A 72,089-nucleotide genomic window follows, 5' to 3' on the forward strand; every position below is an offset into this window, starting at 1 on the left:
TCACTTAATGACTGAATGGTCTAGTGAGTCTTTATTATTGAAACGTCTGGTTTACTTGACTAAAGTCCTTTTACTCCTTTAAAGAGTTTCCCTTTTCTTAGTTCGTTCGGTTTGAGAAGTGTTCGGTCATAGACCAGCCTTCGACCATGATAGTACTTGTTTCATAACACTCTTTGCTAAACCGTCCAGATGACTATCACTTATAGTCCATCCTTTGGGTTACGGTCTTATTCTTTGTCGGACCATCTGGTCAACCATTTGACATTATTCTGCTATTCAGTTTCACCTTTGATTTGAATGTCCGGTTACTTATTTGAATTCTTGATACTTAGTTTCTCATCGTGGTTAGACCGTTCGGTCACTATTAGTTATAATTCGGTCTTTGGTTTGGTCCTTTTCATTTTCGAATCATTCGGTCAACTATTTATACTTCCTTATTGGGGTCCGGTTTTCTCTTGCCTGACCATTCGGTCACACCTTCTTATCTTACTCAATCTCTTATTCTATCTTTGATTTATCCGGTCCTTTTCTAAACATTCTTGCTGTATGGAAGTGATAATGAACATTAATTAAATTTGGCTGAGTAAGGGAATTCCAATGGAGGAATGTCTCATGAATTGGTAATGATTGGTAAACTATGAACATGGTCAGACTCTGGTTTGGTCGTCCTGATCCTGATATTCCGTGAGGGCGCTTTCTCAGGTAGAGAAAGGTCACTCATGTGTGGGAATGGCAGGAGGTCCGCTACGAACAGATAACCGTTTGAGGACTAACCTCGGGTGGCAGCTGATAAGTAAAGGCAACTACTACACCACACCGGGTGCTAGGGACGTCGGGCTACGTGGTTCATACCGTCCGGACAGTGTCGCAGTGGTCGGTCATAGGTTAATCTACTTAGTATGCATGTATAGGAATTGTATGTCTGCATGATTGATTGGTTTTGTTTTGTATGTTTACTTGTATGATGAAATGATTAATTAAATTTACATAAGCTTACCCTTATCTGTTGTGTCTTTGTCTATGTTGTCGTTCGGTATCTGACCGTTCGGTTATCCTCTTCATTGCAATGATCATCCTCTTGGGTGTGAGCAGAGGGTACCTTGGAGGATACCTTGGAAGCTGCTTTGGAGGAAACTCTGGGGGATGTCGTGGAAGCCGTGCCTGAGAGCTGTGCAGGACCTTCCGGTCTTTAGTATAGTTATTTTAAATGTTTAGGTGGCTAGTTAACCGTCCGGTTTGTAGTTTGTAAGATCGTTCTGTATAAGGAACCTTTTGATGATTGGCCGTTAGGTCAATGAACTCTATCTAAGACCGTTCGGTCTATTTTATAAATGTTGTAGTCAGTACGACTGTTGTACAGTTTTAAATACTTGATGATATTTTCCTATCTCTTTTACCTCTATGTCTAGTTCTCTACTGTTCTTTTTTATTGTTCATGATAACTCCTAAAATGAATTGTAACTGGTGTTATATATTTATTGGGATGTTACAATTGTTGGTTTACAATCGTGTTTAAAGTTAAATAATTGATAAATGACAATGGTTTCTTAAAAGAGCGTCATTAAAAGTAAAAAAAATAAAAAATGTGCTTGAAGTTGATCCTCTTCCCTTTAGTTTTGTCCTAAAACAACCAAAGTTTGTGTGCGCTTATTATTTATCTTTTTCATTTTCATTCCTTTTTCTCTCCCCTTCGAAACTCATTGCCATCATCACCCATGTGTCATCGTGCCTCCACTTTGTCACCGTTTGTGTTGATTTTGTGTTGCCTTGTTCATATCTTGTTACGTAACCATCTACTTCAACTCTTTTAATTGTTGTTAAAATATTTATTTACAATGGTGTAGAGTATCTTATTTGCAAAGAATAAAGTAGATTGTGTATGGAGTAAATATGTCTTATCTCTTATCACTTTTGTTATTTTTGAACGTTAAACATTTAATGTCATTTAATGCTTGCTCAGTACAATAAATTGCTTTTCATTTTATATAATTGAGGTAGCATTTAACAATTAAGTTTTTCTTATAAATATATTAAACATTGAGTAAGAACTTCATCATTGGACAAAGTAATAGTTTTAGCTCATGGTATCGCTCAAGATAATGATAGTATAAAATGTGGAGGCAAAATAAAGTTTTACTTAGGTCCATGATGGACAAAAAATGTTATTACTGAGACTCGGAGCACGAAACTTTAAACAGGTGGCAAGATCCTAGTGGTGGCTTAAATGCTCCTAATGGTTGGAATTGAATATCTTATTTTTTAGAAGGAGAATATCCACCTACAAAAGACTTTCTGACAGTCGACAGTCAATAAGAGAGTTTTATGAAATTTGTTATAAAATAAAAAATAATAAAAACTTATTGCGTATATGATAAATAACATCATAATAATAATAATATATTATTTAATGAGATTAATTATACATTGTATTGATATATGATATAAAAGAATATTTATGATGTAATGAAATTACCAATATTTGATCATATTATTTAGTTATTTTAGATCAATAATGTTTAATAATCTTGTTGGATCAAATATATTTCTTAGACCAAGTATATTTAATATTATAATCAATTGGCATTAAGCAAAGTTATCTAACTCATATAAAAGCAGCACTTAAATACTTAAAGGCATGTGGAACTTCACAATAAATAGGAAAGTTGCATCATATATCAACATGTTTCACGATTAGTTGACTAAGATAAGCTTGTTGATTATTTTTCCATCACGAATGTCCACAACACACATCTCTTTGATTTATAATTTTCAAGATACATAAACATTTTAGGAGTAACACTATGAAAGTAATCTCTCTATTGGTCTTATACTTTTTCAGAATTTAACTAGGAAATTGCAATTTAACATTAATAATCCATAAATATAATTTAACATTAATAATCCCTTAATAGATAAATCCTATATTATTTGCCTTTGAAATTTGTTAAGCAGCAAACATTAAAGTTAGGGACTTAAAGATTGCCAAACAAGTCTTATCCTTATTGCAAGGTTTAAGCAATGTGTTTTCACAATTAGAGGTTTTCAAACCAATTATAATTTGACGTATCAAACTAAACAAACATTCACAACAAAGTAAAAACGTCAACTAAATTAATCAATTTCGTTAAAAAAAGGAGAAAAAATTACACGACTTAAGCAATTACATAATCAACATCTAACAACACAGTGTTTGGTCTATCACGTTAAACTCTAGCAAATGTATTTGCAAAATCTGTACTAAGACAAACTTTTTTAAGCAATTTGTTTACAAAAGTAGACTTTATTATATTAACAATAATGACTTACATGATGGTACAAAATAAATACATTTTACATATTTATTGAAAAAATATATTCTTTTTTTCTTCACTAAACTTTTATCTCAAAGTTTTTTTAGTAAGATCTTAAATTGACACATTTTGGATCAAATGATCATCCAAAAAGGAATGTCATAAATAATTTATATGATGTTCTGAATTATTTTTTTTGTAGTTGTCCAATGACCTTTCATATTCTATATAGCCTTAATATAGAATAACCTTAAGGTTACATTTAGTTTGAACGTATAAACAAAGTATTCTATTATTTAAAAGCAAAACGATTTTTTTTGTCTATTTTATCTCTTTCCTTCTATCTCTACTCTAGGATATTATATTTTATATAACACTCCTTATGTTATTGTTTAGTTTCTATATAAGTGTGTGAATGAGGTATAAGATTCACACAAATTGTGCAGTCATTTAATATAAACATAATATAATATTTACTCAATTTAAAAATAGTAAGTATGGGGTAATGTTCTAACAATCAATTAAAATAATTTCTTAAAAAAATTATCATAAAAATCTATAATTTTTACATAAAATATACAGTAAAAAAGTATAATTATTAATGGAAAAAATTCGTTAATAATTACCAAAATTTGTAAGTGATCAATATTAATAATAAATTAGCAACGATAAAAAAATATCAGTAAAATGTTTGTTAATAAATAATATCATTAGATGAGAAAATTTGTCAGTAATTACTCATAATCAATAATTCATTAATAATTATCAATAGTAAAAAATTCATTAAAAATTATTAACGGTCATTATTCATGAAAAAATATTCATAATAACAACCAATAAATTTTAAATTTCAATAAAATTTATTGATAAATATCGTAACTTTTTTTCTCATTTTCGTCTTTTATTCATATATTTATTTACTTTTTTTCTCCATCCTCCTCCTCTTGTTTATCTTTTTCTCATTCTTCTTATTTTCTTTCTCTTCCTATTTTTCTTCTTCTTTCTTCTTTACTAGCCACCTTAACCTTCGTTCTTGTTGTTGCTTCCATCATTGTTATTGTCGCTGCTATTGTAATCATTTTTGTTCTTTCTCTTTTTCTTCCTCTTCTTCTTCTCATTCACTTTTAATTCAGTTTTAAGAAATATTTCATCAGATTTTATGAAAAAAAATAATATTCTTCTTAATGACAATTTTTTTAGAAAATTACTAACAGAATTTTATGAAAATTAAATTACTAATGGATTTTTAAAAGTATTCAATTATCAACAAATTTGCTTACAAATATAAAAAAATTCATTACTCACAGATTAATTTACCAAATAATTTTACCAAAACATGTCAAAGCTTAAAGAGAGGTTTAAATATTTTTGTTAATTTTTTTATTGTCTTTATGTGTCCTCAAAATACATTCTCAAATTTTTTTTAATATACCAATATCAAAAAGATTTAAAAATTTACAGGATAGAAAAAAAAAACAGCAGATAATATGGACTCAATTAAATAGAATTTGGATTACATGACTAAGAATAGTTTCAAATTTTATTTTGAAAACTTGGAAGAGAACGTTAGACTAAGTTAAAATGAGACTTGTGGTGAACATTTCACATGCAAGCATTAATTGTCTGGGCATCAATTCAAATTTTCACACCGCGATTTCCTCCGTTGTCTTGTCTCCATTGCTTTTCATTCCATCAACAGTTTCAACATTTTAAGGAAAAATAAATACACTCCAAAAATAACGCCACAATTTTCAATCAAAATTTATGTCAAACTAAAATAACTGTAAATTATTTAGTTTTAAGCAAAAATTATTGTTAAAAACACTCCAGAAATAAAACTGAAAAATATAATGTCAAATCAACATACCTAAATCTAAAACCTTACTTAATAGGTTATCTTCGAGACAAAATCATACACTTTTATATGTTTCGGTTCAAGAACGGTTCCTTATGAATGAAAATAACTGTTATCATTTCTCCTGACTAAACTAGTGATAAAAGTATCTTTATAGATGCTATCAAAAAATTTAACAAAAATTATAAACCAAATTTATTTTTATATAATTGAATTTGTAAAACCCTCCTTCTAAGTTTTTCAATTTATTACAAACTTATTAATTAATAGAAAAACTTATTTAATTCTATCTTCTTTTTTTATCCTAAAATTATTTATGGACAAATTCTCCCAGACATACTTATATTGCATATTTATTATGTTGGGGTCTAACTTAATATATTGAACATAATGTGCGTGAATGGTTGCAACAGTTTCACAATTTTTTTTTTTCAATTTCATAGTGTTAAAAGATTAGTACAATTTTACGATACAAAGTTTATTTGGAGATTAAGTTAATTTATGTTTTTACAGATGCTATAAAACTTTTTAAGAAATTATTATAACATTGTTCTTTCTTAAACAATATAGTTAAATAACCATCAACACAAATTTTGTATATTACAATATGCGTACTGTATTTACACAACTATATGAAATTACTATGGTTGCCTATATTATTGGTCAATTTTGAATATTAAATATAAGAATGGGTTATGTTTATTTAGGAAGGAATTTGAATCTAATTTACAACTTGCAGTGAGGATTGTCCTTATAAATATCAAGTTGACTTTATTTCTAAATGCGATAAATATTTTGTATATAAGACTAAATAGTTCGATGGGAAACGATAAACTTAATAATTTTTATTTTTAAAAAAATGTAATACAATATTTATAAAAATAACTTGGTAAAATGAGATTTATCACTTTATTTACTATAATTTGATTTTATACTTAATTGATATGACATATTCAATGACAATTAATTTAACTACAAGTAATTGAGATTGACATTTTTGAAGTAAATTTAACTTGTAATCATATATTGTTAATCATTTTCTCCAAAGTTAAGTGTTTTTTTCCATGAAAAACACTTAACTTTAGGGTTGGTAAAAATCTGCACTTGTAAATATTTAGTGATATTTATTATTCGAGAGTAGTAGATGATGGATATTTTAATACTCACTTATAAACGAATCGGGTACATGTGTTATACTATTCAATTTCACAAGTATTAACTATTTAAAAAAAATAAAATTTTAATTTATATTTTATTAAATTTAATTTAATTTAAAATAAAAATAATTTATATTTTATTAGGTTATATTAAATTAAAAATTAATCTTAATTTAATTTATTTTATATTTTATATTTTTTTAATTGTATTTAAACATATAAATTTTTTTTTTAATATTAGCGGATATATGTAGACACCCATGTATTTTAAAATATTTCTTAATTTTTTTTTTTAAAACAGATACTCACACGAGTAATAGATATGTTATGGGTTGAGTTTTCATTTACAGTTTGATTGCGGTTAGTACTATTTGTACCATATCCGACCTATTATCATCTCTAATTATATTATCGAAAATATTTGAATATAATGAGTTTTAAATCAACTTATATAAAATTTAACTTTCAAATAAAAAATTTATAACAATTAATTAGTGTATAAGTTTTTTTTTATATTATATATATTATTCATGTTGATGCAGGCTGCACTAAAAATAAATGTCAAACAACACAAGAGCCAATTCCATCACCTAAAAGGGCGTGAAAGTTGCACGTTTTATCTTCAAAATTGAATTTTGTTTAGTCAGATAATAAACTAAAATTGTTTTAATTATTTTATCATTGACCCTGATAAGTAGTAAGCTCCTCCATGCGATTCAAAATCCAAGGAACGGTCTAATTTGAATTTTTAATTACATGATGTGAAAGACACGTAACGAAACCTAACGTCAACTTTTGAGTCAAAACATTTAAATTCTTGGAAGATGATGGTAGATAGGGACACATAAATTTAAACATAAAAAAAATCTCTTAGTCACATGCACGATGCACGCCAACTATGTTCAAACGAATGGAAAATATATGATGAATGAAAATAAACATTACCCAACAAAATTTCATAGACATTAGAAATCACATCATTGGGTTTGTAGATGTTATATCGTGTTCAAACAATCCATAATAAAGTTAAACACACAGTGAAGTTGTGTTGATTTCACCTAATCATTGATTTTTAGGTTAAAGGTACGTTACCATGCAGCCAAATCATGATGTAACTTTTACCTGCCCCTCCCTACAACTTACATCTCTCTCTTTAATTATTTTAAATCATCTTTTGTTTATATAACCGTTATAATTTAAAAGTTGAGAATATAATGATTTAATTAAATTTTTATTAAAATAGTTTATTTTATTGAGTATTCAAAATATTTTGTATTTATGTCTAAATATTGTATCATTTGGTTGTTGTCAAGGTATTTTGTCTGTTTTTTTTATCTTCAATTTGTTTATTAATTTGTGTCTTTCTACTTTTAATCTAGTGGTCTATTTACTCTTGATGAAGAAAGGAGCGGATTTAACAATGAGTTAGCTTAGCAACTTAATTGAGTATAATTGATTATCTTATGAATTAAAAATTTGATTGATTAAGATAATAATAAAAAAATTAAGATAATAATAAAAAAGATAAAGAAATATGTGCACAAAAAATAATTACTAAATTAATCGCATTATTAATTATATTATATGTAAATTTTTATATAATAAATGTTTCGGTAGGGTTTGGAGATCCCTTGTTTAAAACACTTTATGTTATCTTTAAGACCGGATGGATCCTAAAGACTGGACGGACTTTGAAGGTCGGACAGACCTTGAAGACCGGACAAACCTTACTTGTTGTCTTTAGGATCGGGCAAGTTTGTTGAAGGTTGGACAAGTTCCCTAATCGTCTTCGTACTCCAAGTTGTATTGCTCGCTCTCCCTCCTCTTTCTCCAAGCTATAAGGGCAGACACATGTCAAAAGCACTCTGACGCTCAATTTAGTAATGTAACCGAGCAGTTAGCATGACAACTAATACATGTATTGTGCATAGTCCAGAAATCATACTTGAAACCTTTATTTATACTAGTTGTAATGAAATTTTACCTTTGATCGGCCTAATGATGACCCAACCACACCTTAACCTTCATTAGGAGCTTTAATAAGCTATTATAGTTTATAATTTAACCATGTGGTCGGCTTGGTGGTTGGTCGATTTGGGAAGATCCGTTCAACCTGGATGGTCAGCCTAGGTTGTGGTCAGCCTGATGGTTGGTCAATCGGTCTAGGATGAACCGTTCGACCAGGATGGTTGGCCTGAGAAGAGTCATTCGGTTCGCGGGGTTGGGAGGACCACACAGTACAATAACAAATTATTTTTGTGATTTGAAATGTGGATATATTTTGAAATATGAAAAAAATAACTAATTTGCATAAAATGAAAACTATTATTTATTTGTTTATTTTATATTTACATAACATATGTAATAGTGATTATCATGATGACGAATTAAAGGTGTCATTAAGAATGTTTATATATGTTTACTGGCATTTCATTCCAATTTAATACAATTATTCTGTGGCAATGGATGGTCCTACAACGATGTAAAGCATAGCAACTTAATCTAACATGTGGCGAACATGTTTCACAACATCAAATACATGACAAAAACACAACTATTAAAATAAGTAATGAGTAGTTGTCAATTTTTGGAACATTTCAAATATTGATTGATTAGTTTCACGAATTTTTTTATAATTTTAAAATGTAAAAGATTGGTGTATTTATTTCGTACTTTGCTTAAAAGGTTATTAGAAAAATAAGCAATAATCCGCATCACCACTTATCGAAATGATCCATCTTAGTCTTGCACTATATCTATTTAATGTTATGTACACATTTTCTCTAATTCTTCATTTACTTTTTAGTTTTTTTTCCCTTAAGTGTATGTATTTTTCAAGTCAACCTTCCTCGCACCATTATTCATATGAGCAAAAAGAAAATGAACGAGAGAAAAATAAAAAAGTGAAAATTATATTTCTTATTAATAGTTTTATTTATTCATGATTTATAAATACAAAATGTTATTACATGTAGTATTTAGTCAATTGTGCGTATAACTTATTATACTATCATATATAAATATTTTCTAAATTTTTACCAGCTTAATTGATGAAAAAAAATTTGTAAGTAAAAATTTTCACGGTCTTTCTTTAAAAATTGAATCTCCCCTATCAAAATTACTACTAGAAAAACGAGTTTTAATGTATGTTACATCAATCCAAACTCTTATGTTGTTTCCAAAAACATTATGTATTGTTGGACATAAGAAATAGACGTCAAAAGACGTTATCCCAACAGACGTCAATTCCCACTAAGCGATAAATACTTATACCGTTGAGCAAATATTTTTAGAAATGGCAAGAAGAAAAAATACATGTTATAACATTAAAACTAGACATCAACGTCTGTTAAAGTCATAAGATATGTCAATTGTATGTTTTTCTTAAATAATTTTGTTATGTTTTTACAATTTTACCAAATTTGAAAAGCATAAAACTAGAACAATTTGTAGTATTTGGTGTTTCCAAAACACAATGAACTAATCAAAACTAAAGTTATGAAAACTAAATAGCAAACTAATGTATGTCTTTAAGAAAAAAAAATGGTTGTTATAGTGGGTATGTTTGATCGTCGATATTGTGTTCGACTCAAATTAATGTTGTAAATTAAACGCAGTAACTAGGAAGTAACTCTTATGTCGTCTCTCAAGGATCAATTTTGGTTTAGTCAAAGGATCAAACACGTAGTCGAGAGGTTGAACAGTTTCACGAATTAAATTAAACATAATAAATAGCTTAAATTATACAGTGATTAAAAACGGTTTGTCACTAGTTCAATTGCAATGTTTCCTGTCCTTGAATAACAACAAATTACATGCTTCTCTCACTTCTAATCCAACACGAATTAACCAACTAAGCGAAGATTAATCCATTTTTCATAAAAATGAATTAAGCAAACGTAATGCACTTATTCAATCGATTTTGCACTATCACGGATTAAGAAAATGCAACATTAATCAACTAAGCAGAGATTAAGCACAAATTAGATCATTAAGTGTGTATCTAATTGCAGCACATAATAAATTAAACATAATGCAAGGCAAGAACGACGGAATCAAATGACACAACAATAATCTCAAGGGAAACGTTACAATCTCTCTAGTCACTAACCAACAGAATTCAAGCTTCCATTAAATAAAAAACGAAAAACACAAACAAAACATAAAATTCATTGATGAACAAGGTATGAAAACGAAACAAAGTCCAAACAAAAGAGCATAAAACCTAACACAAAACGCAGTAGAACATAGGCAAACGAAAACGAAAATGCAGTTGGAAAATGAAAATGAAGCAAGAACAAAAAACAAAGTTGGAAATCAAAATAGAACTAGAATTAACTAAAGAAAACTAAAAATGAAATGGGAATGGAAAACAAATTGCAACACAGAATACACAAACTGTAATTTTATTAATCAATAATGCAAGAAAAAAAGGAAAAATGAGAAACAAAACCTCAAGATCTGCACTATTCACGTTCCTAAGCATAAAAACAAAAATAGAATGAATGAGAGAGTTCCTAAGGGTGGCTGCATGGGCACTTTACCCTAGGTCAAGGCCAAGTCAACCCCACAAATGAGTTTTTCCTAAATCTGACCCAAAATGGACCCAAAGTCTAAAATCTGGTCCAAAATACATTAAAATGAAATTACAAATGAAAATAAAAACAAATGTTGATGTGGAAAATGGTAGATGACGTGACAACTCTCTTTATGTCCCAAAATATAATTCCTAAAATTGTCCTGAAAATAATAATGAAAATAATTAAGCTCAGATAATTTAAATTAATAAAAATAAGAATTACTGATCAAATTAAGCCCAAATAGCAAAAATGAGAAAATAATGGACAATTAAGCACAACTCACAAATTAAATTTGGTGCGGAAAGTTAAGTTAATAAAACAAAATAATGATTCATACAAATAGACGACACTTAGTCTTTTCCACTCATGGGCAAAATCAAGACGCAAATGAAGGAACAATTCAAAAGACATAAAGAGAGTGACACAACCTTAGGACACATAAACAAAAAGACAACAAGTAAACAAACAGATTTACACAATCCTCAATGAATCTTGAAAAAAGAAAAGGAGTAGACAACATCCTACACACAAAAGATGCACTATCATTGTATTTCTCAAGTGTCTAAGGTAAACAATTTCAACTCAATGCACTCAAGAAACCAAACACAAACAGACTTAGCAAACCTATAATATCAACACTCAAAACATATGCATGTTCAAATCAAAAGGTCTTTCATGGTTGTAATGGGGCCAAGGAAAAGGGAGGACAAGATATAGATGAGAAGCTACAAACCAAAAGGAAATAGAGGAGTAATGGGGAACAAATGAAAATTCAATAAAACACACCCAAAACCTCTAATTTCAATCCACTTCTTGACTCCACCGTTCATTTTTTTTTCTTTCCTTGTCTTGTCTCTTTTTCTTCTCTTTTTTTTAGAACATAAACTGTAAGAGGCAAGATTCAAAACATATTTTAAACAACAAGCAATAGAGGAACCAAGAAAACCAACTATAGCCAATTCATAAGAATGTAATGAAGACCACACTTGTTCCCAAAACAATTCCAAAGCTCTAAAATTTCCTAAGTTTAAGGTGATCATTATTTTTCACTTAAGGCTAATTAATGAGCTTCAAAACAAAGAAAAGGAGGAAAACATAGGCTCAAAGGGGTTATCAAATGATTAAAACAAGGTAGGCTTATTTGGCTAGAGAGGCTTAAGAACAAAATTGCCTTTATCACTTCCAAACATGCATATCAATCAAGAATCATAAAAAAAAAAAAGTCAAGCCAAGACAGTTATGCAAGCAATCAAGAGATATATAACACACAACAAAGAACATAAAATGGCTCAAATCCTCACATAGGATATTTTTGTCACAATCAAATTAACCTCTCAAACACCATAATCATCTTTCCAAGCTGAAAAAAAAAAACAAGACTTTCAAACCAATCAGTATCAAGGGAAGGAAGAGCCCACAGCCTAAAAAAAATCCAAAAATCAAGAGAAACATGTAAAACTGTACATAGATACAAGCTTAAAATAAAAAAAAATAACCTAGAAATAGAAAAACCTAAACAAAGAAAAATCCCCCCCTAATAGGTCACACTTAAACTACACAGTGTCTCCAATGTATCATAAACAGAAGATCAACAATCAAAACAACCAAAAGATAGAACAAGTGCAATAAAAGTGGAGAAGGAGAAAGAAAACTCTCCGAGTCAGGGGGAAAGAGAAGCAGGATCGAGCAAAGACATCTCCTCCACAACTACATCCAACAAGGAAGGATTGTTGAGGAAAGGCTTCAGTCTGTGCCCATTTACTTTGAAGTTTTTATCTGTGGATTGAATTTTTATCTCAACTGCACCATAAGGATAAACATTAGTAACAACAAAAGGTCTAATCCACTTTGACCGTAACTTAGCTCCCATGAGTCCGAGCCTAGAATTGTAGAATAATACTTTCTGCTCAACCTCAAAGTCCTTTCTAACTATTAAGCTATCATAGAACTTCTTTGTCTCTCCTTGTAGAACTTTGAGTTCTCATAGGCTTCAAGGCAGATCTCATCAAGCTCATTCAGTTACAACCTCCTTTCCTCACCAGCTTGATTCATAGAGAAGTTACAAGTTTTCATAGTCCAATATGCTTGATGCTCTATTTCCACAAGTAAATGACATGTCTTTCCAAAGACAACTCGATAAGGAGATATCCCTATGGAAGGTAGCTGATGTCTAACACATTATTTTATTTATAAAACTGTCACTAATCATTTTTAATGTTGATTCTTCTATGGTTTAACTTTATAAGCATGACATTGAAAATAGATTTCTCACTTGTGAACAGTTACTCAATTATTAAAAGTCTTATATTTTTATCTTGAAAATACTATCATATATATTAGATAATATAATTTTTTATTACATTTTTCAATATCAATCTACTCTTTTACATAAATTTTTAATTCTAATCTCTTCACAAAAATGCATAATTTTTTTTTCATAGAACATTTAGACAATCCTACTATTATTCTCAAATAGGTTAATGCATATTTTTATAAAATACTACTAATGTTAAGTAATTATGCTCATTATGATGAAATCACTACTAGCAAATGTGAGTATTAATGTAGTTTTCACCTAACCCAAATTCATAGCATATTCAAGTGGAGAACCATCATCTCTTAGCAATAGAATTTGATCAACAAAATATGCACTTTTGGTCTACCACTTTTCATAAGTTTAATCAATTCAGTTTGTTTTTATTTACTTTTTGAAAAACTAAAATGACCACACTCGTGACTTAATTGATATTTTGTTTTCCTTGAAAATTTTATCTTTGATCCTATTGTTTGTCTGTTTTGAGATTTGAAGTTTTAATTTTAAAAGATCTTATTATAAGACAGCAAATGTGGTGACAATTTTAAATTAAATATGGGAATCGTTACTATATCTAAATTAATTACAGTAATAAAACAAAAAATATGGAAATCGTTACTATATTTAAATTAATTATAGCAATAGAACAGCTAATATGGTGACAATTTTTCTCTGTTATTATACGAACTGTTTCTATAAAATCAGTGCTAGTATCAAATCAACAGAAAAACAAATCTTAATTACTTAAAAGATGAAAAAATCTAAAAGAATAAAGTAAAACCCATAAAAACATAAGAACTAAAATAACTTTTTTTTTTACTCCAAATTATTCTGTATTTCAATTTCATAAAAGTCTTCTAAAAAAGGGCATAATAGAAAAAGAAGAAATAAAGATGCGTGTGTCGGCGAATGTTAAAAGAGGAGACGAAAATTCGCACGGCTTGCGGCTTATCCACACACAAAAAGGGTTTGCCAAAAAGCACTTTCAACTATTTCGGATTTAATTCGAAGTGATTCTAGTAAGAAAGGAAAAATTAACTTAAACATAAACTAAACATATATAGATTAATATAATTAATATTAAAAGAAGAATTTAAATCTAAATCAAATTTATTAAATTAATTTAAGAAGATGAGATTTATTTTTATCTATAGTAATATATATATTTATGTTAAGAATTTAAGAATTATAAGTCTTACATTAAATAAAACATAAATTAATTAAACAAAATATAAATATAAAACTTTTAAATTCATTGTTATAAAGTTTTTGGTTGAAAATAACATTTTAATCTCTTATATAAATTTATTTACTACATGTTTGTATTGAATACTTTTAATATATCTTTTAATTATGATATCAGAATTAATGTTTATCTTGATGATGATTTAAATAAATATTATATAAAATAGGTGAAAATTTCTAAATATTTTTTTGTTTAAAATATTTTCTATTTCAAGGAAAAGAAAATAGCTGTTTCATATGGGTTCAAAAGAATAATTATCAGAGTTTATCTAAACTTATACATAATTAGTGTTGAATCTCTCCCCGTTATTTTTGATATATGCCAAAGGCATCCAACGTGGAATTAAAGGACCTTTAATGAGTTTGAATCTAATTATGCAAAAAAAAAAACTAATTTATAAATTTATTTGCAATAAATTATTCTCCAACTATTAATTTATATATGGGTTTATTTGAATTTATAATATTACTTTTTAACACCGTCGGTCAAAGTGTTGAAATACCGGAATCACCAAGCTCCGTGATCTTATGAGTGACCCCACACGCATTTTCCTCAGCCACACATGTTGATTAACCAAATTTATTTAAAATAATTCTAAAAAATCCTCTCCAAATTTATCGTGCTTGTGACCTTCCCCCAATATGGAAGTTGCTGATCACAACTTCCATGGTCAACTAGTTGCTTCATGTGTAAAGGAAAATTTACTTTACTCCAACCAATCACTAGAGGACACGTGTACCCAACAAATTATACTTTCCATTGGATTGTTGTGTGTTTTCTCTAGTCATGATAAATAAGTAATTGTCAAAGTATAAGAATTTTGAACTAAAATATTCAATATGAATTACCTTTATGTGAATCTCTTCAATTTTTATAATTAGGAGTAGAGATAGTAAAAAGAGCTAAGTCCGAGAGCTAAACTCTCTAGCTTGGTAAAAAAATAGATTGGAATAACGTTTTAAACCCAGGAGTTCATACCAATTAGGTCCACCAAGTCTTAGCAAATTAATTTTATGGATTTTAGTCAGGTCGACAGTTTAATACTTTATATTAATACAGTCTAATAGCTTGTCAAAATATGATATTATTCGATAAATGTTTAACAAAGTTTGATCAAAATTATTATTATTATATTCACCATAGTCATTTTTTACTCATATTTTTCCTCCTCTTCCTTCTTCTCTTCTTTTTCTTTCATTTCCTCTTTTAACTCTGACAATCATCATTGTCGCACCTTCATGCCTCTATGTACTTCTATGCCTCTATGTTATCATTGAGTCAATGCCTCTATGTTATCATTGAGTCACTATCACTTCACCTCTTCCTACTCCTTCGGCCCCTCTCCTCTTCTTCCTTTTCCTTTCTCTTTAATAAGAAGTGGGCTTGAAGTCTAACTTAAAGTCACAAAACCGGCTTGTAAAGTGAAGTTTACACCTATTTACATATTATAAATCGGTCTTATCTTCAGTCAATGTGGAACTTCCAACACATCCCTTTCACGCCGAGGTATAAACATTTCGAGCATGAGAGTAGAATTAATGGGTGGTCCGATAGCGGCCCAACAACGGGTAAAACAGAATGTCCACATAGATCTTGCTAGGATAGGCTCCAACCATGGCTCTGATACCATATTAGAAAGTGGTTTTAAACCTAACTCAACCTCACAAAACCGGTTTGTAAGGTGATGTTTGTACCCCACTTGTATACTATAAACTGACCATATCTTATCTTTAGTCGATGTGAGATTTCCAACACACCCCATTCACGTCGAGGTATAGACATCTCGAGCGTGAAAGTAGAATTAATGGAGTCCAACCATGACTCTGATATCATATTAAGAAATAAACTTTAAGCCTAACTCATATCCACAAAACTAGCTTGTAAGATGAGGTTTGTACTCACTTATATATTATAAATTACCTTATCTCTAATCAATGTTAGACTTTCACAAAACTTTGTATAAAATGTATCACTTAATTTGTTGATAGATTATTAAAAAAAACTTATAAATTATTACAAAAATATAGGTCGATAATACAAATTATAATTTATCATAGACATTAATCCGTTGAGAAATTAAATAGTAAAATTATTAAAAAATCATAAATAAATTCAAGTTATTTATTATCAACATTTACATTTTTTTTAGTTTTTCAAATATTACTTGTTATTTTAGATTTTAAAAATCAACCATATATCTTTAAGGATGAATCAGAGTACCTTATTAAATATTAAAGCTTTCTAAACTCCAAACGAGAGTTAAAGAAGTTACATAAAGTATTTCAAATAAAAAGGATGTTACCTATATTTGTTGACTCCTTACACTGTTTTATTTTATAAACGGTTTACCTTGAACTGATGAGTATTACGTACACACAAGTCCTTTAAAACTTAAATAAAATAAAAAAACTTTTTGGAACGTGAATTTCTTTAAATTTTTGAGAAAATAAAAAAAAACGTAAATATTTTTGCAAATAAATGTATTATAATTTTTTTTTTTATGAAGTAATAAGAGAAACATTTATATTTTACCCCAGCATATTAATTGAGTTATTACTCTTTCATAAACTTTTCTAAAATTAAATCTCAAATTCTCTTAAATAAAGGAAAGATGACGAATTTATGGTTGACCATGATATATATATATATATATATATATATATATATATATATATATATATATATATATATATATATATATATATATATATATATATACACACACACACTAGTTTTTAGAAAAATAAAACATTTATTTTGTTTTACTAATATTTTTCAGTTTCCTCTGCTTAGTTATCTCTATCACTATATGTTAAGGAAAATATTAAATGACCATTATAAAATATCACATAGTAGTGTTGTAATATAATATCGACATGTATAACCTTAAAAATCTTTTAATATTTTCAAAATAAATGTTATTTATCTGTGTTAAAATGAATATTAAAGACTAGAAGTAGATATCTAAAATTTGAATAGGAATCAAAGAAAAATATTTTGGATGAAATAATATTGAAATTAACACATTTTATAAGAACTAAAAAACATTTCAAATTTCATAGAAATAAAAAGTAATTTTTTTACAAAAATTAAAATAAAAAGTTACGGATTAAGAAAATTAAAGATATAATTCAATGGACATACCAATATCAGAAAATTCACATCAAAACCCATTAAGTAATTCTGAGTCTGAAAAAAAAAATAGTAATCTGAAATGTTACATTGAATGTGTAGTACAATATTAAATTAATCCCAGGACAATTATAGAATTAGTCAAATTGATTATTAAATAATAAGACACTATTTTCTAAGATTCCTCAACGTGCTTTTCCTGAACTATAGACTATAGTGTTCAGTATTACTTTAATCACAAATCCTCAACACTAATTTAGAGAGTCACATGGAATATAACTTTAAATCAAAATTTCCATATTAAAAAATTTATTAAGAGTGACACATTCTTCTAAACAACTTTGTTTAAAAAATAAGAAACAATTTAATCATTCCTTAGCAAAACTATTCCTTTTTTAAAGTTTTTTCTCCAAACAAGAATTACCACAATGAAATTTTTTATATGATTAAAGAATCATAAATAATTTCAAAAGAAAAAAAATTCAAATATCCATAATATACTAGTTTATGATTATAATTCACTCTTATTTATAAAGATAATACGGCGTTAGTTCAGAAATTACAAATATTATTATTAATAATAAATATTTTATTATTTTCTAAAAATTTGATATTAAAGACATTGATTCAGTATATATTATATGAAGTCAATTAAAAATCCAAGATTCATTCTTTAAATAACTTTCATGTTTATATTTAAAACATAAAACGGAAACTTTAACATCAAATCAAACACATGCTTATTTTATTTTTTACTAAAAAAAGTATGATATTTTAATTTTGTAATAAAAGTATTTTATTAAGATAAGAAACATATCCATAGTTTACTCCCACAATTTTAACATAAAGTTAAAACTTAGTTTCTAAAATTGTTATATATTCTAATTTTTAAATTTAAAAAATAAATGAATATAACTCTTTTGATTTAATTACATTAAATTCTTTAAATGTAAATATAAATAATTTAAATGCTAAAATTAAAATATTTAATTAATGAAACGTATTTAATTCATAAAAAATTTAATGAAATTGAATTAAAATTTAATTTTATAATTTAATATCAAAATATATTTAAATTTTGGATAAAAGTAAATTTTAATTTGACAATAAAATTATAATATGACGCAGATAATGAACAAATTAAATGAAATGAATGTTTGCACATTAATAACATACCAAACATTTTTTTAATTTCAAAAAGCAATAAATCATCTTGTTTTTTCAAATCTCACTTTGTGCCATCCACACGCTTTCACTTCTATTATATATCTCTCTTCATTCTTCCTCAAAGCTAAACCAAGTTCATCTTTCTCTCTCTATCTCTCTGAACTTTTTCTCAATAATTCATCAATGGCGTTTCACTCACCTTTCAAAACCACCATTGCTCTTTCTCTCTTAGTTTTTCTCTCTCTCTTTTTCACTTCTTCCCATTCTGCCCTCACCTGCGCCTCCTATAAGCTTCCGGCAAACCGCACCTACGCCAACTGCACCGCCCTCCCCACCCTCGGCGCCATCCTCCACTACACCTTCAACGCCACAAACCGCACCCTCGCCATCGCGTACGCCGCAGAGCCACCCAAATCTGGGTGGGTGGCCTGGGGGCTCAACCTCGCCGGTGGCGGCATGATCGGCACGCAGGCCTTCATTGCGATCCCCGCCTCCGCCGGCGGCATCACCGTCCACCGCTACAACCTCACTGCCTACAAGGCCATCGACGAAGTCAAAGCCTTTACCTTTGACTCGTGGGACGTCGCCACGGAGGGGGCTGGCGGCGCCGTAGCGATCTTCGCCGTCGTTGCGATTCCCGAGAAGGCTGGGAACGTGACCCACGTGTGGCAGGTGGGACCCACCAAGGACGGGAAGCTGTCGATCCACGAAACCAAGCCGGATAACCTGCAGGCAAGGGCGGCGCTGCCGGTGGCGCTGGCTCCCGCCTCTGCAGGTGGAAGCGGAAACAGTAGCGGAAGTGGGAACGCCACCGCGCCGGCCGCCTCGAGTGGGGACAAGAGTGGTGTGAGTGAGAGGTTTGGAGTTGGGTTTTACTTTGGGTTGATTGTGGCTTTGATGACTGCTGTTGTTGCCCTTTGAAGTGATTTTTTTCTTTTTTTACTTTTTATTATTACCTCTATCATTTAATAATTTTTGCTAAACTGTGATAACTGATTTTTTTTTTTTTTATATTTATCATAGGAATTTCTTTTAATCCATTGTCATAATGATTTTATGTTTATTTTTCTCATTTTTCATTTTGGACTTTATCCATAATTTTGTTTATCTTCGTATTTTCAATCGATAAGGTTTATCTTTGATTCAATTACCAAAAAAAGTGTTTAGTTTTTTTTGTTTTTGTTTTTATCTTTGGTTCAGTAATATTTATATACGTTGTAATACTATATTTTTTTAGTTACTAATTTTTCATTATCTTGTAAACAACATCAAATTAGTCTCTATATTGAGGAGGAAAAAAAAATATTAGTCTCAAATGAACTTGTCATGATCTTGTTCAAGAAGTTTAATTTCTTAATCAACTATAAATTTGAGTTTGAGCAAGACCAATAAAAACTGTAAACAAAAGACTCACAAATTTGCATTATGAATAATTAAAAATAAAGCATTAAAATTGTGTAAACAAATTTCGGATAAGTGAAAATTAAGGAACTAACTAAGGAAAAGGAATCTATAGACCAAATTGATGTATTTTATAAAACATATACCAAAATTAGAATTAAACTAAAAACATATATAAGTTGAGTTTGAAAAGATGAAACATACATGATGATTAAATTGTCTTTGGAAGATGAAAACAAGAAGAAGTATCTCTAGTATTTCAATGAAGTTGAACTTGGTGATAGTGAAATTAGGGTTTGAACCTTATAGTTGAATGAATTTGGTTCACTTGAAGAAAACTATCTCCTTTTTTCTACTTTAATGAATGTGTGATAAAATAAGAATAGCATATATGTGTGGAGCAAGTGGGTGAGAGGGTTTTTATTGCGTTGAATTATTGGTGTCTCACTTTTCTACCTTTTTATATAGGTTGGTGCAAGTGGATTCTAACTTCCAAACTTTTTTTTTTTGGTCCATCTCGGTTTCTGCAACTTCTTCACTCTGCATTACTCTACTTTTCTCACTATTAAACTCCCTCTTTTCAAGTTCACTATTACTCTACATTTTAACATTCATTCGAGACATTTAACTAAGATAAATGGTTTTAAAAGAATTAATTTTTATATTTTAAAAAAAGGTAAAAAGAAAATAAAAACAGTATCAAATCAACGAATTTTTTAATTTTAGAAAATTCTGGTTTTAGTCTTTTTTACCAAATTTTTTTTAACTTTATTTTTTGTTTCAAGAACGTTTCATTTTAGCATTTGGATTGTTTACACTGTTTGACACATTTTTGCTTCAATGTTAACTGAGAAAGTTAAAAAATTTGGTAAAAAGGACTAAAACCAGAGTTTTCTAAAGTTGAAGGACTAAATTGTACCATAGTTTGAAAGAGGGATTAAAACCAAAATCACTCCAAAGTATAGGGACTAAAAACATATTTAACCTTTTTTTTATATTTTATTTAACTTGGTTGTCAATCTGTTCTTTCTCCGATTTCTTCATCTTATTGGTCAATTTGTTTGTTCTTCTTCAAAAGCGAGTGATTAACAAGGTAAAAAAAAAATTAAAAGAAAAAACAAATTGATCGATGTTGAAGACAAGAAGACAGAAATAACACATAAATTATCATGTTAACAGCAAAAATCAAACGAAACAGCAGTTAAATGAAAAAAAAAGTATTTTAAGTACATAATAGAACAAATTTTTTTAATTAAAAAATAATAAAGAAAACACTCATGTTTATAAGATAATTTAGTTAAGCTAAATATTAGTGTTTCGGCAGATAACTTTAAATATTTTTTTCATGTCTTTAAAGCCACCATGATTTCTATTTCAGTTTTGTTTCTTTTCTATGTAATATAATAATGAATTAAATATGATTTTAGTTTTTTTTAACTTAAAGAAAAGGTACAATTAAATTTTTAAACTTTAAAAATAAATAAATATATTTTTTCTAAATCAATTGCGTGAAACTAATATGATAATTTCCGGCTCAATATTAGTCTAAAATATTATTTAATATGTAAACAAATATTAACAATATTAAATTAAAAAAAATGTATTAATTTATTTTTAAAGTATAAAAGTTTGAAAATAAAATATATTAAAGTTTGAAATAAAATCGAATTTTAATTTTACTTTCAAATTTAATGATTAAAAATATTGTAATTTTTTATATTTCACTTGTTTGGGTTAAATTTATGTACTTATAAAGAAGTGATGAGACAAGTACCTAATTGTAAATGGGAGCAAATTCTTCCTCTGCTGACATTGCTGACACAAACCTAGAAAAGAAACTTTATTGAACCTAAGTTTACTTGAATAATTATGACAGTAAGTAAACATGCAAGAGTGGTTAATAAGAATCCTTCCATGTGAAAGTTTCAAAATTGGGTGATTTTTCAAGTTTGGCTGTGACAAATCTGTTTGAACTTTAGAGAGAAAAAGAAACTAAAACATGAAGGGGACAACTCTTGAATCATTATGTTGTTTAATGAACATGGTTTTGTCCTTTATGAGTTCACATGCAATGAAAACCATAATGTTACAAGGCATAGGTGTGTCGTAATCAACAACTTATAAGTATATAAAAATATTTAAATTGGTCTATAAAAATAATGCTTTCATATGAATATAAATAATTTTTTAAAAATTTATCTTACTTAACATTCTTTTTATAAATGTTTAATATTATACATACTTTTTTATATTTAATAGGAAAAAATTTATACCCGCAGATAAATTTGTCAAGAGCGGTTTAGCACTTTACAAAAGGCTATATTTAAGAATTTTACTGATGACTAATTTAAATAATTTATTTTTTTATTCAAAAGTCAATACCCAATTTCACTTTCGCTCCACCTTTTTCCTTTTTTATCCCTAGCATGGTTTAAAGTTAGCTCACGTCATGCAAACATGCATTTTGCGAAAGCAACAATTTATTTCACAAAAGCAACTAAGTTTGCGCAACACTTTACTAAAAGAAGGGAAGCTTTAAAGTAAGTATTATATTCTTTTATGTTTAGTTTTTAATAATAGAAGTTAGAAAGTAATGTAAATATATATTTTTATTTAAGAGAATGCTATTTTTCTCTTTTTATTTTGTATATTGTTTGTGTTTTATTGATTTGAACATTAATGAATATGAAAAAGCCTAAATAAAAAGGGCTATTGGATCTTAAGTTGGGACAACAAGTCCATCACAACAAGTCCATCAGCAAAGGACCCATATTTTTAGGAAGGAGTCTTCTGAAAAATCAGAATCAGATTTTTCATTTCTACTCTTTGTTTTTTCTCTCTAGACAGAGCTATTTTCTTTCTAAGAAATTTTCTCTGCCTTCTCTCTAAGAAAACCACTCAATGAACTGATAAAAATTTTAACTGAAGGTACTACCGCGTTCTTTGCATCAAGATCTTCATTTTGAACCAAACAGTTTCTCTGCTCGTCCCGGTAAGTGTTTTTCCCCCTTCTCTTTCATTGTTCTAGAACCTAGGGCATGCAACTTTGTTGGGTTCATGTGCCTTGTACGTTCTTCCTTCCATTCTCTACCCATTCGAGCTCTAAGAGCTATGTTCTATCACCAATTTGGTGATTTGCAGGTTTTGTAAGTTCAGCGCGGTGTGGGTACGGTCCTAAGGCGTTCTTGACCTGTTACTGTTAAGCTTTCCAGGTAAGGGGAGCTAATTATTTTTGTATGAATTTATTTTATAAAAATATATGCATGTGAATGTTGAACGGGTGTGCTCTTGTGAAACTGTTTTATGACTTTTATTGTATTTGGGGTTATAACTGAAATTGTGAAATTGTGCATGTTGTGATGTGATGAATTTAATATGTTTTGAATGAGTTTAATCTCTGGAGATGGTGTGTGCTGATTATTATTTGATTGGGATGAGTTTGTTGGCTGAAATTGATCTTGTTGGAAGGTCTGGAGCAAGGGTTCTGTAATAGTATATATATGGGTATTAAATAAGTGTACAAGTACTCGGAGTATTGTGAGAGGGGGGTAAAATATAAAAATTCGGCATTTGAGGTTTAGAGCACAACAATCTAGTTTAGGTAACTTAAATAAATTAATTAAAACTGGTTGAGAACCTTTCTTTATTGGTAGGATAGAGGGGACTTAAAAACCTGAGTTGGCATATCCCTAATCATAGAGCAGCTCTGGCCTAGTCCAGTCAGTTGTGACTAGTCATATGTGCTAGCGTCGAAGGTAAGTCTGATGTGTTCAGATATTTGAACCCTCTCCGGTGACCAATTGGGTAGTGACGTGAGGTTGGGAGCAAGCATTCTGTGATAATGAATAATTTAGCAAGCAATTTCATAATTAAGAGAGCATTGTAAGTTATCTTGAGGCAATACGTATCATAATATATTATATTATTATTGTATAGATTATATATATATAATTACGTAGGTTAATTAATTATATTAATATAATATAATTTTATATATAATAATAGATTCGTATAATATAATATTATAATATTATAATATGAATGTTAGTTTAATATAAATTAAAAATGTTTCTGCAATTGTCTAATAGAAAATTTATAATAGAAGTATAGTTTAATATAACTTATAATATAGCTGAAGGAAACAAGGCTTTATATAGCATTGGAAATAAATTGTAAAAGATTATGGTATTGATTAACTTAGATTAAATTAGAGTAGTTATTTTTATAATTTGTGATTGGTGAGTAAGGTATTGTTGAGATTATGTATATGTTGATTGTGACAAAAAGTATATGATTACAAAGTGATGAAAGTATGATCCAAGTGGTAAACTAAGTTTCATCTGTGCAAAATCTCTTGGTGAGATTCTTAGTGTTTTAGAATGAAAGTAGGAGCTTAGTCTTGGGGGTCTTCTTGACGCTCCAATGGTCTTTCTTCTCACGTAGAGAGGACTGAACCATGTGGTGAGGAGTAGCAGGAGGTCTTAGTCTTGGAGGCTTCCATCTTGCTCCAAGGCGCGGAACAGACTAACCTCGTGAGTGTGGCAGGGCGGAAGAGCCCAGGGCGGTGGAGCCCAAGGCGGTAGAGCCTAAGTATCACAAGCCACCAGAGGTGCATGACCCGCTATAGCTAGACTATCATTCTAAAGTCCGGACGAGTCAAGTCTAATATTTAACATGATAAGATGAATGTTTTATCTTATTTGCTTTAAATTAATATCTTGTATGTACATGCTCTTAATTGTATGCTTTTTATATAATTAGCTCACCCTTGCAATTGCTTGTGTTTGTGTCATGTTTGCGTTTGTTTCCCTTGCGATGATCATCCACTTGGATGGAAGTAGATGGCGAGGAGATACTTTGGAAATAGCTCTTGATGGGGAAGGAAATGTTGCTGCCTAGTTCTCTAGGCTTTAATTATCTTATCCTAGGATATTTTGAAGAAATTTTGTCATGTTCTAAGTTATAAATTCTCTGTATTTTAAGGGAGAAACTCTAGTACTCCAAGTTTCCAAATTGTACTCCTATTACTCTTAACTGTTTTCTATTATTATTTATGGTGACGCCTTTATTATATTATATATCTTTATAATATAATTGATATTTATATATAATTATTGGAAATTTATTTTTCAAGAATTTATAGTTTAATAAATTATGTTTCTTATTGGACAAAAAGTTTTTTTGAAATTCATTAGTTTTTTTTTTTTTCTTTCTCATTTCTTTTTGAACTATTCGAAAAGTCAAGATCGATAATAGATTCCGAAATAACATTCAATTTTGACGAGCTTCAAATAACTTAATCCATACATCAGGTTGAACACATCTCATTTTAACCAAATGATATTCAAATCAGTACAAGAAAAACATTATGTTACCTATAATAAAAATTGGAAGGTAATTCACAAAATTTGTAAGTAAGATGATTTTACTTATGGATTATCTATAAATTATAATAAAAAATCTTTAAGTAAAATAGTCATAATTAATGTTACTTACAAATTTATCCATGTATAATTACTGATAGATAAATTTATAGATAAATAATTTTAACATATAATATTTGCACCTAAATTTAATAATGTAAAAAATCCAAACATTAATACAACTATTTGAATATTAAAAAAATTCAGTCATGTGATAATATATAAGTAATATTTTCTAACACAATAATCATGTTTAAAGTTCCCTTACACTAATAATCTTTATAAAAATCATATGAATTAAGGAGTTGTTCATCTTTTTATTCCGCTTATTTATTGTATTGTAATTGATTTCCTGATATTTATTAAATTCAAACAACATTAAACCAAAACAAATTAGACATAAGTAAAAAGGCTGGATGATCATTTGACAACAAATACATTGGTTTAAAAAATAGGATTAACATTATACAAGCATATTTTGGCCATTACTTTTATACTTAAAAGATACAAGTAAAAGTCCAAAGCTCCCTTTTCATCATTCACCTCCTATTTTCAATATTATAAATCATCCATAACTTTAACTAGACAACAGTCAACACAGATACTAGTAATTTTGCTAATAAACTGGTCAATGGTTTGAATGAAATAGTAACTTAAATTTATTGCCAGTAATTTGATAAGCTAACAGATAGAAAAATTGAAAATTCACCAAATAAATAATAAAGAAGTTTTTCTCACCAAAGAAAACGCTTTTGGAGCTGCTGATTGAGACTTGTGCAAAAATGTACATATCAAGGTCAATGTTGTGGTAAAGTACACCAGTTCGAGAAGATGACATATCTGATTAAATGTATGTGAACTGGTATTGAAGTTCAACAGAGTCCATAAACATCATTGCTAAAAAATAGCCACTCAAAAGTACTATAACATTGACTAGCCATTTGTCAGCTAAGAAACCAAGACAATATAATAGAATTGATCATGAAGTACACCAGCTGTGATCACAACACAATTCAGTTAATGCAAAAACTAAATTACAAATTCCAATTTCATAGACTGCTAGACTTTCATCCCATCCCCAGCACTTAAGTTACAACTGTGTCTCCTCAAGAAGGATACTCTTTTTCACTCAAAATCGATGCCCTTTGGAATCTCAATTTATCAATTTCCCTCCCAAGATAATCTAATGTTGTGTCTGTAACATGGTTAAGGGTGCATCCAGCGTCCAGCATCATGTTTAAGAACTTATAAGCATCCTTCAATAGCCCGACCTTGCTGTGAACTTCAATCAATGTATTGTAAGTGACAATGTCAGGATTTATTCCACTGCTCCTCGTTTGCTCAAAGACCTTATATATTCACCTCATTGATTCGACTTGCTTTCCCCAGAGCATTGATGACTGTTGTACATAATAACTATGTCAAGATAACCTGCCTGCTTTAGTAGCCTATCAAGAACAACACTAGCTAGATCAGCTCGTCCCATCTTTTCTAAACCTTGAAATATCATATTGTATGTAACTATATCAGTATGTAAATATTGGTAGATAAATCACAATTTTCTTCAGCAAATCACTAACAAAATAATGATTACAACTAAACAAGCAACACTATGGGTGATTAAGGCATGTTTGGACCAACATTAACCCATGAACAGTGCAAAGTAATCCAATAAATAGATATAGTATTTGTGTTAATTAGCATTTTAGCATCTTGTAGACTAATTGTTCAAAACTGTCATAAAATAATAAACTGATTTGAGTGTCAAAGTATATTTTGTATGTATTTTTTTTTAATTGGAATCGAACACTAAAAAGACAAGCTATTTGACAACTATTGATAAAGGAAATAAGAAATTGGATGGTCTTATAAAATTATATTGGTTTTGTAAAAACATCCTTATTGATAGGATGTTTTGGTAAATACATTTTGGAATCATAGTACTGTGGGGTTAAGGTAAAATGTTTTAGGTTACTTTAGTTTATAATTCTTATTAGAAGTTAGAATATCATTTCCTCTTAATTCAATAATGAGATAGATTCTTCCTATTATTAATCACCTCCAATTATTTTCCATAAAATTCAATATCTTCAAAATATATCTGTTTGTTATGGAGATTTAAAAAATATTTGAAAAGATATTTACTAAATTAAAAAAGATTTGATAAATATTATCTTTTGATAGTTATTGATATAACTAAATAAGATAATTATTTAACAATATTAAATAAGATATCTTAAGATATATTTTGTTCAAATTATTTTTAATTATAAATGTTTATCAATTATGAAAGCCCTTTAGTATAGAAAATAAAGAAAATCGCAAGATTCAATTTTTGTTACCTATTCCATCTTGTTGATAGGGAGAGTTATGTGAAAGCTAAACCCAATATATCTCATATGTGTTTTTGATGATGATAATGACAGAAATGTTTTACACTATTTTCTTAATCGGTTAATGCTCGTATGTTTTGAAAACTTGTTTTTGATAAGTCATAACTACCTTGACTTGCATTAATTGCTTAATCGATTACATGCTATGCTTAATCTGTTAAATGCGTTAAATGTAATTATATTACAGTAGTGTTAATGTAATCAATTAAGTAGCGTTAGTATTGTCATTTCTATAAATTGACGCATAACTCTTTGCATTAAACAAATTTTTGAATAATATCTTTCATATATGAAAAAGTTTGTTGAGTTTATAATTGCATGAACGTCTATTCTCCAAGAATCAAGAAACATTTCATTTGGAAAGAAATCAAATCAAGGATTCTTGAAGAGTTGTTGAATTTTCAAAGTCTGATCAATCTGCACTGAAAGGTGTACTGCTGGAAGATTTGAATTGTTTGCAATCAACTGTGATTGTGGTTTCCCTGTTGCTATTAGCCAGGAAGAGAACTTTGGAGTTTTGGTTACTTTGAGTGTGGTATCTCAAAGGGGTTGCAAAAAGAGGATTGTTATTTTTGTGTTTTACTATAGTAGATTTGGAGTTAGATAGGAGAATACATTGAGAGGGTGTCTTTGTATTGCTTGCTGTAAAACTCAATCAATATAATGGATTTGCTCTCAATCTTAGGTTGATTAAAAGGAGACTGGATGTAGGCATTGAGGCCGAACCAATGTAAACCTTGGTGTTGTTCTTTCTATCCTTTATCTCCTTCATTTCTTTACATTCTTTATTTACTTGCATTCCAAGAAAGGGTCAAAGATTTTTAAAAGAACAATTTTTATTAAACAAAACCAATTCATCGTCCCCTTGGTTGAGAAACTAGACCAATCCATTTCTACACATCTTCTTAGCTTAGTCAAATTTCTTCACTTTTTCATGCTATGCTTAGATTGACTTCTTATAGTCTTGATTATTCGTTATTCTTGGATTTATATTTAAGGTGCTATGAAACTTTACCAAATTTATTTCTACACCTTAATGAGCTCAACTTAGTTGCAACATCTCGAAATATCCAAAGAACATTTGTGCAACTAAAAATTATTTTTAACATACTTTTGTATCTCATGTTAAATAAACCCAATTATAACAAATCCTTATTAAAATATTCTATTCAAATACACAAATCAATTAAGAATCCAATATTAAAAGGCTAAATGAGGTCATAAATATGCACTCATCAAAGAGGTAGGCTTCTATTTTCATAAGAAGCTAGCTTATTTTTCTTATATAGCCTATTGAGATATTTCAATGAGACACTTTCTTCTAAATGTTGTTTATGATTTTTTAATCCATTTAAACAGTTTGCTTTGGAAAGCATTACTTCAACTTTTGGCTTTAGACGTTATAAAATGCTTCTTCATTAGACATTACTATTTTAAATAGTTTTTCCTACACAACAATATTATTTTTAATGCTTTTTGTTAAACTTCAAAACTTGGGTTGCTTTAGACGGTCTATTCTCTAGATGATTTTGTCTTAACATGTTCTTGTTCATCGCTAAGATATATGCTTAGCTGAGTAGTTTATCCTTCCATGTTGTTGATCCTCAAGTCTTTAATGTCTCTTTAGGGTTCCATACAATGTTCGATATTGTTTTGAGGGTCAAAATCAGTTATAATCACTTTCAATCGACGAATTTTTCTAGGTGAAATGTATAAGGTCATTTTCAAGTTCGTGACATAGCACTCTCCAATCGTCTTTTAGTCAACGCATATAGTGCATATCCTACCTTTTTTTGAGGGGAATTTCATTGCTAGATGTGGGGTTAACGATATGGCCTTGTGGGTTGGGGCATGCCTGACTGATCAATACATTGTAGGATGTTTTGGCCTTAACAATGATGTATTGAATCTGAATCTCTCAACTATCCCACTCAGTCTCAATTCATGTTTGAAGGTTCAAATATCCCTTCACTTCTACTCATTCACCAGAGAGTCTAACAATTTGTTTGTTATACAACACAATAAGGTCCTCTTATATATCCATTTTCTAGAATGTCTTCTAGTATAAGATGTCGGGGTCAAGGGCTTTAAAGTCCTCTTCTGTAAGGGTGATAGGGGGCATACTCCTTTTTCTTGCAGATGTCAACGATCCATCTTCGAGGAAGCATTTAGAGATGGTATCGTTAGTGAACGAACTTGACTCCTACTTTTGCTGCAACTCCTTAAACTGGTTTGTCCATGGAATCCTAGGATGAACTTTCGAGGGCTTCTTGGTGGACTTTGCCTATGATGGAGAATCCACCAAGGACATTCGATCCTAACAAACATTTTCAAATGTCCCGCCTAAATTAACTTTTCAATCTTGTCTCTTAGGGCAACACATTCCTTAGTGGTGTGTCTGAGGTTTTTGTGGTATAGGTAGTGTGTAACACCCCATCACAGGATGCCACAAGTAAGTATAGAACATTCATTATTTTTAAAAAACTTAACCTCTAATACCATTGCTAAAAATGAATTGGTTAAACCACTTCCGTAGTCCCTATTTATATTGGGTTTTCCCAAATAGATTTCTTTCTTATTTTTTCCCCCAGTTAAGTCCTTAAAAGCTAAAATTTGACTCAATTGGTTCTCTGCTGTTAAATTGGGTTAACGGGATTAAGTCTTTGATGACCTGACAACTTGACATGGTAAAATTCTAATACGTGGCATTAGCATAGGTTGTTACGTGGAGGGACACCGACCTTCTCCTCCCTTCCTCCTCACACTCCCCCTCCATCATATTCACCCAATATGACCTCAAAAAGATCACCGCCTACAAGGTTGTCGAGTACGTCGAATCCAGCATGGCTCTCGGCCTTGGCACTGGCTCCACTGCCAAGCACGTCATCAACCGCATCAGCGAGCTTCTTCGCCAGGGCACACCGTCACTGGCTCCACTGCCACGAGCATTTAGGATCCCTTTGTCCGATATCGACTCCTACCCTATTGTCTATATGGCCATTGACGATGCCGACGAGGTTGACCCCTTTCTCAACCTCTTCAAGTGTCATGGTGGCTCCCTCTTGAGGGAGAGGATGGTGGGGAGCGCGTGCAAGAAGTTTATTGTCATTGCTGATGAGTCCAATCTCGTGAACTATGTAGGGGGGAGTGGATTGGCCATGCCCGTTAAGGTTATTCAGTTTTGTTGGAAGTTCACTACCGAGAGGTTGCGCAAGCTGTTTAAGGAGGCTAAGTGTGTTGCCAAGCTTAGCAATTTTGGGGAGAAGGAGGAACCGTAAGTCACTAACAATGGGAATTTCATTGTGGTTTGTATTTCAAGAGGAGTATTGGCTATTTGAAGGTTTCCAGTGACACAATTCTGCTGAGAATAAGAACATGGAATTGGTCATGTTTGTCACTAGAATAAGAACATCTGCACCTTTAGGCCCTGGTGCTAAAGCTACTTGAGTGAATTCACTCTTTCATTGACCCAAATTCTCTTCTCACTCCCTTGAAAAAATGATACAGACAAAAAAAAAATAAAAATTAACCAAATCATACATGCAAGCAAAGCAAAAACAAAGGAAATTAAACCAAAACCCTCAATAATCCAAAATGCAAACATTATAAGGCATCTGAACTTTCCATTTCCCCAATCCTCATAGACAAAAATTAGGAAATCCAGCATGAAGCAAAAGCTAACACCAATTTTTGATCTTTCATTCCAAGTCTTAATCTTTCCACGATCCACACCCGAATGTATTCATAAGCGAGAACGAAGGAGAAAATCGAACCTATGATAAGCCTGACATGATGCCGAATCGACCTAGTCGTTGAAAAAGCTAAAACCGAGCTGAGAAGCAGTGACACGAGGAACATGAATCTTATTTCAGGTACAATTCACCGATCATTTAGATCGTTCTTATTGGGTTGACATGTTCAATACGCTCTCCGACATGGGTGGCGGTGGCTTAACTTGTTCAGATTTTAAGAGCCCTTTTATTTTATTTTTTAATTACAAAATTTTCACCTAAGAGGCCACGTCATAAATTAATCCACTTCACAATGACACGTCAACAAAAAACTTAATCCCGTTAACCCAATTTAACAACGAGGAGCCAATTAAGTCAAATTTTCATTTTTAAGGATTCAATTGGGAAAAAAAAATTAAGAAATGGATCTATTTGAGAAAACCTAACATAATTAGGGACTGCAAAAGTGGTTTAACCAAATGAATTTAATAAAAAAAACTTTATAACTATAACTTAGAATTAAAGTAATAAATCGAACACGATAAAAACTATGTTTCAAACCTTTCAAGTAATTAACCCAAATCTTCTTTTTCTAAAGTTTGCTTATTATTTCACTATTATTGTCATGTAGCACGGTCATAACTTAATAAATGACGATTTATGTCTTTTAAAAAATAAAAAAATAGAAAAAAATAAAAAATAAAAATAAAAAATTTCACAAATTAATATATAATATTAATAAAAACAACAATAATCTCAATCCGAACTTAATGGAAATGAACAAATTAAACTATTTTTAAAATTAAAAAAACTAAATTGAACTAATAGAAAATTAAGGGACAAAATTAATCCAACCAAATAAATACAATAATAATATACAAACATATAATCTTGTGTGTGTTTTTTTAAAAAGAGTACAACCCCAGAAGATTATTTCAATGGAAGCAACTACCAAAGAAAATATAAGGAGAGTGGATATTCTCTCACTTATTCCTTTTCGTTTTTCCACATCAAATCAAATCAACACAACCACATTCTATTTTCTCCCATTATTATTACATAATCCCAAAAATATAAAAATTTCATATTATTTTTATTAAATTATGGTTGTCATGAAACACAAGTAAGAAAAAATAATATGTGTTTTCTTACAAGATCCCATTCTTAATAATTTCACATTAACTATGTTCAGAATAAAATACTATAAATTAAAAGAAGATAGATTTTATGTTAACAGTAAGGAAAAGCATTAGCTGCAAAATAACTATTAATACTGTGATAATCGTCTGAATTTAATCAATCTTTCGAACCATTGTTATTATCTAATCTAACGATTTTCCTTAATTTTGGGTGATTAGGTAATTAATTATTACAAATAAAATCATAGCAAGTACATTAAATATTCTTGGAAAAATAATCTGTCCCAAATTTTGTGATTCATTGATTTTCTTTTATATTATGATAAAATGAAAGAGTTTATTTAAACCAATAATTATAATAATAATAATTATAAAATTTTGCAATAGCGTATCAGTGATTTTCATTTGGTTGTTGTAGTTCCCTCTCACCACACAACACAACGCAACGCGTTGTTGCGTCTCTTCTTGGAGTGAGTCTGGTTAGGGCTGTTATGGAGTTCATACAGAGCCGCGTGGAGCCTTGGATCAAGGACCAGCGGGAGAAGCTGTTGGGCCTGAAGGACAAGGTGTCGTGGGGCCCACTCCAGTGGCGGATGAAGTGGCCGTGGGCCTCCCACCGTGAGCACAAGAAGCGGATCCAGGAGGAGTACCAACGCCTCACCAACCTCTGCCGCGCCCTCAAGGCGGACTCCGTCTCCGATTTGCAGGACCTGCTCTGCTGCATGGTCCTCTCCGAGTGCGTCTACAAGGTCTCTTTCCCCGTCTTAATTTATCGTTGTCTTCAAAATTAAAATAAGAATCGTAAAATGTTTGTTTGGATTGCGTTGTGTATATTCTGATTTGAGAGGAGTAATGTGTACTTCAATTTGTTCTTACTGTATTCACGGTGTTGTTTTTCAATCGATTTTGAAGTTTGAATTTTGATGAAATGTATTTTTTTCAAGTAAATTACCGAGGTTGACTGGAACTCTAAACTTGATTCGATATCTAAGTTGTGTCCTATCACGTGAACAAAGGTTTGTAGTAAATATCAGTGCGTATTATTGAGAAGAATATTTAATTCTAATTGGAGAACAATGCAAACAATACATAAAGAAGTGTTTGTATATATGTTGTTTGTGTTATTTTTCAATTAGAATTGGAGTTTACCTTGGTAATATGCGGAAAAATGTGTAAGTTATAGGATCATGCATATTATTGGGATTAAACTAATTCTAATTCAATAACAAGACAAACATGTCTAGAACTGTATGTAGATTTTCTGTCTGTAGTGCTTGTGACCGCAATTATGATTGTATCATAAAAATTGTGGTTTTTGGAGTTTCTGCAACCACAATTATGATCGTATCTTCCATATCCGTCTACAATATGAAGAAACACGGTTTCAAGTCGGGGTGTTAAAAGAAGAAACGCGGTGTCCTTGGTTTTATTAAAATTACATTTGCGGGTCTTCTTTATTAAACTTTGAAATGTGTAGGAAAAGGGTTTCTTAGACTATAGGTTTCATACAGTGTTGTTCTTCAACGACAATTCTATATGAGAGACACGGTTGGTTACTATGCACTATTATTAGCCTAAAACTACTTTACAATTGTATCTAATAGGACTTAATCATTTTAGCTTCATATTCTATTCATTGACATAATGTGAGCATAGGATGAATTCATATTAGATATCTCTGTCAAAACGTTTGAGTGATACTTTATGAAAATTAAACCTTTTTAATTTATGTAACATAGAAAATTGATTTTCTTTGGTTATAATTATAAGAAACATGGTAAAAGCTAATTGGCTCCATAAAGTAATCATAAATACTTTTTTTTTTTCCTAAAGCATAAATGAATATGATGAATATTTTAGAAGTTTGGTGTTCTTTCATGTGAATCATGAAATGAATAGGCCATATGCTATTGTATACAAATATTTCTGTCTATTCATTTTGAGGATTATTCCTAGAGCTTTAATATTCTTCAGTGTTTATTTAAATGCTACAAGTACAGTAGCTCTATGAAATGCGATGGTTTTCTATGATCTTGGAATCAATTGCAAGGCATATGCCTCTTAAAGTCTTAGACAAGTGCTTATAGCAACTTTGTAACTTTAATATGATTTTCTTGGGAGAATTATTGTATGAATATTTGTTAGCTAAATAAACTTATTACTCGTTATTTCTGACTTATTATATAGAGACCTGCTGGTGAGATGATTCGAGCTGTAAATAAATTTAAGGCAGATTTTGGTGGACAAGTTGTTGCTTTGGAGAGGGTGCAACCATCGTCAGATCATGTTCCTCATAGGTGTTCATTCATTCTTTATACAATTTAATTCTTCTTCTAATCTTACATTATTTGCAAAGATTCCAATATGCCATTATATATTTTGGTATTTGGAGGCTTTTATCCTTTGTTATTGTTCTCATCCATTCTAGAATATATTTGGAGGTAAAAAATAGGTTATTTGGACGATTTTTACATTAATTGGTCGTGATCTTTATTTTTAATGATTGCTTTTCAATGTCATGTGGCTTTGTTTGTTCTGTTTAGTGTTTTTTAACAACCTAGCATGTGAATTTCTAGTTTCACTTACCTTATTAGTAACTACTTATATTATTGCATTCTCTCTCAAAATAGAATTGTGCATTGAAGTACTTTGTCTCTTCTTCTTCTCTTAGGCTCTAAAAGATTATTTAGCGTTGGGTTCAAATTTTATGGACTGTCTTCCTTAGGTTTCTTTTATTTGACTTATGCAGTGGATGAAATAGAGAATGGATTTGGCTGTTATTCATAACAGAAAGATGTTGCTCATGATTAAGGAAAATAACAGACAAGAGAATAAACTCAATGTAGCAGGAATGTGAATGTTGCATTATATGAAGGCACAAACTACACTATTCGTACAAGATAGGATTAGGAACAGATACATTAGAGAAGAAGTTTGGGCAGTATTTTACGAAAGATGGTAGAAGCTCATCTTATATGCTTTTTGTAGGCATGTGTGCAGAAGATCTGCAATAATTCAAATAGATGAGATGGAGATTAGCAATCCCTAGTGGTAAAGAGACTGAGAAATACTATTATTGAAACTATTATGGAAGATTGAGAGGTCAACAATTTGTCAATACTCCATAGACGTGAATACATGATCTATGATAGAATATTTTAGAATTTGATACATGTAGTTGAACCCGACTAGTGGAATATGACTTGGATGTTATTGCTGTTGTTGTGTCATACTTATTTGGTTATTATGTTGTTGAAGGTATTTGTTGGCAGAGGCAGGTGACACATTATTTGCTTCCTTTATAGGAACAAAGCAGTACAAGTGAGTTTTTTCATACGATTCCATGTGTAAGCCTTTCCAAATTCATTTTAACTTCAAGAATCTTTACCTTTTTCTATTTTGATGAAAGGGATGTCATGGCTGATGCAAATATACTTCAAGGTGCCATCTTTCATGATGATGCTGTTGAGGAATCTGAAAAAAATGAATCAACTGAATCTGACAATGATGAAAGCCATAATGGAAAAGACTATACGTGGAATCCTCTACAGTCCAGGTCTAAGAAACCGAAGAAGAAATACAAACCTGCAGCTCATAGGGTAAATGACTATTATCCAATATGTTTTTATTAAATTAACTTGCAGACTCTTATACCTGGAGATCTTTAAATAGACTCATAGTTTAAAAGGGTGACTGGATCCCAATAGTTTCATAAACCTTTTTATTGAGTTCCTTGAATCCAGTTTGTTTATTATTATTATTATTATTATTATTATTATTATTATTAGTGCTATTTTTAATCTTTAGGGACCTGATACATAACTGTAATGACTGGATTGAAAATTTCCAAATTATATAGGGACCTATAGATTAATTTAACTATTTTGTCAAGTTCTTATAGATTGTTGCTTCTTTATATGGTAAATTTGTAATAGTTCGATTTCTATGGTTTTCTTATCTATTTTTCTTTATAATTTTTCAACTGTTCAACTCTTTATAACCTTAGGATTTCATTCAACAGTAAAATCGCAACCTTGGTTCTGGTATGAGTAAAATATTATGTTTCTGATTCCAATAATTTCCTTCATAATTCATATTACATCTCAGGGTTTCATGGCTCGTGCTAAAGGAATACCTGCTTTAGAATTATATAGGCTTGCTCAAAAGAAGAAACGCAAGCTAGTTCTATGTGGTCATTCACTTGGTGGAGCAGTGAGTTTGACTCATCCAATTTGGATTTTAAAGCATTACTGCTTTAGTGTTTGAACAAATTACATATGTAAAGTTCCTTGTATACACAGGTAGCTGCATTAGCTACTCTTGCCATTTTGAGAGTAATTGCTGCTTCATCTTCATCTTCATCAAAGGAAAATGAAAAAGTCTCTATCAAATGCATTACATTTTCTCAACCTCCAGTTGGAAATGCTGCTTTGAAGGAGTATGTTTTCCCTGTTCTTTTTTCTCACTTTCTAAATTGGTTAGCCCCTGATTCTTCTTCAAACCTGCAAAACTAGAATATTAATTATTTGTTTCCTTGTTTTTTCTTTTCTTTGCAGCTATGTTAATAGAAAAGGTTGGCAGCATTATTTTAAGAGTTACTGCATTCCAGAAGATCTGGTTCCCCGTATTTTATCTCCTGCTTATTTTCACCATTATAATGCTCAGACTCAGCCAGGGCCTTCTGAGAATGAAACTGACAGCTCATTATTGAGAAAACACAAGCATGGGTCAGGGAAGCTTAACACAGAGCAGTTGGTTTTGGGGGTAGGGCCTGTGCAGAGATCATTCTGGCGACTCTCAAGGCTAGTCCCTTTGGAAGGTCTACGAAGACAATTTAGTACAGGCAGAGAAAGACCGATCAGTTCCAATGAAAGAAATTCATTGCCTGATTCTCTTGCAAATACTTTGAATGAGGAGGAAGTAGTTGCACCGCAGTTGCTTGAAATACAAGAGGGTTCTGATGGCATATCACTCAAGCCTTTACCTGAAGCTGATAAACATTCACTAGAGGTTCCAATTAATGGGAAAACAGATACAACGAACAATGTGATGACTGGAGATGAGAAAAAGTGGCGCAGAGTGCCTTATTTGCCTTCATATGTGCCATTTGGACAGGTAGATATTATGGACTGATGATTTAGTTCAGTTTTCTTTTTTAGTCACCACAGGTTCTATATATGTTTTTACTTTCTTACTTTTTCATGGTGTACTGCTTTTGATGTTATTGTTATTGTACTTGCATGCAAGAGATTGATTGATTTGTCCTATAAGATGAAAAAAACTAGATCAGAAACTAGAGTGGAATTTCTTTGTCAAATCCTTAACTGCCAATCTGAATCAGTATGATGATGGCAGAATGGACTGTAATTCTCACCAACTAACTCGATTATCCTCTCCACCCTTTCTCATAATTATTGTAGTCGATTGACTTAAATTTTTTTATAAATATAAAAACTGTCAATACTCCCCAAGTCGATAGTTCCCCCTAAACATTCTCTTGGTCCCCTAGGTAAACAGCTTGTGGCTTTTGAAATTGTTGCTGAGTTGATTGAAGCATGTTGACTAAACCAATAAAACCATTTAGTACAAGAATAATTTATAATCCTCCTGGATCAAACAACTTATGAACACTCCTGTACTCCTTCAGTTCTGTGTTTTGAGTTTCCTATGGTTTGTATGGCCATAAAACCGAGCATTAGTGGCTCTGAAATTATACTAAGATCCCATGGCTCCCTTTGTAAACTGCACTACTCCACATGGTTTAGCTGATAATTATTAATATCCTTCACCTTTTTGTCCTTTTCCTCCTCTTTTCCCACCCAAAAAGTATCCATCTCTAGCAGTCTCATTCTTGATCTGAAGAACTTTTTTTCTTCAATCTTCTGCTTTTTTGACCTGATTTTTTTTTCTTGTTTCTCCTAAGTTATTCCCAGTTTTTGCTTCTTTCTTTCTTTCTATCTTTCCCTTCTGTTCTTTTCATACCTTTATCTTCTGTTATGTTTTCTTGCTTCCTTTTGTCCGTTAAAGCAACCATTTTACTGTGGTTTAAACGTTTAAGGAAAAACCTAATGATTAATGCATTGGATTCTATAATCAATGTCAACCAGGCTTTAAATTTTATGCACTTGACAATGCAAAATCAACTTTAAATGCACAGGATCAAAAGAAAAGGAGTAAAATGATTCCATATCTTATGTTTTTCCTTAGTTAGTGTACATTATTTTCAAAATTTCATTTTCTCTGGATGCTATGTTTCTATTAATTAATTTTGAACTCATTGGAACTTGTTTCATGTAAGACAGCTTTATTTATTGGGAAATTCTGCTGTAGAGTCTCTATCAGGTGCAGAGTACTCAAAGTTGACATCGGTATGATCTTTTCTTCATTGCTTATCAATCTGTGATATTGTTCTAGTGTCCCAATTTAGGCTTAAGGTTTATCTTCCAACTTTATATTTATGAATATGGTAGTGTAAGTTCTCTCATTTAGTTTTCCTTTGGCAAAGACATTTTCAGGTCAGATCTGTGATTACTGAATTGAGGGAAAGATTTCAATCACATTCAATGAAGTCATATCGATCTCGATTTCAGAGGTAACCATCTTTCTCATTAGGTTACACTAACAAAATTGGGTTTGCATAGTTTTCAAATCATTGACACCTAAATGATCATATGCTTTCATCATCCCAAGATTCATGCCCAAATCATCTTATCTACTGTAAATATTTCTGAGGATATGTCCTCCAAGCTTCTTGAATTCCATCTAATGGGCTAATTATTGTTTGAAGCTTTTGATAATGCTTTTCTACATTAATTGGTGTTTCATATAGGAATAATACTGCTTTTCCTTCCTGGTTTGCAGAATCTATGACCTTTTTATGAGTGTTGATTCCTCATCTTTCTCTGGCATTGATCAGTTTCCTCATCTGAAGCAATGGCTTGGGTTTACAGCTGCTGGCACTGTGGAGCTTGGTCACATAGTTGAGTCCCCTGTTATTCGAACTGCAACCTCAATTGTTCCTTTAGGATGGAATGATGGACTACGAACAAAAAATGGAGAGCCTCTGAAAGTTGATATTGCTGGTTATGGGTTGCATTTATGTACACTGGTTCACGCTCAAGTGAATGGTAACTGGTATTGTCATCACCCCATAAAACATCATCGTTTCTAAGATAAATGGAACAGAGAGAGGAGAGAAAAATAACAGTGAAAGAATCCGTGTATTATTCACATTACTTGCACAATCATAAGTACATTGACTTATTTATGAGTCATTTACTGACAGCTGTCTAATGTTGACAGCTGTTCAATTACAGAGAAAACACTTATACAAAAACAAAGAAAGCTCCACAATATACTAACTATCAACTATTTAGCTATATTATTACTGACACGAAATCACTTATTGGTTTAGTTTTCTTTTGATAAAATTTCTAAATACTAATTGGATCTGTTTAGATTTGTAATGGCTGGAAATGTGGGCAGGCCCAGGGCAGAGAAAGAATTAGTAGTTATAATCAAGGTTGTCAAATTCAGAGTTTATGTAAACTCTTGAGTTTATGTAAACTCTCGAGTTTACGTAAGCTCGTGAGAATTTAGTAAATTCGATTCGTAAACTCATAAGAGTTTGACATGATTTTTTTTTTTTATATATATAACATTCTAATTCAAATAAGTCTACAAAATTATAGAACTTAAAAAGTACTTTAAATAAATAAGTTCATACAAATATTATAAAACATAAATCCAAATATCAAGTGTCTATGTCTAATCCTCTAATTCTCTACTGACATTATCATCTCCATCATCATCTTCATCCAACTCTTCCCATGATGAAAGTTGTGCATCCTCATTGGCATCAAAAGTTATTTTATCAAGATCAAGGGCATCTAGAGCTAGATTTGTTGTTGTTCTATCTAAGTGAACATTTTCACCGTCATTTCAAATAAGTTCCAATTACGCTCACATTCTTAAGAATTACAAGTCAAGCTTAGAATTTTGAATGGAAAATCTCTTCAACTCCGGAGTTCCATCCCCAAACATCTTCCACCATTCCACAGGATCTAATGCTTTTCTCACTTACAATCTTTGAGCAATAATTGCATTTCACTTTTCTATCATTACAATTAATATCTATCCCATGTTTCCATCCAATATCAGACCTCTTTCCTAGAGTATTTTTATTTCTACTTCTACCTTTAATAGATGAGGAAGCATTTGGATTCCTCTCAGTTGAATTTGATCCATTCCCAAACATTCCGATCAAATTTCAATTTTTTACTACAAAATAAAAAAATATATTATAAATGAAATATCCCTGTTTTTGGTAGACTAGAGAAGAATATCTAGTAAAAAAATGCACAAAACAGTGTAGAGAGGGACTGAATATAATAGGCTGAAACATAACTCAAGAATAATACCACTTACACAAACAAACAGTGCAAACTCTGCATAGAAAGCGGGCACTGTGTGTGTGATAAAAACAGGGCTCGTGACAGAAAGCGACCGGCAGTGGCAAGCAACGGCAATAGCGAGTCAGGTGGCGATGACGAGCATCGATGTCAATGGCAAATGCGATGGCAAGACACGACATGGTTACGAGAGAAGGGCTGCGGACCGAGATTTTGCAATTGTGAGAGAGGGGCTGCATGACAAAGAAGTTCATAAGAATGAAGAAGGGCATATTCCAATTTTTTCCATTATTCTCTCTCTTTTGTGGACTTTCTTTGGTTTTAACTATCTTTCTTAAGGTTCCTAACAAATCCCGTGCACTCTTAAAGTTCAATAACCTAATGCTAACCCTTAAATCCTCCTAACAATATGTAATATTTCTTTGACATTTTGGTTATCAGTAGCATCTTTCTTGTTACTCCATCTCCATTGGTTATTGTGATTGCTAATATATATGGTTATGAAAGCATCTTATTTTCTTTGTTAAAGTGCATAATGTCTGGGTTACAAACTTACAATTTGTTTTTAAGCTGAATTAGTTGAATGTTGTTGAGTCAATGCTTTTCATTTTTATATTGGTCTGTCAAAGTTATGATTTTATGAGCTCTCTTCGGAACACTCCATGTCTTAGTTTGACTTGAAAATTTACGTATCTTATCTGAATGAGTTTAATCTTTTTTTAGGAGATGATTAATTTGTGTTTGGAGAAGTAGTTTTTTCAAGGCCAAGTGCAGCTGTTAATTACCTGGTTTGATAATATTTTTGGAGAAACAAAACATCTATTTTCTATATGATTAAGTGATTCATAGTAAGTGGGAAGGGAAGTGGATTCCTGAAATTTCAAGATATTCATTATCATTCAAGTGATTCACCCCTTTCCTGTTGTTTCTCATTGCATATTATTTCTGCAAAATAACTTCAATACGCTAGGTGTGTGACATTTGTTTAATGTTCATTAGGTGTTCAACTATGGTTGAATCATTTCCTTCTCCACCAAACTATTCTTCAGATCAAGGAATGCAGCCTGAGATACAGAGGTTGAGAATATTAGTTGGTCCTCCACTAAGAAGTCCACCAAAACATCAAACTGTGTTAGACTCATTGATGCCTGCTTTTTCTTCTGTTGACTCTGAGACTGCAAGTAGTTCAGCACCTGTTGACAAGGATAAATTCATCCGTCCAGAAAGTTTAAATAACTTTGTAATATTTTGCACAAGTGATTTTACAACTGTTTCCAAAGAAGTTCATGTGAGGACCCGCCGAGTACGATTAGTTGGGTTAGAGGTAGGCAATTTTTCTTGGGGGCAGCACATTTAACTCCATTTATTATTTGTCTATTGACATGCGTGAGTTTTCTATGTGCAGGGAGCTGGTAAAACTACTCTTTTAAGGGCTGTCTTGAATAAATGTAAACCAAATACTGCTGCCAATGATGATGCTGTTTCAGAGGTTGTGCGAGAAGTTATTGCTGACGGTTTGTGCTATTGTGACTCCAGTGGAATAAATATGCAGGTTTTCCCTTTTCCATTATTTTTATTTGTCAGATTATTATTATTTATAGAAAAAAGAACAAGCATGTTCTTCATTTCTGATGTTTGCCTGCTCTATAGATCAAACAACCTAATGTTAACCAGCTGAATGTCTGTTGCTTGTACTATTTGCATTCTATATTAAGGAGGGTAATGGTGTTGTTATCAATCTATTACGAGCATTATGTTTCAATGAATTGTTATTAATATTTTAGTCAACGCAGTTAATATGATAGGCAAACTGGCCAGTTTTAATGTTCTTATTACATAACTACTTGAGCTGGATATAAATTCTTCTCTGTTTAATTTTGTAGAAAAATATTCCTATAACCGAGTGCTGTCAAATACTCCGTAGTTAAGCAAACACTTGAGACACATAGTTATGATTGCTTTTAAGAGCTTGGCATGAGCACTAGTAGGTTTTGTTCATGTGTTAGATTGCAAATAAACATTAACGTTGTTTTACAGGAACTAAATGTGGAAACTTCTCGCTTCAGGGATAAACTGTGGCTTGGAATACGTGATCTAAGTCAGAAGACAGATTTGATTGTTTTTGTTCATAACTTATCCCATAGCATACCCCGATGTAGTAATTCAAATGATAATCAACAAAGGCCAGTCCTGTCACTTTTCTTAGATGAAGCTAAAACTCTTGGAATTCCTTGGGTTCTTGCAATCACAAACAAATTTGCAGTTAGCGCACACCATCAAAAGGCAGCAATTGAGGCTGCTTTGACAGCATACCAAACATCACCTGGCTCGGCTGAAGTTATAAATTCTTGTCCCTATGTTATGCCCGGATTTGTTGGGGCTTCTATTTCTTTGGATGCAATCAATACAAATTCTACTAAAAGGGTGGGTGCTGAAAAGTTTATATTTGCTCCTATTAACTTCATTAGGAAGCCTTTCCTTAAAAGGGAGATTGTTTTTCCAGTAGAAGGAGTAAATTCTCTCTGTCAGCAAATTCACCAAATACTCCGAAGTCGTGAGGAGTCTTCCTTTCAGGTGAGAAAATCTTTATTCTATCAAATCTCGTGCTTGTTTGAATAATTTTACTTGTACATTATTTTGTTTTGCATATATTTCACTTCTAAACTGTGATTATGGCCATTAGAATAACACTTTTTATTATTAATTAAATTTTTTTGAGATTCCTCTTTGTTATTTGACAAGACTCTTATGCTATGTTTGGATTGGGGGATGAATTTGGGAGAGTGGATTTGAGAGGGGTATTAAATATAGTAAAACTAGGTATAGGATTAATCTCCCTTAGGTGTAAAATACATATAGGGTAATATATTTATAATGAAGAATGATACAAGTATATATGGCAACCAAACATAACTATGGTAAACAAAAGATATTGTTAGAAAAAAATATCATCAATATTTACGAATATCAAACAATATCAAATGTCTATGTTTCCTAATTAACATAAAGTGCAATATATCTATAAAGAAGAAAGTTGAGTTGTTAGAAAGTTGAGTTGTTTGGATTAGGGGAAAGATGGTGAGAAATGAAGGTATTTGAGATGAAAGTTTATAGGAGTTAATCAGTAATGTGATGTGTTTTATAGATTAAAAAATATTTTAATCGATAAAAATAGAAGATTACTATTTTGCCCTTGATTATTACTATTTTGTTATTTTTATACTATTATTATTTATATTATTATTACTATTTTATAGTTCTGTTAGATATATTATCTTTATTTTATATTTATCTTTTATTTTTAGTTTGTTTGTTATTATTTCTTATTTATATTTTGGGCTTAGCCCATATTTCTTGTATTATAAATAGAAAACCCTATGTGTATATTCAACACAAGGGAGATTAATCCCAAATATAATTTTTTCACTATATTCAACATGGTATCAGGAGTCTATCCTAGCAATATTTGTTGTTGGGCATGTTGTTCCACCCGCTATCCGACCACCCATTAAATGTCTAATCCCAGGCTCGAGATGTATATACCTCGGCGTAAGGGAGGTGTGTTGGAAGTTCCACATTGACTAGAGATAAGGCCAATTCAGTGTATATAAGTGGGTGCAAACCTTACCCTACAAGCCGATTTTGTGGGGTTGAGTTAGGCTTAAAGTCCACTTCTATCAATAAATATTACTATGGATTATTTGTTTGATGGTCAAAACACCTTTACATAAATGTTACACTTCAAACTATAAAGTTTTCATCACACTAATTTATTTCTCACTATCGTATAAAATTTCAATAAAAACTTCTTTATTTTAAATTATTGAAATAGAATACTAAACCCTAATCATGAAACTTTTGTTGCTAGTCTCTTAAAGTTTGTAGAGATTGGCGACACATGGGGCAAGTCTGACCTATTATGATCGTAATCATGTCAGCACCATAACAAATAAGATCAAAGCAGATATTTTCATTAAGTCTTTATGGATTATATTAGTAACAAACTTGGTACATACGATTTGTATATACCAGTTTGAGGGGGAGTGTTAGATATATTATCTTTATTTTATATTTATCTTTTATCTTTAGTTAGTTTGTTATTATTTCTTATTTGTATTTTGGACTTAGCTCATATTTCTTCTATTATAAATAGAGAACCCTATGTGTATATTCAGTACAAGGGAGATTAATCCCAAATATAATTTTTTCACTATATTCAACAAGTTCTATCATTACTATATTAATAATTATAATGAGTATTTTATTATATTTATTATGTTATACTATTTTATTAATTTTATATTCACTGTTTCCATGAAAATTAAACTTATTCAACTATAAACAATTATGAAAGGAGAAAATGGTCATTGGAACGTAATTCCTCGCTAATCTTTCCAATTTTGCAAAGAAAGTCAACCTTCATTACTTGCTTTGTTTTCTGTTTTTAAACACTTCTTATTTGTTGTTTTTCGTGCTTTCTCTTCCATTCATTGCTTGCATTTGTCTTTGCAAATCCGTGCCTGGAAACAAAAACCGCATTAATGTAATTCTCATATGAATTTCAATCAATGATAAAAGATATTAGAGGATATGTTTCTAGCACATATATTGTGGCGTTTTATCTATTATCATCACAGAATGGTATGATGCATTTCTTTTATATATTTATTCTTGAGCTTTCACTAAATGCTTAAATTTTTTTAGCATAGTTGGTTATTGACATATTTGAACAGCTTTGATGGCCAAGCAATAACATTTTGATATTGTCCCCACTGTTTAAAATTAAGTTCAATAGATAGATTATAAAAAATGAGCTTTACTTGTGATCTTTCAGCTAAAAGCTTAAAAGATAGGAGAATCAATTGTTAACCCTTGCGAGTAAGGCACGATTAGGAAAGCTCTATAGTAGACTAGGTAATAGTTGTTCAGGTACGGTGCACCCAAGGTAAAGGGTATATGGGTCTTGATGTAGTTGTAGTATTTGTATAGAGTAAAGGTTAGTTATTAGGTAAGTATCTCAATTATTTAGGTCATTTATATTGAGTTCCTTTTTATAGATTCCACAAGACATAACTTTTGATCCTCCTCGTGTTAGTAAGTTGTGAAGTCTATACTAACTAAAAATTTGAACTCATTTAGTGCATGTTGAAAATATATGCCTAAATATTTGTAATTTGAATTTGAATTTGATTAAGGTGGTTTTTGTTGTGTTTCAAATTTTAAAATATTGTTCAGAGAAAGAGAAATATATGGTTTTATAAATCTAAATATAGGAAGCTATTAGTTTGTTTCTAAGATTAATATAATGCTAATATTTTTGCTCTATATAGAGTTAATGATCAATATGTTGTTGAAGCTCCTTCACATAATACATCTCTTATTCTTTCAAAATATATTTTAAACAAAAAAAGCTAAACAGTATCCAGCATATTACACTATTTTGATAAGAGATGCTCAGATATTCCAGTTGTCTAACATAGACTAGAATACTATAAGAGGAAAAGTCAACCCGTGTAAACCTTGATGTGGGTTATGATGATATATTACTTATTCACTTACCAACTTTTCTTGTTTGATTTTGAAAGGCGTGCATGTAGTGTCGTTGACATAGAATAACATTACATTGGTACTAATTTAGGTGTAAGAGGTGTCAGATAATGGTGTTATCACTTGTCAAACTAATTCTGGAAAAGAAATGGACTGGGTTGACTTAAATGAAAAGGTGCATATTTTCACTCAAAGAAATGCATATCCTGTAGAATATAAATTTACATATACCTTTGTTTTTTCTTCTTTTTAACACCCCCTTTTAATTTTGCACCCTGTAATTTTATAGAAAGTATTATGTTTTAACTTCAAGTGTTTTAAGTTTAATGCTCCAACTTCTGTCTTCACACTGCTTTTACCATGTGTCAAATTTTTGGCCAAATTTAATTTTCTTGGTTCCGTCCTTGGTGGCGTTATGTAATGTTAAAGTTTCGGCTGTAATTGAGACCTTTAAAGGTCATCCTTTTTCTGGAAGTATGTGCTCATGTAACTTGAGATTTCCAGGGCTTTTTAATACCATCTACTCCCTTGTGTTTTGAGTCCATCAGCTACACTAAAATATATTGGCAGTTAAAATATATTCATGTAGAGTTAGCCTCTTTTTTTTAAGAAAATGATTTATAATTAAATATAGAAAACAGTTATGATAATTAGACAGATTTTCCAGAAATTGTTAGGGAGCAAAAGCCCCTAACAAGAATTTTATAGTTTTTCTTTTCTTTGAAATCTGGAAAAGGAGCTTGTAAAAAAAAGTTGTCATGACAACACTTTATCATAGGAGATAAATTACCTGTCTTATGAGTGATAAATCAATAGTTACCTGTATAAACATACATTTTTTATGACGAGATATCCTCGTTGAGGTACTTATGGAGCCCCTCCCTAAAAGAACATTCGTGTTGGCTCAAGCCATTGGCGCATGTTTGGCATCAGAGCAAACTTTATCCCATTTCTTTTTACTAACCATAAACTTGGAGTCCACCTTTTTTTTTTTTTTTTTTTTTTTCTTGTGTTACCTGAATTCCGACAGTTCTGTGCCCTGTTTGTCTGCAATACTTCGTGCCATTTAGTTTTCTGCAATACTTGGTGTTATGATGGTCCTTGCTTTGCACTTAAGGGTGTGGTGCCTTTTTTCGTGAGGTTCTTTCACTAAACAATGTGTGTGAATCTTGTAATGATGCAGTTCTTTAGATACTTCACTAAAGATAAAAGATGGAAATCTGGTTAAATAGCAGTTTAGTTATTAGGATCTCTCTCATTTAGACATTCTACATTAAGAAAATGATAGAATTTCAGTTATTGCTAAACCAGCTGAGCTATTGGGTTAGAAGTTCAATCTGTTATGCTCAAGTTCCTTATTTAAGGTGAAGCTTAGTAAAATATTGACATGTACACTTCAGATCTAATTCAATATTAAAAAACTAACCTGTATGGTGAGAATTGTTCTTTACTTGTATATACTAATTTGGTCAAAATAACAGTGAACGTGGGATCTCCAATAATACTTTTTCTGGTCAATGACTGAACGTTGTCGGGATTGAATATTTACAGCTGAGTTTGATAACAGCCTGATAAATAAAGCAATAATCGATAGGATAAATTCTAATATTATTTTAGAATTTAGGTTTGGTACCTAACCCAGCCTTATAAAATATAGTTGTGAGATAAGGAAAGACTGTTCTCCATTCGTACACATTATTTTGGTCACATGACTATTGATGTTGGATTTCCAACATTAATGATACCAATATTTTCTCATGTTTTCATTGAACAGCCTGATTATTTTTGTATAACAATGCATGCTAAGAAATTCTATTTCTTATTAATGATTTCATCTCAGGAATTTGCAAGGGATAGGCTTACGATGGAGTTGGCACGAGAGCAAGCAATGTCAATTGAAGCAAGGAGAGATGCTCGAGCAAAGGAAAATTCATTGAATTCTGCTGCTGTGGGGGCATCTGTTGGTGCCGGTCTTGGCCTTGTCCTAGCAATTGTAATGGGTGCAGCATCTGCCCTCAGGAAGCCCTAAGGACCAAATTTTCCTTATAATGGACTCGGGGCTCGCTCAACGGAAGTTGGATCTTGTCTTCCCGGTGCTCATATAATTTTTGTTATTAGGATTTCATTCTTTTCCTAGATAATAGGTATATAGATAGAAGAAAAGTATACGAAGGCAAGTTTTAATTTACTTGTCAAGTTAGCAGCATATTTCACTCATTTATTTATTGAATTATTTTAAATTTCTTGAATTTTGAGTTTGTTATATTGTGAGGCTTGGTAAAAATGCCAGTAGATTGGAATCCATTGAAATTGTGCTGATTGAGCTAAAATAGAGCACTTGACATGTTTTAATCCTTTTTAAAACAAAAACAAGATATCATCCTTCTTATGTTGACATTGATTCCAAATGCTCCATGCAGTTTTACACAAAAAACAAATAACTAATATTTTCCTCTACATTGCCACACATAACACAGGTTTGAATCCTTCAGTATACCTCACCTACCCAAATTATCCAATGTTGCCACTTTGTTTAGAAGAATATTCCAAGAAAAGTGTTGAGCAGATGGGAGAGCTTTAGTCTTCCAAAATTTCTTAAAAATCTCGTTTGGTTCTCCTTGATTCACACCCATCAACTTCTTGTAGGCTGATTTAACAGTATAAGTTTCTGCACTTATGTCTTTCCATATCCATAGAAAGTGTTATCTTTGTTAGTTCACCCTTTAGTAGACATGTCCGTCCATCAAGCGGTTGACATTTTCCTTTCCATCTAGCCAACCGTTTCCTAACCTCTCATTCCACATGTCATAATCATTCTCAGGTAAGAAAAAAGGAAAATTAATGATTTCACAATTAAGCAGTTCTGCATATCTCAATACCATACTTGCATGTAACCCCACACCTATTTTGGGTTTAGAAAAGTTTACCCGAAGTTCGGAGGCTAGCTCAAATCACCTTAAAAAACTCTTATTAACCATAATATATTGTGTTAGCATGGCATAGAAATAAGGTGTTATATGCAAATTGTAGCATATTTACTAATACCTCTCTATCCCCTACCTTAATTCCTTGTAACATTTATACAGAAATAACAACAACAATAATAATTTATAGAGGTATTCCTTTTGTTTTTCAATTTTATCTTTTAAATGAATATTTTTTAAATTAAGATAATTATTTTATTAGTTTTACATTTTAAGTGAACATTTCTTTAAAATTAATCGTTTTTTATACTTAACCATTTTATTACAAAATAAATAAAATCTATTTACAATAAAGATACAAAAAGCATTTTAATTTTATAATAATAATTTTATTATTTTTTATTATTATGTGAAAACGTGGCATATGTGTTTTCACTATATATTAGTGATATTTTATATTATTATATGATGAAAAAGATTATTTATTTTGGTATATGTATTTATTTTTTACTTTTATCCTTTAAATAACTACTTTTTAAATTAAAATAGTTACTTTATTAATTTTATCTGTTTTTTAAAATTTATATTTTCTATTTAATATTTTTTAAATTTTACTATTTTTAAATTAAAATAATTATTTAAATTTTTTTATTATCCTTAAAAAAATTGTACACACATACACGCGTTTTCACTATAAACAACAATAATAATAATAGTTTTGTAAATAATTTTTTCTTAAATTTCTTCTCCCTTACGCTTATCATGGAAAACCGTCTCTAAAAAAAGGTTAAAACTTAATCGTAACTAAGACTGGATCGGTGGCATTGCCATGCATGAATGCAAACACAGAGACTGTTACGTATGCTGCTAACCTCACCCGACTGTCTCCTCTCTTTTCCCACGACCCACTCCACTTCTCCTGTCATTTTCTTCGTCACCACCATCAGGTACACCAATTTCCACTTTTTCAAAATCTCATTTTTAACGTTCTCAATCTCTCATCATCCACTTATCATTCATACACATAGCAGATGCTGTTCTCCGATTACAACTAAAATTTCACGTTCAAGAGAATTTGGGTAACAAATAATTCCAATAAATTTCATAGGGCATTGCCAAAATTTGTAATTTTAGTAAAATCCTCAATTGTGCATACATTTTTATTTCGGTCAATTTGAATCCTAAACCTAACATTTTGTTTTAATATTTCTTGATTGGTTATTGGGGTTAGTATGATAAGTTTGTGTTAGGTTTGGTTTGTGACAAGAAATGTGTTTTCAGATTAAGGGAGTTTAAGGGGCAATGGATGTAATAAGAACAAAGAAAAGAGCTGATGTAGATATTGGAGATGAAGGAGAAGACTTGGTTCTAGCAACTCTTGTTGCCAATGGAGATGACATTAGTCCTCTTGTGAGGCATGCCTTCGAAATGGGGCGCCCCATGGGGCTCCTGCGCCAACTGGATTTTGTGGTGAAGAAAAAGGAAGCTGAAATCGAGGCAATGTGCAAGACACACTATGAGGAATTCATCCTTGCAGTTGATGAACTTCGTGGTGTGTTGGTTGATGCTGAAGAGCTCAAGAGTGAACTGCAAAGTGACAATTTCAAGTTGCAGCAGGTTGGCAGCATCCTTCTTGTCAAGCTCGAGGAGCTTTTTGTGTCATATACAGTGAAGAAGAATGTGACAGAAGCTATAAAGATGTCCAAGAACTGTATGAAAGTTTTGGAGCTTTGTGTTAAGTGCAACAATCATATTTCTGCAGGGGAGTTTTACCCTGCTTTGAAAACTGTTGATTTGCTTGAGAAAAGTTACATAAAGAACATTCCTGCCAAGGCTCTCAAAAGGGTGATAGAGAAGAGAATTCCTTCCATAAAATTACACATAGAGAAGAAAGTATGCAGCCAGGTTAATGAATGGATGGTCCAAATACGAAGTTCTTGTAAAACAATTGGGCAAACTGCAATTGGTCGTGCTGCATCGAATCGCCAGAGGGATGAGGAAATGCTTGAAAGGAAGAGAAAGTCTGAAGGATTGAACATGTCAGGAGTTGAGGAACGAGCTTTTAGTTTGGTGGTTGAAGAAGATGAAGATTCTGCCATGAAATTTGATCTCACGCCCTTATATCGTGCTTGTCATATTCATAGTTGCCTTGGGATCCTAGAGCAGTTTCATGAATATTACTACAAGAATAGATTGCTACAATTGAATTCGGATTTGGAGATATCTTCAATGCAACCTTTTATCGAGTATTATCAGACATTTTTGGCTCAAATTGCTGGGTACTTCATAGTGGAGGATAAGGTCCTGAGGACTGGTGGTGGGCTCCTAGAACCTGATCAAGTTGAAACTATGTGGGAAACTGCTTTGGAAAAGATAACATCAATGTTAGAAGTGCAGTTGCCCCAGATGAAATCTGCCACACATCTTCTCCTGGTTAAGGATTATGTTGCACTTCTTGGGTCTACTCTTAGACAATACGGATATGACATTGGCCAACTCCATGATGTGCTTGATAATAGCCGTGAAAAATACCACAGGCTTCTTTTGGAAGAATGTAGGAACCAAATCGTTGATGTTCTTGGCAGTGATACATACGAGCAGATGGTGATAAAAAAGGATTCTGATTATGAGAACCATGTTCTGGCCTTTAATCTTCAAACATCAGATATCATGCCTGCTTTTCCATATGTTGCATCATTCTCCTCCATGGTACCTGATGCTTGTCGCATTGTGAGATCCTTCATCAAAGGCTCTGTTGATTACTTGTCTTATGGTGTACGAACCGGTTTGTTTGATGCTGTGAGGAAGTATTTGGACAAGTTCTTGATTGAAGTGTTGAATGAATCTTTGCTTGACATCATTAACAGTGCAAGTATCAGTGTTTCTCAGGCCATGCAGCTTGCTGCAAACATAACTGTTCTTGAAAGAGCTTGTGATTTTTTCCTTAGACATGCTGCTCATCAGTGCTGCGTACCCGTTAGAGCAGCTGAGAAGCCTCAAGGTTCTTTGACTGCTAAGGTGTTACTGAAAACTTCGAGGGATGCAGCTTATATTGCTCTGCTGAGTTTGGTAAACGCAAAGTTAGATGAGTATATGAATCTTATAGATGGTATCAACTGGATTATAGAGGAGACAAAGACAAGTGGAAATGAATACATGAATGAAGTGATATTTTACCTAGATTCACTAATGTCCACAGCACAACAAATTTTACCCTTAGATGCTACCTACAAGGTAGGAACCAGTACGCTTGAGCATATTTCCAACACAATTGTGGGAGCTTTCCTTAGTGATAATGTCAAAAGGTTTAATGCAAATGCAGTTATGAACCTCAACGTTGATCTTAAGATGTTGGAGAGTTTTGCAGATGACAGGTTTTATTCTTCTGGTTTGTGTGAAATTTATCCAGGAGGTGGTTTCAAGGGCTGTCTGATAGAAGCACGACAGTTGATCAATCTTTTGTCTAGTAGTCAGCCCGAGAACTTCATGAATCCTGTGATAAGGGAGAGAAACTACTATGCTCTTGACTACAAGAGGGTAGCATACATTTGTGAAAAGTTCAAGGATTCTCCAGATGGAATCTTTGGAAGTCTTTCAAATAAGAACACAAAGCAAACTGCTAAGAAGAAATCAATGGAAGTGCTCAAAAAGAGACTAAAGGATTTCAATTGACTAGACTTGGGATATTATTCTTTCATTTCTACTAGGGTATAATTGTAGTGTTCTTCTGTTATGGATGTTTAACTTTCAGTTAAACAGTATTCTACATTGCTCTGATTCTTTCTCTTTTTCATATAATAAAAAAATCATTTCTGTCTTTAGTTTGTTTATATGACACTAATAAATGTTTCTCTCACTAGAATAACGAAATCTGATACCATTGTTCATTAAAACATGCTGCAAGGTTCTTAAAAAAAGTGTAAATCTTGCTGCAAAATAAACTGAAGCATCTTGTTATATATTGATAGAAACTGGATCTGATTAGGAGTAAGTAAAGAAAGTGTAAATCTTTATCCAACATGTTGCATATTATCCTCAGTACTGGTCAACTGAGAAGAAATAGTTCTGATTAGAGAAGTTACTTTCATAGTAATACACCATAGGAAAGAAGATCAATTTCTCTCCAATTCAAGGATCCTTGGTAATCCAGAACCCTCTGCAAAGAACATCACAAAGAACTGTAAAAAGTTCTTCATCACATGACATGAGTGGTGAAAGAGAAGACTGTAATGACAGACAGTTAATGTCTGCTCCTCTAAGTGAGTCTTTCTGACAAGGGTTCTTTTTTCTGTACATTGACCAATATTTTATGAAATAGTAATGATTCATGCACACTAGTACCAAAAAGACTAAAAACACTTAATATATACATAGAGAGTGGAGAAAGATATTTTAACAACTTTTTTTTAACAATATTTTAACAACAGGACACGTGTTACTATTTTATTGGTCTGTTTGAATTTCTTCTAAAATAATATTAGAAACGAATCAATCATAAAGTGTCACATATGCATTGTCAAAAAATTGTCAAAAGAGAGTTGTTAAAAAGATTTTTTCTTTTTAATTTTCGGTTCACTATACTATTATTCATAGAGTAATAAAACATAATACACTTTTATATTCATTTAACAAAATATAAAAATAAATTAGTCATAAAAGTATAAAATTTTATATTTTTTTAATAAAAAAAAAATAAAAAATAAGAAAATATAATATTAAATAAATACAAAGAAGTTAAGTGTGTAATATTTTTCTTAACCATACGAGGGAGAATATATGCATTGCTATGGTAAAAGGCTAGAAAGAGTAGGTTGCCAAAATTTGCTCTATTGCTTCAGATAATGCTAGTTCAGACATTAAGTTCTATCATGTTTTATTTTATACCAAGTAAATAATAAATATTTTCTATTTAAAATTATTGTAAGGCTTTTATCAAAATATGTACTTTAGATTGACTTTATTCATTAAATATTTTAATTATTTAAAAATAATATAAATAATTTATTTTAATTAAATGATGATGCTTTTTAAATAAAATCTATGCCATTTCTTCCTTGGATATTTTGGTAAGATTCAATGTGTCATGTAAAGGATAGAAAAGTAATTAAAAAACAAAATTTCTCAAAAATACAAAAAAAGAAGTATTAAAACTTTAACAACAAAAGAATAAAAAAATAAAGAGGATAAGTTAGAGAAATAAGAAATAAAAAAAAAACATTAAAACTTTAACAACAAATGAATAAAAAATGAAGAGGATAAGTTAGAGAAAAAAAATTAAAATAATGATCATAAGATCTGTTGAAAATAAAATTAAATCACAGAATACTTAAATTAAAACAAAAAGAAATTCAATATAATTTATATTAAAAACTTGAGTAAAAGTATTTAAATTTATACAGAAACAAATACTTAATTAAAATTTACAAGAACTTTTTTATTATATTTTTTCCTTAATAATTCACGCGACACGTAAGTGGAAGTCTTGATAACTAGATTTTGACATTTTGTTTTGCTTTGCACTGTACAAACGTAGGCAAACAGAATACACTACTTCCCGCCCAATTACCGAACAGCAAAGAATACCAAACCCAAAACCCAACACAACAAAAGAACCACACAACACAACCTCGTCTAACTCCGAAATAGAAACAATCCCTTTCCTTCTCCTTCAAACCTAAAAACCTTCTCTAAGCAAAGCATCTTTCTCTCTCTATATCATCACCATGTCTTCCTCTTCTCCTCCACTCACACCAACAAACAAATCCTTACTCCTCAAGCTTTCATCACCACCATGTCAACAGCAACAAACCAACAAACTTCTCCAGTTCCTCTTCATCTCGAGTCATCGCATGATGTCCCACCGTTACAATATTCGAATCGAGTCCAAATCAAGACTTTGCTGGGTCGATCAAATAGTGTGGTGGGACAACGCGTAACTGTTGGTGGATGGATAAAATCTGCCAAGGAAGTTGAGAAAGCGGTTGTGTCATCTTCGTTGTCGTCGTCTATGGCAACTAATGACGCAGTCAAAAATTATAAAGGCAAGGATGTTTCGTGTGTGGAGATTCTGCAATCGAAGATACCTCTGATAAGGAGCATATTGGATGTATTTGGAGGAAGCGGTTACGTGCAGCGCAAGAAACGTGAGTCTGTTGTGACTGAGCCCAATCATGCAACGCTTTTGCCTCCAAAAGCTTCTATTGTGTATTTACTTCTCACGGATGGGTCATGCGTTCAAAGCCTTCAGGTTTAATGCTCTGTTTGGTTCTGCAGTTTTATTTATTTCTAGAATGCGTTTTGAAAGTATACAATATGAGCACACCCAAACACTCCATTGATTGAAATATTTAGGTAGTCAAATAATCAAAATTCATTATTGTAAAAACTAACAATTTTAACTACCTGGTTATGAATTTTTATTCGATGAAAATATAGTTAGAGTCAGTGTGTTGAAATTGAATTAAAAAGTTTATCGAATGAAAACTTATTTTTGTGTAACCTTATTTTAAAGGGTTAATCATTCTTTTTAAAATATTCATAGTTGACATAAATAAGGCAGCTTTCAGAATGAATAAATAAATATAACAAAGCCTGTCTGAATTCATGTAATGATTTTGCATAACATAAGGACTTGTTGAATGAAAAAAAATTTGAAAACAAATATGATATAATTTTTCAAAGTATGTATAATAGTAAAAGGGTTTTTATTATCCATTTCTTTTTTAAATTATTTATATTTCTTTTGCATATTTCTAGTTTGCAAGCCATTTTTTCCTTACAAAAATTACCATAAAATAAGTAGACCTATTGAACAAAATCAGGAATTAAAAGAAGCATATAATTTCCTTGAAAGTGAAGGTCTTTGGTTTCTTATCATCAATCTCAAAACAAAAAAGAAAAAACAAAATTTAGAGAATTTATTCGATGTGACATTATATATGCTTAACTTCTACACCTAAATTTCCTTATTAGAAGTTAAATCATTCATTAAGTAGGGAATTTTATGGCTTATTTGTCTAAACTAAAGTTACAAATGGATGGCTTTCAAGCCTTTTAAAAAGCAAAGTGGCAAAAGTAACTTTTCAAAATCTCATAACCATGAAATACTTTTGTTGTATATGTTTTAATTGAATTCTTTTCATGTTTTCTTGTTGTTTAAAACCTTTCAGGTTGTTGTGGATTCGTCTCTAGCAAGCCCAAGCAGGGTTATGGCTACTGGGACTTGTCTATTAGTGGAAGGTCAGCTAGAACGTACATCAGAAGGGAAGCATGATATTGAGCTTAAAGCTGAAAAAATTCTTCATATTGGAACAGTTGATTTTGACAAGTACCCATTATCAAAGAAACGAATTCCACTAGACACATTGAGAGATTACTCCCACTTTCGCCCTCGAACTACCACGGTGAAATTCAATTTCAGATTATAATGTCTTGTTCATTTTACACAGCTAGATATTTTGCATGTTAATACATCAGATTTTCTGAAAACTGACATCTGATACAGTAATAGATAAGGTTAGACTAATTTTTAGTGTGTAAATTGACGTGCATTTAACCGTAAAAACCAATTTTGTAAGATTGAGTATTTTGAAAATCATGTTATACAGTTGTAAATCATTTTATACAATTTTTCTGGACAAAAGTACAAACTCAGACAATATTTTTTAGACCTGGAAACTTTCTCATGACTAACAAATACCCAAACACCATATGTCTAAAGAACTAATTGATTTGTAATGGTAATTCTCAAATCAACTTTTCATTTGATTCCTCTTCATATTTCTCGATTTGGAACTTCAATAAATATTAGACATGAATTCTAATAGTTGATTATACTTTCTTAACTGAGATAGCAATTAATGAGATTTGAAGAAGCAAATTTGGTAACAATTTTGGTGTTACTATTCTACAAGAATATAAATTTTAAGAACTTGAGACTTGTTGATTGCATTCTACTGATAATTGTCTGTTTTATGTTAGTTTTGTATGATGAGAAGATTAGCTTTGATCTGGTTGTAGGTGGCAACTTTGATGCGGATTCGTAGTGCTCTCTCTTTTGCAACCCACACATTTTTCAATAAACATGAATTTATTGATGTGCAAGTACCCATTATAACGACCACAGACTCAGAAGGATTCAGCAACATGTTTAAGGTTACCACCTTGGATCAGAATCAGAAAGCAGAGAAGAAGGACAAACTAGAGACCATTTACGAGAATGAAGGTGTTAGCCTTGAACATGTGAAGGCAGCTGTGAAAGAGAAAAGCAACATAGTTGCGCGTTTGCAGAGAACTGAGAGCAATAGAGAAGCACTGGCAGCTGCAGTTCAGGATCTGAAGAAAACAAATGACCTGGCATCACAGTTAGAAGCAAGAGAAAAGAGAAAGTTAGGAACATCTTTTAAGGATGATAAAGTAGACTCTTCCAATGATTTTTTCCCTTTCCAAACTTATTTGACTGTCTCTGGTCGCTTGCATCTGGAGAGTTATGCATGTGCTCTTGGAAATGTCTACTCTTTTGGACCTAGATTTCTAGTAGATAAAACAGATTCTGCTAAACTTGCTGCAGAAATGTGGATGGTTGAGGTGGAAATGGCTTTTTCTGAGTTAAAGGTATCACTCTCTGTTCATCTGCATTTGCAACATCAGTTTAATTTATATACAACATCAAAGGAAATGGCTTTATAGAAAGGCTTTTTGTTTTGTATCATTTAGTAGCATGAATGCACTTTGTGTTACTTGCAGGATTCCATGAACTGTGCTAGTGACCTTTTCAAGTACCTCTGCAACTGGGTTCTTGAAAATTGCTCTCAAGAAATGGAATTTGTTCGTAAAAGAATTGACACCACCTGTTCCAATCGTCTTAATCAGATTATATCAGGTTCTCTTAAAAAGTTGACCTACCATGAAGCTATAGAAGCTCTTAAAAAGGTAGGCAGCACTACCAAATCCTATAAAAAAAAATCTCATTTTGACTTTTACCATTATGATCTTTCTTTTCAAAGAGAAACTAAACTTCTTTCCTTTTTAATGTTACTTAGTCATCTTCTCAGACTGAAGATAAGAAATATGAAACAAACTTTGAGTCAGGTTTTGTACTCACTTCAGAGCATATAAGGTATACTGATACTTTCATCATATTCTGAATTTTCTGATTTCTAACCAAGAGAAGAAGTTTTTCCTTCACCATTATCAGTTGCTTACGGTTCTATTTGTCTCTTGGTAGCTTTCTCGCTGAAGCCATCTTCAAGAATCCGATTATAATATACAATTATCCAAAAGAAGCTAAGCCATTTTACGTTCGCCAGAATGATGATGGAACCGTTGCTGCATTTGACTTGTTTGTCCCAAAGGTATGTCCAAATGTGACAATTACTGTACTGCAGTATGTGTTAACAGATTGGCACATTTTTGTGTGTTAAAGTTCTTAGAAACTTTTTGCAGCTTGGAACAGTAATTTCTGGTAGCCAAAACGAGGAACGTCTTAACATGATAAGCTCCAGGTACTGCTTGTGTGATTCTTCTCTCTTTTATGTCCTCATAATAGAAAATTTTCAACCAAATGGTTGATGTATGAGTTGAAAATTGGTAAACTTTTTCCTTTCCTTTTTGTTTTGAATGGCAGGATTGATGAATTAGGTTTGGAAAGAGAGAAGTATGAATGGTACTTAGACCTTCGTAGGAATGGAACAGTGAGTAACTCTGGGTTCAGCCTAAGGTTTGATCTTATGGTTCTCTTTGCAACTGGCCTTGCTAATGTCAGGGATGTTATCCCTTTTCCAAGAAGCTATGGCAAAGCCAACAACTGATGAAACTAAGAACATTCAAGTTCCATTTATTGGAATCAAAATTCCAATGTTCATGCAGAGAGAGGCTTCTGTAACAACAAAATTATCATATCAGTTGTTTATTTCTGTGTGCCTCATGTATATAAGGAATGCCAAAGTAATCAAATTTACTCAAGTTCTTCTTTGTGCACAATTAGTTCTCCTAGTTTCTGTTTGATTTACTACATAGTTTGATTTGCTTTTTTTTTTCTTTAAAAAAATGAGATATCAGATTTAAGTTTTATAGATGAAAAATTCCACTCAGAGAGAGAATTAGTTTATACAATGTGAGTATTGAAGCTACCTCACAAAAAGGATTCATTTTAGTTAAGGAAATGATTTCAACTTTAATGTTGTGTTTGTAGACAAAGAGAAAAAGTATATAGGTGAGAAACAAAAAGAAAGTGTATACAAAATGTGAAATTAAGAATTGTTTGATTTAGACTAAAAATAGAAAATAAGTATAGTAGAAATAAGAAAAAAATATAATTAATTGGGTAGACTAATTAAATAAGTTTGAATTTTATTTTTATTTTTATTTAATAGCCAAGATAAAATTATGTGCCATTTATAAAATCTTCTTTTTTTTTTTTCAAAATAATCGTTAAAAATGTGCCTTGATCAAGTTAAAATATATATCACAAATATATTCTATTTTCACCAAATATTGAATTAATTCAAGAATAAGGAAAGAATTAATATTAATTGGAAATCACACTCAAAATACAAAGAATAAATAATTTACAAAATAATTATAAAAAAAGCATTAGTAAAACTTACAAAATAAATTGAAAAAAATATGAGAAATTTAAGCATAAAGTTAAAAGTCTCGTATAAAATAAAGATAAATGAAATAAATACTATAAAGAAATATATGTACGTATTCTAAAAGTTTTAAATTATTTAAGATAATATGATTCTTATATGGTTTGAATCATATCTTTTCATATTCAAATTTTCTGGGTTGAACATTTTTATGTCCAATTGAAAAACCAAATGAGCCATCGAGTCTAAGTTTTAGCAGTGAAAATGAAGAGTTGGAACAAATTACCCATGGATGGTCGTTTATGTTTATTATTTGGGCCACTTCCATTATTATTTAATAATGCATGTACATTTTTTTTCTTTATTGAGGAATTGAAAATTGAAATGGATTATGTGTCGGGTATGGTAAATTTGTACACAAGCACTACCAAATTAACCACATGCTTCTTTAGTTAAATACAACTCGTTTTCTAGATAAACGTTTTTTTTTTTTATAAACACTTCTAAAAGAAAAGTGTCTTAAAAATGTTTTATGAAAAATATTTTTTTTTTCCTTTTTTATTTCTAAAAGTATTTATGAAAACATTTGCTCATAATTCTTATGAGTGGAGAGAGTTGAGTAAGATTTTTAGTATGATAAGAGTGTTGTGGAGTAATTCGTCCAACAAATCTAAGTGGAAGTTATAAGAAGAAATATAGAGAATGTATCCTTGTCTCTTATCAAATAGGTGGATTTTTAAGAACAATTTTTTTTTTCTTATTAGAGAGAACTTAAGGATCTAAAAAATAGTTTTAAGAATAATAGTGATTTTACTGACATTCAATTATTTTATTCATAAAAAAGTTCAACTACAAAAAAATTTAACATTAAACGAGTTTTGTTTAATTAAAAATGACTATTTCTCTAATAAGGTCTTTTAGAACTTCATTTGCTTTTTCTTTAATTTTTTGAATTCATCTCTCATTTGTTTGACTATTAAAGGCCACTAGTGGATTCACAATGGAAAGGTCTACAATTCTAATAAATTGGAATCTCAAACAGTGCAAGATCACTTTTTGCTTTATTTTTTGAGTTCGATTAGCATTTTGAGGCACATGTAGTTTTAGGATCCATGAATATGACTCAAAATAGTTTAAAGTAAAACTTTGTTTAGTTGAATTGTAATTATATGCTTAAACATGTGATATGATGCATAGATAATTAGAGCATCTTGTGAAAAATAGAGCTTAAAGGAGCAATAATGACATAGGCAATGGTTTAACAAAGGTAAGGGGAACTAATATTGTTTTATACAATATGATTTATATTGTCTAAATTGAACATTTGATCATTTGTGATTGATTATTGATTTGGTGGATGTCTGGGCTATGATCGAATGGTAATCTTTGATTTGATTAATGAATTTTTACAATTGTATTTGTTGTTTTTGGTTTTATGTGTGTTTTTATTTGGATAAGTAATATGAGTTTTAATTTTTAAATTGATCTCTAAGTTGTGAAATTAGGGTTGGATATGTGAATGATATCTTTGGATTCTAATGAGTCATTTTAAACGAGTTGTCACTGTTTTTTACTTGAATAAAGAATGAGAACACTCCCTCGAGCCAAAGGTATCCTCTATTATGTTGAGACAATATCATCTAGAGAAACTAGACTATCTAGCAACCCATGTTTTGAAATTTATCAAACAAATACTCAATGAAATATTGCTTATAGAAAGTAGCGTGTAAGAAATTGGATATGCTAAAAGACAATATTGAATGAAGTAAGTGTTTGTCAATATAATCATCTATTTGAAACACTAAGCAAATCAAAATACTTACAATGTATGAAATGTTTGAAGTTGGTTTTTTCTATTAGATAGCATTTGATATATTAGAGACATCCACATTTTGAAGTCATCTTAACTCTATTAGACTCACCTACTCATATAGAGGATGAAATTTAGGTAGTGAAAGATGAGGGAGATTCTTATAATGGGATATAGGGCTAGGGACCCCTTTTCTGGCATGACTGTAAGTGAATTTACTTTGTCAATGTATGATTGAGACTTAGTGAATTTGAATTAGTGAGGACACTTTATTCATGATTACATGATATGTGTATGACTTTATGAGTATCCGATTTAATGCATATATCCAAAATTGAGTCTAAAGTAGGTTATGTTAGAATTATAAGATAATTGATTAATAGTACCTATTGCATGTAAATGTGTAGAATGATGATTTTGTTTAATCTTTGTGATGATATAATATGTGATATTATAAAATACTATTAGCTTACCCTTTTTTCTATGTTGTGTTGTGGTTTATTTACTTGTAATAATTATATGTTATATGCGAGTAGACAATATTAGAAGTAAGGGGAATCAACGGTGAGATAGTCCAAGATGGATGTAAACAGTGGAAGCTACTTATGTTAGTTTATTTTTTATTTTGTTTGATTAAGTATTTTGTTTTCAAAACATTTCTATTTAAATCTTTGAGAAATATTGTAATACAAGGAGCATACTTATTTTAACACCCCGATTTAGGAATGTTAAGTGTAAGTAAAAGAATGTTATTTGATTAAGACAAATACAACTCCTAGCAAGTCAAGCATAAACAAAAAACATATAAATTTGCTTAACAAAGTTGGACTCACTCAGCGACCAAGCCTCCCTTGCCTCTCTGCCAAATTCAAAATTCACTCTTGCTCAATGACCTAGGCTTTGGAAGTTTTTTTACATCAAGCTTGCCCAACGAGTGAAAGGTCTTGATGGTCTTTGTAATCTTATTTTAACGTTCGCTTAGCGAAGGTATGGCTTGATGAGAAAGCCTTCATGAAACCAAAATACAATTTACATATCATATTGTACCAATAGCTTTAATGGGTGTTTTTATCCTTTAATCCAATCAAAATCAATATTAACTCAGTTAAAATGATTCATTAGAAGCTAATGATGCAAACTCATTTATCCACCCTAAACTTTCACCAATCAAATACCAAATTTAACACAAACATGTTCAACACACAATAACCAAATCAAGCAATATTTAAAGTTAAATGATTCAACCATTTCATCAAAGATCAAAATAGGCACATAGGTATAAGATAAATCAAATTCAAAATATATTACTAGCTGCCCTTACTTGAGATAAAAAAAAAAACATTGTAACTCAAAAGTTTCTCCTTAGAACTTTATTTCTCATAGAATGATCTAACTTTGTAATTAAAACCCCAATCAGAAATTGAAACATATCCTTAATATCATAAACAAATAGAAATTCACTTTTGAGTTATTTTGAATCATATGTGTTGAACTATCGATACCTACAATTCAAAACATTCATTGACCTAAAAAAGAAACAAAAAATTAACTTACTTTTTCTTAACTTTAGCCGAATGATTTTGTAGAACCTTTTGCTATAATCAATTTTATGACCTCTAATATTCAAAAGAGTTAAGAGTGAGACCAAAATTTTAAAAAATGAAAAGAAAAGTTTTATAAAGTAGATTATTGTTTTTATAAAATGATACTTGATAAATAAAAATTTTATTTATAGTCTAATTTTAAATAATAAAATAATAATATCACATTTTAAATTCCTTTTTATTCTTAAACTATTTTCTAAGTTTTTATAATATTTTTCTTTCTAAATTAATAAAAAATTAAAAAAAAAAGAGTTTTAAATATTTATATTTGACTATTATTATTATAAATAATTAAATTTTATTAAAATAGTATATAAAATAAATAAAATAAATTTTTGTTTCACTTTGTATCTCTTTTCCATTATAATTTATTTAATTCGATATATTTCTCTTTTTCATTAAATTTATGTTCACCTCAGTGTTCATCATCTATTCTATAAATAAGCATTGAAAATATATCCAAAATTACTTTTTCATACTTAGTTATAACTATCTATTCACTGTTTGTTCATTATGATAATTTATTGTGTAGCGTCTTTTCTCTTATTTGGAACAATTTATCTGACCGTCCTTTTATTGGTTAAAATGTCATTCGTGACACCTTTACACATAAAGTATATCGTACTATATTGTACTATTTTCTTTTTACCACCGCTACTATTTATAAACCTCAATAATAATAATAATATAAAAATGTTATTATAGTCAATATTAATTTAAAATGTTTAATTATTCGTATAATCTCTATTTTATCAAAAGTGTGTCTACTTGCTTTTCGTTTTTCTAAAAAAAATTCAATTGTTATAATTTTTGTAAAAGTCTTTCAATTAAGTTATTTAAAAAAAAAATAGTAACAGTTAAGAATGTAATGTGTCAATATCTAATTTTTTTAAAATTGTTTAATTCATATTTAATTTTTCAACTTTTTTAAAAAAAATTATTGTTACATGTGACACGTAATTCAGCGTTAATTTTTCAATTTAATTCTTTTTATTTTAATTACTTTTTTTCTTTGATTTAATTTAGATTCAAATTTTCTAAAATTAGAGTAATATTGACTTTTCTAAATTAAGATAAATTTTATTATTTGTATAGATGTGATATTGATGTTTTTTTATTAAAAATAACATTTTTGACCTATTAAATTATTGTATATTATTAAGCTATGATTTGTTAATCATGACTTTAACTGTTAAATTTTAATATGAGTATTACTATAATATTTATACAAATAATAAATAATAAATTTAGTTCCAATTAAAAAAAGACCAAATTTATTATTGGTATAAATGGTATTAACTAATTTTTTTATTAAAACACATGAATTAATAATATATGTTTTAATACTTGTTATTTTTTAAAAAATATTTATACTAAATTAGTTTTAAATTTTATAAAGAAAACATGGACGGACAAAACTTGAATTAATACTAAATAATGATGTAATATGTTAAAAAATCTTTTTAAGAAAAATATCAATATAATATTTATATAAATAATAAATTTTATCTTAATTTGAAGAGACCATGTTTTTCATTTTGAGAAAAATTAAGACTAAATTAAATTAATAAGATAAATATGATGATTAAATTGAAATAAAGACAATGTATTATCCTACCACGTGACATAACACAGAGATTTGATACTGGTAATAAAATAAAAGAAAAATTAATTAAAAAAATTAAAAAAACCACATTGACATGTGATGTATCCTTAACGTCGTTAGTAATTTGTTTTTTCAAAAAAAAAAAACTAATTGAGACACATTTTAAAAAGTTAGGACACAATTGAAATTTTTTAAAAAACAGGATGACATACTACCACCAAAATAAAAACGGGTTTGAGTGCAGGCTCTAGGATCATAATTGAAACACTAATTTACACTTTTCTTCAAGCCTTCAAATAGTCGTTTTTTTCACACTCTCAGTTATAAAGTCCAAGTCCTTAATACTCCTTCTCCAAGCTGTGGAGGAGTGTATATGTAAAAGTTAGTATCGGTTACTTCTGTAAAATCTTAAATTTGCAATAAATGCACATTTACTTTTTTACCTTACATCCGTATTTAGAAGTTTCAAAATGAACTTTTAATTAAGGTTGACTTAATCACAACTTAAAAGTTTATAAACACATTTTACTTTTAAACATGTCTAATTATAACATGATTAACTGACATGTGTTTGACTGATGAGTTATTCACCTTTTATAGAGAGTAATCCGACCAACATGAATAAAAAAGTTGACTTTAAGAATCGACCAATCATACACTATAAAAATCATCCAAATAATTAAGACTAACTAAAACCACTTTAACCACATTACATATTTCAACAATTCATAATAGTATTAATTATATATAAAATTAACTATAGTTAAATAGTAGATTTTCAAGTTAGTTTCTTTTGTGTACTTTTACTGTACTTTCAAAATATACTTATTTTGAAGGATTACAATTTTTTTAGAGAATCTAAATTTTTATATGATTAATCACATCAATAATGATATACAATTATAATTATAATTAAATACTGATAATCACTCATTATTAATGATAAGTTAATCATATTTATTTATGATAACTTATTTCATGATAAGTGACTATTTTATAATTAGGTAATAATCATCATTCATATGTTAATGATAAGTTAATTATATTTATTAACGGTCATTTTGTTCCATGATAAGTTACTATCATGACATACAATAAATTAGTAATAAGAATATTAACTTTATATATGTAGTTTAATAAAATAAGTAAAACATTTATTGTACTCTTAATTTTCACTATAAAATTTCAAAATGCAATAATTATTGAAATAAGAGTATGAAGCATTTAAATAGGTTTAATTATGGTTTGGTCTTAATATTTTTCATTTATCTTTTAATTAAATAATTCAATTTAAAAATTAAAAACGTGACTTTTCAAAGTTGAATAATTTTTTTAATTTTTAAAAATATAAACAAAAATTGATGATTCTTCTATACATTGAAATTGACCTGATTAATTTTATATGAAAAAATATAAAATATCACTATAACTAAACTAGAATAATCACATCAACGTACTTTTAACCATTTGACAATTATGGTTAGTGATAGAAATAATCTATCTTATAAGGTTTTATAAATATTAAAAAAATTATTAAAAAATGATAAAATTCAATATAATAAATAAATAATAGGATAAAAAGGTTAAAAAAAATATTATATTAGCATTATATATTATACCATTAATCATACATCTCTAATATATATAATGACACATCCATGATTAAATGGTATAAATGTGTACCTTTTTGAGCTCTTGATTGAGAAGATATAAGGGAAACTTAGAAAAGAAATGAAGATTGTACTAATTGTTGATGAGTGAAGGTAAACAAAAATCTGCTTAATCTGTCTGAACAAAAGATTACATCCTTGAACAAGAAACCAATGTTTCAATCATCTATGACAAACACATCTGTAATGATAAGGGCTATTGATAGGATCATTCCCCTCCACAGGAACCTGTTCAGCTCTGCATTTGTACTTGCATCCTTTACATTCATTGTAAGTGCAAGTTGGTGCTGTTGATCCAATCATGGCTCTCCATGATTTCCTCATTCTCCATGCCTCATTGTCACCCTATATATCATTCCACATATTTGAAACCAGAAACACTTTGGAAACATAAAAATACAAAGCTTCCCAAGAAGTTATTCAGTTTGATCATAATTAACCTTTATTCTTTGATCTCTTCGAGTTTGTGAGGACTCCAACACCCTAGCTTCTGTTTCATTAACTGCAGCAACAATGGTGACAAATATGATGAAACAGAAAATTTTGAGTTTTGATTTCTCCAAAAAAAGTTGAATGCCAATGCACCCTTTTGAATTAGAGACAACTAAACAAAAATGCTAGACAATAACATGAAAAATAAAGCATGTTTCAGCATATCAAGAGGAAAAATCATTACAACAAACAGATAACGGACAAAAACATAGGAAGAGATCCAACACAGAGAAGGTATAATTGAGTATATATATAAGCAAGTGGATGCATAGGAGAAAAAGAAATGAAGTTGTGGAAGAAGAAGAAGAAGATTGCATTTGGATTAGTATGACCTTGTATTTGTTGAGCAGCAAATGTGAAGGCCAAGAGTATGAAGAACAGTTTAGCTAGTTTGGTGAGTTCTTCCATTTTGTGCTTGTGTTGTAAGAGGGTGCAAGCATATATGGATAAGATGTTAGAGAGAGAGAGAGAATGAGGAGAGAGAAATGTAAGGTTAGCAATAAATAAAGAAATAGGGTAAAACCTGCAACTTGACAGAGGAAAATATAAGAGAAAGCATAGCCGACAGATAGACCATTATCACCAACTCCTGGGGAATTCTAGAGTTAACTACAATTACTATATTGCCCATCCCATAATTACGTTTGACTTTTTCAAATGAAAAAAATAATATGGGATATTGTTCTACTGATATAAATATTTTTTGCAATGTGGATATATAAATATGGTTAATTTATAATAGGGTTTAAATATGTTTTTAATCTTTATATTTTGAGCTGATTTTGGTTTTAGTCCATTTTTAAACTATGGTATAATTTAGTCGTTCAACTTTAGAAAACTCTGATTATAATCTTTTTTATCAAATTTTTTTAACTTTATTTGTTGTTTCAAGCATGTTTTATTATAACAATTGGATTGTTTATACTGTTTGACACATTTTTACTTCAATGTTAACTAAGAAACGCGTTTGAAACAACAAATAAAGTTAAAAAAATTTGGTGAAAAAGACTAAAACCAGAGTTTTCTAAACTTGAAAGACTAAATTGTACCATAGTTTAAAAATGGACTAAAACCAAAATCGTCTCAAAGTATAGAAACTAAAAACATATTTAACCCATTTATAATATTCAACTTTATTTTAAATTATATCTTAAATATTCTTAATAAAGTTTATCCTATTGTAACACCTTTATTGAATTGTTGTTAAATTATTTCTAAATATTTAATTCACATAGATAAAATTGATTTGTAATATATAAATGTAAACATTATTTTATAAATTATTTTTGTAAAATTAAATTATTGTAAAATATAATGAAAGCATTTTGAATGTTTGAGTTTAAATTCTACATTAAATAAAAATAAAAAAAATGAACTTAATGTAAAATTTTATAAATTCATTTTTTAAGGTTTTAAATTAAAAATAAATATCACTTTTAAATTCAAAGTGATATTAATTTTCTAATATAAATTGAGTTTCAAATTATTAATTTTCTTTTTCAAACTTTTTTTTATAACATTAGTTAAACTTAAAAGTATGCATTAAGAATTCTTAAAAATATTTAATCAATAAATATAAAGATATATATTTTTTTTAATTTTAGGTGTGAATTTAATTATATATGTTTAATAACAAAAAATACAATACTAAAGAAATATATGAATTCTGTATATAAAAATTCCTTCTTCCATCACAGTTTTCTTTGAAGACAATTCTATTGTAGTATAAATTTACTTTTTTTATTATATGTAAAATCAAGTTAACTTCTGAAGTAAATTTTATAAAATCCATGCACAGAATCATTTGCAAAGAATCATTTTGGGATGCAGTCACAATATTCACAAATCATATGGCTTTCAGTGTTATACTTAAATTTTGGTCAACGTGATGCTGTCATCTAAAACATTAAATGATGAACGTTCTATTTTCCATAAACCGACACACAATAAGTAACTGCACAAAATACGAGCTTAAGAAGATGGCTGCTTTTGAATTTTGTTTCTTCTACTTCACTTACCAATTCAGTAAACTCAACTTTTTATTTTGGTAATATTTTTTAAAACTTATTGTAAGAACAGTTAATTTCAAGATAATTCTTTTATTTTTATAATTCATTTTAATTTTGTGTTATACCAGCACATAAATGGCAATGTTTTATTAAATCATGTGTTTTAAACTTATAATACTGTTATGACCTTTCAATGGAAGATACTTTTATCACATATATCTTATTTTTACTCATAAATTTATAACTTTGTTCATATAAGATAGGTTTAAATTTTTTTTGTCTCAGTTTAGTCACCGTTTTTTAAAATGTCAATTTTTAATTCTTAAATTATAAAAATTGTTTCAGAGAGTTAAATATCCACTAACCGAATTAATTTTTTTTTTCTCTCTTTTCTGTTGTTCTGAATTTCTCTGAACACTAATAGTTTTTTTTTTCTTTCTCTGAATTTTTCTATTTCTCCTTCTTTATGTTTAAATGTATATTGTTTTTATTATTATTTTCATTTTTACTAAAAGAGTTATATATTCTTTTTAAATTATAATTAAATTCTATTAAAATTGTTCCCAAAATCAGAAAGGGATAGCTCCACAAGCAGAAGAGCAAGGTGGTTTGCGGCTGATAATGCTTTTCTCTTCCATGGCTGCGATACTTTGATTCATTCCTCCAACCAGTTAAGTAACAGACACGAAAGGGTTCGACTTCAAACTGTATCTTCCAATGTAACTACCATCGCGGACGCATGCATGGCACAGTGGATTCACACGCAAAACATAACATGTCGTGTTTGGGATATTCGGAACTTGTCAAAATCTGTTGTTGTTCTTAAAGGCAACCTTGGAGCTATTCGTTCAATACGTTTCCCATACTAGATTGAAGAACGCAACAAAGAGAGTGAGTGTATGATGAAACCAAAGTGGTGTTCGTCTATAAAGCTTTTTCGTTCTTTTCTCTCTTTAGAAACAGTTTTATTGTTATTATTATTGGTGTTTTTATGATTATCATAAAAATGATAAAAGCATGGAGTTTTTAGAAAAACCAGTGAGAAAAATATTTAGTTACCTTTTTAAGCGCATGCTTTGCGATTTTATTTTTTTGTTGTATTTTTATATTTGGATTTAATGTTACTTTTTTATAGATTTTTTTATTAACATAGTCTCAAAAATTACTTATTATGATGGTTGATTTTAATAAAATTCTTTTTTTTTTTCAACTTTAAACATAGTATTAACGAACATTATACAATAAGTTAAATATTGTGATTTGTAATCCACGAAAAAAAAAACATTTTGCAAATCATCTAAAGGAATTTCATTTTTATAAAAATTAAAGTTCTAGAAATATTATTTTAACGTTTTTATCTATTTCTAGTAAATTGAAACAATTTTATGTAAAATAAAATAATTTTACTAATGTTTTTTAAATGTAAAATAAATAAAAAAAACACTGTGATTTAGTTTGTAATGAAATTTAATGTCCAATATTTTTATAACTGTGATATGATACAGAAAGGTGGTGAAGGCATTATAAAATGAACGTAAATTTACATTCACTGTTATATAAAAATTGCACCTCTTTCCAAAATACTCTCGAATGAAAATATGTGAACTGGAAATTCACATGCACAGACATTGAAGATGTGAACAATATTGAAGACTAGAAATGACAACATTGTCTGCTATTTATCCGTTATAAACAAAATTCACCTGAAGTGTGAGTGCGACTTTTATGTATAATGTTCTTTCTTGGTGCTGCTTGCTTCACTTTCTTCATCCACATGCTCTACAATTTGTTTCAGAATGTTCTCTTCCTCTGCTTCAAGTTTCTTCATACAGTGTTCAAAAGCAGACACCAACTCTGGACTGAATATAGAATCCTCACTGGACTCATTTCCATTACTAATGTCCATTATAGAATAGCTATCAAATTTTGGGGTGACATAGGATCCAGGAGAGTATATTCCACCTTTGGGAAGCCATTCTCTAAGACCAGCAATGGCTGGATATTCAACACCGGAAGGGATTCTAAGGGTTTGGAGGTGGAGGAGGAGGAGCAAGTGGAGGTGGTGGTGCCGGAAGAGGGTTTGGTAGTGGTGAGTTTTGACTGCGGAGAAAGAAAAATATATATTTAAACATAAAGAAGGAGAAATAGAGAAATTCAGAGAGAGAAAGAAAAAGCTTCAGAGAAATTCAGAGAAACAGGAGAGTGAGAGAGAGAAAAAATTAACTCCGTTAGTGGATATTTAACTACAGGAACTGATTTGAAACATTTTTTATAACTTAGGGATTAAAGGTTGACATTTTTAAAAGCGGATACTAAACTGAACAGCAGCTTATAACTTAGAGACCAAAAAGAGGATTAAACCTATAAGATATGGTGCTAACCATTAGGGATGATAACTTCCACTTATTTGAGTTTGTCCTAGTTTGTTTTCAATAACCAAAAATTGGCTAGGAGTTAGAGCCAAGTTAAAGTTGCAGTTTATTAGGTCTATTCTACTTTTTCATAATTAAGACATTGCATATTTTTGAGTTAACTTGTATAAATTAAAAAAAAATCAAAAATTTCTTTATGATTTTTTAAGGTTTAAATAATAAAT

The 72,089-nt window shown here is 30.2% G+C and overlaps 6 protein-coding genes across 8 annotated transcripts; 5 read left to right on the top strand and 1 right to left on the bottom strand.

The window, feature by feature from the left end:
• The first annotated feature begins 18,845 nt into the window (after nucleotides 1-18,845).
• Nucleotides 18,846-19,733, top strand: LOC106754593 (auxin-induced in root cultures protein 12). The gene has a single exon (XM_014636632.2). The coding sequence runs from the start codon at nucleotides 18,925-18,927 to the stop codon at nucleotides 19,660-19,662; it is 738 nt and encodes a 245-aa protein (XP_014492118.1). The 5' UTR covers nucleotides 18,846-18,924; the 3' UTR covers nucleotides 19,663-19,733.
• Nucleotides 19,734-30,027: 10,294 nt separating this feature from the next.
• Nucleotides 30,028-31,432, top strand: LOC106754592 (probable ribose-5-phosphate isomerase 1). The gene is given in 3 exon segments (XM_014636631.2): nucleotides 30,028-30,135; nucleotides 30,676-31,261; nucleotides 31,264-31,432. Coding segments are annotated over 3 exon segments (795 nt in total). The 3' UTR covers nucleotides 31,365-31,432.
• A 1,807-nt stretch (nucleotides 31,433-33,239) lies between these two features.
• On the top strand, nucleotides 33,240-49,090 carry LOC106754600. Of its 3 annotated transcripts, XR_002666948.1 has the most exons (15): nucleotides 33,240-33,577; nucleotides 35,016-35,125; nucleotides 36,087-36,149; nucleotides 36,238-36,427; nucleotides 36,936-37,040; nucleotides 37,130-37,266; nucleotides 37,385-37,943; nucleotides 39,131-39,196; nucleotides 39,344-39,420; nucleotides 39,690-39,962; nucleotides 42,239-42,563; nucleotides 42,645-42,791; nucleotides 43,277-43,663; nucleotides 43,743-43,813; nucleotides 48,627-48,698. XR_002666948.1 is itself a non-coding variant. In XM_014636638.2 (14 exons), exons 1-14 carry the CDS (start codon nucleotides 33,320-33,322, stop codon nucleotides 48,813-48,815), a joined length of 3,036 nt encoding a protein of 1,011 aa, XP_014492124.1. In that variant the 5' UTR covers nucleotides 33,240-33,319; the 3' UTR covers nucleotides 48,816-49,090. The 3 variants fall into 3 exon arrangements, 2 of the variants coding, with proteins under 2 accessions (XP_014492124.1, XP_014492127.1); XM_014636638.2 differs by having other exon boundaries at nucleotides 43,277-43,813; nucleotides 48,627-49,090; XM_014636641.2 differs by lacking the exon at nucleotides 33,240-33,577 and adding an exon at nucleotides 35,578-35,879 and having other exon boundaries at nucleotides 35,024-35,125; nucleotides 43,277-43,813; nucleotides 48,627-49,090.
• Nucleotides 49,091-50,495: 1,405 nt separating this feature from the next.
• Nucleotides 50,496-53,478, top strand: LOC106754598 (exocyst complex component SEC15A). The gene is made up of 2 exons (XM_014636636.2): nucleotides 50,496-50,657; nucleotides 50,992-53,478. Exon 2 carries the CDS (start codon nucleotides 51,013-51,015, stop codon nucleotides 53,380-53,382), a length of 2,370 nt encoding a protein of 789 aa, XP_014492122.1. The 5' UTR covers nucleotides 50,496-50,657; nucleotides 50,992-51,012; the 3' UTR covers nucleotides 53,383-53,478.
• Nucleotides 53,479-55,325: 1,847 nt separating this feature from the next.
• LOC106754594 (asparagine--tRNA ligase, cytoplasmic 2) lies at nucleotides 55,326-59,708 on the top strand. Its single transcript, XM_014636633.2, has 8 exons — nucleotides 55,326-55,957; nucleotides 56,880-57,113; nucleotides 57,730-58,323; nucleotides 58,456-58,641; nucleotides 58,752-58,828; nucleotides 58,937-59,063; nucleotides 59,155-59,213; nucleotides 59,336-59,708. The coding sequence occupies exons 1-8, from the start codon at nucleotides 55,502-55,504 to the stop codon at nucleotides 59,517-59,519; spliced, it is 1,917 nt and encodes a 638-aa protein (XP_014492119.1). The 5' UTR covers nucleotides 55,326-55,501; the 3' UTR covers nucleotides 59,520-59,708.
• A 7,339-nt stretch (nucleotides 59,709-67,047) lies between these two features.
• LOC106754596 lies at nucleotides 67,048-67,998 on the bottom strand. Its single transcript, XM_014636635.2, has 3 exons — nucleotides 67,817-67,998; nucleotides 67,433-67,494; nucleotides 67,048-67,337 (listed from the first exon to the last, which is right to left on the bottom strand). The coding sequence occupies exons 1-3, from the start codon at nucleotides 67,890-67,892 to the stop codon at nucleotides 67,155-67,157; spliced, it is 321 nt and encodes a 106-aa protein (XP_014492121.1). The 5' UTR covers nucleotides 67,893-67,998; the 3' UTR covers nucleotides 67,048-67,154.
• Nucleotides 67,999-72,089: the final 4,091 nt, after the last annotated feature.

This window comes from Vigna radiata, unplaced genomic scaffold, assembly GCF_000741045.1.
Source record: "Vigna radiata var. radiata cultivar VC1973A unplaced genomic scaffold, Vradiata_ver6 scaffold_441, whole genome shotgun sequence".
Taxonomy (NCBI): Eukaryota; Viridiplantae; Streptophyta; class Magnoliopsida; order Fabales; family Fabaceae; genus Vigna; species Vigna radiata.

Excerpts from the sequence above, each read along its gene's own strand:
- LOC106754593 (XM_014636632.2), top strand. The coding sequence starts at position 18,925 with ATGGCGTTTCACTCACCTTTCAAAACCACCATTGCTCTTTCTCTCTTA.
- LOC106754600 (XM_014636638.2), top strand. The coding sequence starts at position 33,320 with ATGGAGTTCATACAGAGCCGCGTGGAGCCTTGGATCAAGGACCAGCGG. Across the intron at positions 37,041-37,129 it reads GTCATTCACTTGGTGGAGCA|GTAGCTGCATTAGCTACTCT; the intron begins GTGAGTTTGACT and ends TTGTATACACAG. Across the intron at positions 39,197-39,343 it reads AGTACTCAAAGTTGACATCG|GTCAGATCTGTGATTACTGA; the intron begins GTATGATCTTTT and ends AGACATTTTCAG.
- LOC106754598 (XM_014636636.2), top strand. The coding sequence starts at position 51,013 with ATGGATGTAATAAGAACAAAGAAAAGAGCTGATGTAGATATTGGAGAT.
- LOC106754594 (XM_014636633.2), top strand. The coding sequence starts at position 55,502 with ATGTCAACAGCAACAAACCAACAAACTTCTCCAGTTCCTCTTCATCTC. Across the intron at positions 59,064-59,154 it reads TTGACTTGTTTGTCCCAAAG|CTTGGAACAGTAATTTCTGG; the intron begins GTATGTCCAAAT and ends AACTTTTTGCAG. Across the intron at positions 59,214-59,335 it reads CTTAACATGATAAGCTCCAG|GATTGATGAATTAGGTTTGG; the intron begins GTACTGCTTGTG and ends TTTGAATGGCAG.
- LOC106754596 (XM_014636635.2), bottom strand. The coding sequence starts at position 67,892 with ATGGAAGAACTCACCAAACTAGCTAAACTGTTCTTCATACTCTTGGCC. Across the intron at positions 67,495-67,816 it reads TGCTGCTCAACAAATACAAG|TTAATGAAACAGAAGCTAGG; the intron begins GTCATACTAATC and ends TTGTTGCTGCAG. Across the intron at positions 67,338-67,432 it reads GAAGAGATCAAAGAATAAAG|GGTGACAATGAGGCATGGAG; the intron begins GTTAATTATGAT and ends AATGATATATAG.